At 34.6% G+C, this 72,089-nt stretch overlaps 1 long non-coding RNA gene across 2 annotated transcripts; it reads right to left on the bottom strand.

The window, feature by feature from the left end:
• Positions 1–13,568: 13,568 nt before the first annotated feature.
• On the bottom strand, positions 13,569–69,644 carry LOC131696869 (uncharacterized). 2 transcript variants are annotated; one of them, XR_009306755.1, is made up of 6 exons: positions 69,042–69,644; positions 67,431–67,501; positions 65,822–65,855; positions 18,084–18,145; positions 16,647–16,706; positions 13,569–14,695 (listed from the first exon to the last, which is right to left on the bottom strand). It is a non-coding gene; the product is annotated as an uncharacterized LOC131696869 (long non-coding RNA). The 2 variants fall into 2 exon arrangements; XR_009306756.1 differs by lacking the exon at positions 18,084–18,145.
• Positions 69,645–72,089: the final 2,445 nt, after the last annotated feature.

The following is a 72,089-nucleotide window of genomic DNA, read 5'->3' as shown; positions in this document are numbered from 1 at the left end:
CCCGTGTGGTGGTGGAGTGTGAATCAATTTGTAAAGGATAGTTAAAGCTCTAAAACAACCCTGAATATCCTGCAAATCTAATATATATATATATATATATATATATATATATATATATATATATATATATATATATATATATATATATATATATATATATATATATATAAGGATAGCATCTTTCTAAAGCATCAAATGTCTGGCTGCATTCAAACCCTTTTCATGTAATGTTAACCTAAGGCTTCCTTTGCATGTGTAATATAAAAACAAGCTGCCTGGACACAGGCACAGTAAAAGCTGATATCCCTTAGCAAAATGTTTTATCATATCCAGTGAAGGAGGGGCCTTTATTTTATTGATTTAAAAAAAAAAAAAAAAAAATCCCAGAGGCACTAAAACGTACAGGGCAATGATTAATGTCCCCCTCAGAAAAAGAAATTATATGGAATAAATTAAACTACTGCGGCAGCAAATTGAAAAATAAGGATGTAAATGAGGTTTGAATACTTAATATCTTATAAAGAAAAATAGTCAATGAGGCCCAAAAATGATGAGGGATTGCCAAAGAAACATAATATTAACTCTAATGACCTAGGCTAGATTTTCTGTACTGTCAAAATTTAGCTGTCACAACTGATTTGCTACCTAGGGAATGAATAATGGGGACAATATATACCAATTGAAAGAGCTAACCTTGTTCAGTAGGTAAAAGACTCAAGAACAGTAAAACATTAGAAATGCAGTGCTGAATTAAGATTAAAAAAACACATTTACACCAATGCCATGCATGAACTACTAAATGTTTGGAGCTGAATGAGAGTTTGGCTACCAATTTTAAATGGCAGTTCAACAGCAAAGATAACAATTGTAATGTATTAATAAATGTAATGTACCTAAGGAATTGCCCTGCGATTAAATTGTAATTTATGAAGTCATATAAGGTGTATTTCCTCTGTAATTACAATCAAAGATGTGTGGTGAATACACAATATTTCTTGGATAAGAAAGGGGTTAATAGGAGTGCTTATGGAATTGATCATGTTCCATCATAAATGAATAATTTAATATTCATCACATAAACACATATATGACTTGCATATATACAAAATTAAAAACAAGTATGTTATATTTGTTTATTGAAAAGGTCAATTGTTTTCAATGAAGACACTTGGAATTTCATAATGGTCTTCTATTATAAAATAAATGGGGGATTTTTAATGTTCTTTTTCTATTACTATATGGAATACTCAATCTTTTTGTATATGGGTACAATGGTACTGTATATTAATTTAATCATTTGGAAATCAATTTACACATGTACTAGGTACACATAATTTAATTTTGCATCACCTTGTTGCAGTGTTGCAGGAAATTGTACTATGCTGTTTACAACAACACATCAATTTACTTCACCACTATCAATACATCACGTCAAGGTAATCCTTTAAATGCAGTACTCTACCCCCTGAGGATATAAAGGTGCGCTTCCACTTCCCCCAGTTTCTCTACAATGATTGTTATCCCAGCCCCTGTGACAGCATGCTGGACAGTTTGATTGAGAAGCCTCATTGATATAGTTTGGAAAGACTGCCAACCTTCAACCATTGCTTGTGATGAAGCTTGCTCCCTCAGATGTGCCCAGTAGGAGTATTATTATTATTTATTTCTTAGCAGACGTATGTGTAGGCACTGGAGTATTAAGTGTCTATAAAAGGGGATTTGGGGGTATTACCAGGATAACAGACCAAAAAATTAAATTAGAAAACAAAAACTTAATGAAGACTCCCATCTTCCGAAAATAAATTGTGAGGCGTGCCTCTACAGTATTTTGGAGGCCTACTCTCAATAATATATACATCGGATTAATGGAGTAGCCTTTCACCTCTGACCTATTCAGTCCAACTTATTTCTTAAGTCAAATGTTTGGTGGTTCAATGTTATTACTCAGTAGTGTAGTTCAAAAACCACTCCAAATATTTGAGCAAAACTGACAAGTGGGGTGATCCATGTATTCTAGATACTGCTTTCAGGCAACATTCGGTTGTGTTGTTTACTTGTATTTAACTTTAACATTTCCACACGTTGGTTTCTAAGGTCTAGGAGAACTCAGATATGGACTAAAATTAATTGGCTGCTGAGAATAGCAAAGAACATGTCTGAATTATGTCCAACCATAACCAGTGCTATCAAGCTCTCACCTTTAATGAGAGCTAATGGTTATATAACACAAAGGCTTGCTTCCTCAGAATTAAACACATTCTAAGTTAATGCCAATTCTGTCTAGGCATTTCAGCCAACATGTTTGTTGGCCATTGTTCTATAAAAATTAGGTTATAAGAAAAGTAGGATTATGTCTTGGTCAAAACCACAAAAATAACAGTGTAACTCATGTATGGGAGTCCAATGACAAGACAATCATTTTAGTTTCCAATGTGTTTACATGAGGGTCTAAAGATGTTTCCATAGGACATTTGCAAGTGATTTTGAGTTCTGTTGCACCGATAAAGAGATTACATTTCTTTTTACTAAAAGTTGTCTCTAACAAGCTTTTGAGCTGAATTTCACGATGGCTGTAGACTGCACAGGAACTGCCCAGTTACCCAAAATACCCAGGTAATTTTTATTCTGAAATAAAAAAAAAGATAGTATGACACAAGTTACAATGTTATGGTACTACCATCGTCTTTGCTTTATTTCAGATGAGAAGGTCTTGGGAAAGTCTTGTGTACCATGTTGTCTAACTTTGGAGGATTTTAAAAGCAAGCCATAACTTAACTGAATGGAGTCATATTCCAAATATAAAACGAACTGCAACTGCTTCCAGCTAAACTAGAATTTCACGAATTTACAAACAAGTCATACTTACAGTTCAAGTCATCATGTATGTATACCTCAAAACTTTTCTTTGTGCAAAATATCATAAATAAGCATAAGCAATATCTACAAAGAATATGTTGTAATTAACAATGCTATTTATATTTTATGATCTAATAAAATGCACCTTTCGGCCTTTCCTTGGTCAATATTTCAGTCTTATGACTGATAAACTTTTAAATGATTAAATTAGCTTTCATTGTGCGAGACATGGTTGGCTATTGTTGGGATGATGGGATTTATTTTTATTTTACCCAACTTTTTAAAACCATTCTAATGCTTGAAATCCTTGTGTTAGACCAAGCAGAAACTAACAGCACATTTACAGTTCTATTTGACAATGTGTTTTGCTTGCCAATAATAATAATAATAATAATAATAAGCCAAACAAAGTGATTTTGGTTTTTTTTTTTATTTAAACAGGAGAGTGTTTTTTAAATAGCTTCCAGTGCTGAGTGAATTTGTTTTTCAGCCCAGAGGTGCGACTGAAATGAAAGAGTTGGCTGGAAAGTAGCAGGAGTGTGGTTGCACTGCACACCATTACCCCCGATGGATGGGAGAGAGGCGCTGTATATTAAACATGGCTCCGTCAATCGGAACCTTTAATTATAACTCTTCAGTATCACTTACACCAGCCTAGCACAGATGCTAAAACCTTCAGAGGCTTGGCTACCCTACCTTACTTAATCTTAAGAAGAGGAAAAGATACAAGCTGCGTATCAAGAAAAGACATCGGGAATATTGGTTGCTCCTTTAGGTCCGCTACCAATTATAGTCTGGTTTTGGGGGGGGGTGAAGCATGTGACCTAACTGTTTTCTTGCCGATAATCTTTTTCTTCTTCTTATTTGCTTTTTTTTTCCAAGGGATATAGTGCAGCATATACATGAGGGCCTAAAGACGCTATAAAAATTGCTGAGGTATAAAATCGAAAGTGCTCAAACTGTCTGTATAGAAATATCTCGCTGGCAGGAGCTGCTCAGCAGCAGAGAAATCACACTCTGGGCCCAGCAGCACTGTAAATCAGAAGAAGTTTCAGCTTGTTTGTTTACATATCCTGCTCTTTACAATGGTCTGAGGAAACTAGAAGGCCTTCATATTGCCTGTGCTATTGTATGGATCATAAAACTAAAGCAAATAATGTTTGTGCAGATCCCCCTCCCTGGCTTGTTAGCTTGTGATATCATAATGGCTGTAGAGCATAGAACTGAAAATGGCATTGCTTCTGCCTCAGTGCATTATGGAGTATGTACACCATATGAGCAATATTTTAAAGGATTAATATTCAGCTAAATATACATCCACAAAACTGCGCAACTTCATTCTGTGGAAAAATACAGCCAACGTATTTCAGTGTATAATATTAAGTTATTACCAAATTCCCACCTAAAAAAAAAAAAAGGTTAAATGTTTTTTAGTTTACAGTTTATAGTACATTAATACACTTAGATTTATTTTCAAATATGTTGCTAATAACAATGAAAAACAGCTGGCACTGCAAGAGCAGTAGCTACAAACAATGTTACATCACTTAAACATCCTCAGTCAAGCAGTTATATCCAAACTGACAAGCTACAACACTGATAGGTTAAGCATATACTGTAAGCCTCACTCAAACTATGAAAACTGACACATTCAACATTAACAGAATTTAATAACATTTTCAAGGTTCCATAAACAAATTCTTGAATTGTGTCTGAAAACCACATATGCTGGTGGACAGGACATGTGCTGAAAGGTAGTTTTGTGAGTGGGAGGTGGGAGGGTGGGATCACCAGTCTATAAGCAAGGATGTTCTTTTATTTACAACAGTAATTTGTGGAACAAAAGTTACCTAAGGCATACCAGATGAAGTGGACTTGTGCAGTAGACTTTTCCTCTGTTGCATTTGTATACAAAGGTTAAACTACGTAACTGTCTTCTCTTATGTGGCCTTAAACAGTTAAACACTGTATACAACCCATTACAAATCGCAGTCCAAGGCTCCTCGTCTCCCTGACCTCCCTGATTCAAAAAAGGTTGCATTCCTAAAAGCAGTACTGTAAACCAGTAAAAGTTTTATTGTTTTTTTTTAATTTTTGTTTATTGTACAACTTCTACCTTGCGTTCTTTAGGAATCTGCCTTGGGTAAATGCAATTATTTTAAACTGGTAAATGTTACCAGAAAGCTATTCAAAGCTACTTTTACTTTACTCTCAGAGTCAATTGGGAGCAATTTAAAGCTGGGCCGGTTTAATTTAAATCCATTTTGTAGAGGAGGAGGAGCAATGAATAGAGTGTCTTTGCTCCTACTGAGATTACAACACACCTGTAGCTTTTTTTACAAGCAATGGTAAATTTAAATGGAGCATCGGAGGATCTATAAAAACTACAGAATCACATAAAACTTTACCTTTCAGCTGTCACTTTACCAGGTCACCTTCTTATACTACGCAGCACAAGAATTCAATGACCGGAGTAAACTTGAAAGCTTTATAAGACTGTCTGCTTTAGATTTCAAGACTGGAAAATCTAATAATAATGGGCAAATCTAGTTTCTTTCACTTGCTTTGTTTTATTTAAATGTACAACCCTTAGCATGACACTTAGTAATGAGCTACAGTTTTAAACTAACTGGTCTTTAATATGGTTTAGCAAAAGCAGAAAATATGCTGTAACATCTCCAGAGAAGTGGCCAGGGATGCAGAGCTCTGTTGACTTACCGGTAATTACGCACAGAGCAAATGAAGACACTGCATTACTAAAGATTGTGTTTCTGTATTCTGTTTACTTTACTCAGTTATCAGAATATTAACATCCAAAATGGCAATAGGTCACAGAGTTCTATCAAATCCTGCTTATTAATTATATGCCTAGCCAAGTGTTTAGGAATATATTATCTGTCCAAGTAGGCACTCATTCCATTAGCCTATAGCAATGCTGTCAGCTGGCAGGAGGATCTAGATCAGTATATTGCTACACTCTTTTCTCCCCTTATAATTTAATGCCACGTGCCTTTCATTCTAGTTTAATTTTTAGTGTGATATTGGGGAACCCAATAATCCCAAAATAAAATGTTTAACCTCACAAGTACATTTGAGATATATATATATATATATATATATATATATATATATATATATAAAGTTAGTAACTTGTGCTATAATGCATTATTAATACATTTTATGTAATTTGTTTTTTTTAAGCATTCATATTCAACAGAGAGATCATTACCTTTCATTTAGTTCCATCACCCTCGGCTTGGACACCTGACTGTCGCTGTGTCAAAACAGTAAAGGAGGATATTAGTAATATATATTTTTAAAATGTGTTTTTACATTATATTATATTTTAGTATGGAATGCTTAGGCTCCTTAAAATGTATACCAGTTTAAATAGAGTTTCAAGTTAGAGTACACATTTCAGAGGGAATCTACCTGTGGGATAATAACTGCTCGACTCAGAAAACGTCTTGACTGAGATGATTCGTGAGGTTTATAATTATTAATACGTGATAATAAGATGAATAACACATTACCTTACAGATGTGGAGTGTGTGACCCTGTGACAGAAATACAAGAGTTCTGGTGATAAATCTTCCTCCCGATCTGTGAGGGCGCTAAAGAACGGGAGGAGAAGTATCTGGAAGGGCTGGCCTGACAGTTCGTTTCCGGGACCGGGAAGTGGGTCAGCCTGGAAAGAAGCGAGACTCTGTTGTAAGACCGTATTGATTTGACAGGTAAACGAGGGGCAGCTGCAAGTAATAAGGCAGCTGCAACCGTTTACCTAGATATCATGCGGGATTACATATAGGGGCCAGGGTAACGCTGTTCTTTTCCTTCGTTTAGGTTAAGCCAAGGACCGAGAAGGACGTAATAGAGAGCTGCTGTATTACTCTGTAAAGAGTTGCGTGTGTGTGTGTTTGTGTTTGTTTGTCGCTGTAAAATAACTGTCTGTGTTTTTGAATTCACCAGACAGCTAAAGCACATCCGGAGCTGTCGCCGTGGGCCAGCACAAGCCGGATCACCACATCACGAACTGTCACAGAATAAAGTGTATTCATGCAGCACCAGCACGACTGCACGCACCCGAGACGGGTGAACGTGTTTTTGTTACTTTGTTCAGGACTGTACCCTGTGTTTTTCATCCCCGCGCTCTACACATCGTTGTGTATTGCCGGGGCTTATTATTTACGGTCACTAGACCAGGATATAAAATAAAAGCATTTTTCACTGAAATACCGTTGTCTGCCTGTCACTCCTGCACTGCATCACCGCTACACCTGTTCCCCTTACCAGCCACTTTGCCACAGACCCACAGAATGAAAATCGTAGCAATACCATTGGCACTACATGACAGTAGTACAGATAGTTGAGTTATTCAAGATCAGGCATAGTTGAGTTTATTGACAGCTCAATTCACTAATTTAATTGTTCATCTCAAACCCAGTCGCAGCTTTTGGAATTAGGAAACCATTGAGTTACGGTCACCTAGCCCTCCGTCAAATCAGGGCTTCCTTGCTGTACACCAGAATTCACAGTATCCTGGCAAGTGTTCATAAGGTTTGGAATGGGAGTGAGCTGATGGATGTACCACACCTTCCAGCACTAAGCAAATAGAAATGTTTTTTTAGACATGCACTGTTGGGCTGCAGTGGGACCAGGGTCATAGAAGTGAAAAGCAAATGCATTATCAAGGGACAAACTCAGTCAATACAATCCTTTATCTGCATCTACTAAGTTGTTCATGCAGCTCCAGTATCAGTTGCGATGAAATTCATACCAGGATCTGGGAGGTACCTTATAATCAAAGGCATATGCGATTTCTCTCAGGCAGGCATTCAGGCCTAACATTAAAGCAAATCCTTAGACATACAGCATACAGTACTATGAATATGCATATTTAGGATAATATTATAGGATAAGAAGTGCCTGCTCCTATTGTAACCGGGTCGAAATGACCCGTTATTATTTCACATTTTTATTTTGCACTTTTATTTATTATTTGTATATTTTGATTTGCGCACGGTTTCTTTGATAGGGCACTTTAGGATTGATTTGTAGCACTTTATTGTTGCTTCCCCACTCAGCACCCGAAGCGAATTAATTAATTACCCGGCAATTGAAAATAGTTTTCTACGATCGTGTGGCAAAGTGGTTGATTGTGTTCAGGTGCAGGAGTGATGCAGTGCGCAATTAACAGACAGTTACACAAGTATCCATCCCACAATGTATAAACACGGTCACCAGTCCTGGGTGCGTGCTGTAGTGCCCGTGGTGGGTGATAAAGTTTAATGTGTGACAATAGTGCAGTGTTATTCTGGGTTTTGTGCTGGCCCTTGGCGACAGCTCCAGAACGTGTTAGCTGTCTATTAATATACAAAAAGCAACAATTATAGACAAGACAAAACAAACACTCACAATACTGCACTGGTCCTTCCAGGTTATTTCCCATAACCAAAGCGAAGGAACAGATTGCGATTCTCCCTCCCCTTTTATGCTGTCACACATGACCCCTTGGTAAACGAGTGCAACCGCTTCTCCAATCTGCGGTTGCTACATCGTTTCCCTTCCGGGTCAATGCGTTATTGCACCAGAGTCCCGTCCCCTTTCTAGTTGGCCGACTTCCCTTGAACCCTGGGAAAGAACTGTCAGGCCAGCCCGTTCACGGAGCTCTGTTCTCGCTGCTTAGCGCCCTCACAGGTCGGGAGGGAGATTTACAACCAAGAATCATTGTATTTCTGTCACAGATGGCCATTCACCATTTGTCTTGTCTGTGTGTCTGTGTGTGTAGGAGAGAGGGGACCCGAGACAGAAAGGAAACGAAAATAAATGGTAAATCTGGTACTTGTTGCTGCTGTGATGATGATGATGATGATAACAATGTAGTTGGGATTAATGTTTATCGATGTCCCCTCCTCTGCACACACTGGCATTTTGTGTTCTGTGGTTTGTGTTTGTTTTTAAACCGGTTGTTTTTATTTTTGGGTCCTTTTATTGTGATTTTAAACATGCCCCTTGTTTGTTTGTTTTTTTGCACAAAGCACCTACATGCTTTTGTAATGATCTGCTGCTAATTCTTTTAATTCTGTGCAATAAAACATTATTTTAATTGACAACGACAGTGCCCTGGTTGCTCTGTTCCCTGATTTTTTCTCCAAAAAAAATAATAATAACTTAAATTCTGAGGGTGTAATTCCCTCGGTGGCATAGTCAGGGCTACCTTTCAGGTGTTCCACTATCATTAATATTGACTTCATTCTGGATCTTTTATTATTATGTACCACTCTTTATCTGACTTTCTATATTGGAGAATGACACATTTTCAAAAGACATTTTCACATATCCATATCAGTATTGATCTTGGATTAGCTAATGTTATTTTAGATAAGGTAGTTCATTTGGGTCTGTGCAACTTGTATATTGTTTTATACTTTTACTTACCAAGTTTTATATACTCATTTTTAATACAGTATTTTTTTTTTATTAATAATGTATTTTAACTCTGTTTGCAATTGGGAGACTAACAAAACCATAAACAGGAATAAATGTAGCATGGTCAAAGATACACAGTTCATTTTTAATTATATATATTTTTTTCATATATCAAAATGGTTAACCTATTAGGTTCAGAATCTGTTTAGAATTACCACATATTCACATTTTCCCCAACTGACCCTGTATAATATATATGTACAGCATGTAGGTATGCACTGTATATACGTACACCACAGACACACACACTGTAGGGATAGGTAATGAAATTTTATGTTAGTATATTCTGATGTTGTCTATTGTATCAGTTGGCATTTTAATGTAACTGAATCTGATAAACCATACTGAGGTGAAGCACTGGGATAGTACAAGAAGTGAAAACTTAACTCAGCAGACCTATGCATTAAACATACTGTTGAATACAGTATAACATTCATCACTGTCATGGGCTGAGTTTGTAGAAATTTAAATGCGCTGAAGCATGTTGAATTCTGTGAGTGTGTGTGTGTGTGTGTATAATACCAATATAAAAGTACATTTTCTATTGTTTTCTAGTCTTGTGTAGTTAAACAATAACTATCGTAGTAAAAAAAAGTAAAAGAACATTATTTAGTCATAAATTTATAACTTATACATTAAATACAATTATTGATTTATTATTATTATTATTATTATTATTATTATTATTATTATTATTATTAATAAATGAAAAAGTAAATTCATGGATAATGACATGATAAACATGTTAATTTGAGTCATGTGAGTATTCTTTGTTATACAGCAGCTATTTGGTTCATATTGGCTGTCTTTAGGGTTTCTATAATGTAATGAACAAAAGAGCAGAACGTCTGTTGTATAATGTATAATTAAAAAATGTAAAATTTCAATTAACTTTTTATTGAAGTTCACGTGACAGTTAAAGCCTCACATTAACCTTATTGTTTAGTCTGTGCTCTGTTTGCCACAAATATATTTATAAATACACCTGCAATCTGCTAAAAATTAAAAACACAATTTATTACATTAATAATTAGTCTAATAAGTACAAGCCTTGACTTGCACTAACATTAACATTAACTTAAGTAGCACAAGATCAGCGATAAGCTGGGTCCCTGAAACTAGTTATAAAAGTTACTGTATTTATTATCTAATACCTTGCATTCTTTTACAATGTTTAGAAATGCTCTAGGACTTTGAAACTGTACTGTAGCTCTTAAAATAAATCTATTTGTTATAGTACTGTAAAAGTACTTGGAAATCCCAAATTAACATAAAAATTCTAAACAGTTTCAATTAACTATTTTATTCAGAAAGGTCTTTTGAAAGTTATTGAAACGTATGTTTGCTCTTAAATACATTGTGTAATTATTTATTTATTTATTTTTTGCATAAATATTTGTATACTAACACTGACTGTCAAATACGTTATAAATATTTGTTTTCTTTGTGTAATATGAAGGTCTACAATGACAGACACAATAAACATGCATCATTTTACATTTTTTATTTTGCAGCTGTCTAAATGAATTGTGACCTTATGTTTATTCAGTGCTTGGAATATAATTTTGTTAATAAATTCTTAAAAATGGTAATTGCAAAAGAAATTATTGAATGATATAGGCCTGTCTGTTGTTTTCCTATCTGAGATGATTTTGATTACTCAAACAACAACAATAATAATAATAATAATAATAATAATAATAATAATAATAATAATAATAATAAAACACTACTTTGTTAAAGATGACTAGAATGGAAAGATGTAGTGCTGATTTTGATATTTCGTTTTTACAATGACTGTTAAGCAAATAAGAATAATATTGTAAATAATTCCGAGATAAACATAATAAATGGTTAATTTGCCTTTAGTGCGCTTTCCATCCATTTATCGAGTTTATAAGTTACTCAGTATAATTGCTACAAAAATAGTAGTGAAAACGTTACTTACCGTAACCCTGGTTCCCTGAAAGAGAAGACGACCACCAAAACATTACTTATGGGATATGCCTGCCTATTGGTAGGTATTTACTGAGCTCTTTATATCAGAGCTGCCGATAGGTCCCTTCCTTGCGAGTTTAATACATTGTGTATTGATAATTTATTAATCGAACTGTAATTGGACAAAAATAAGTTCCGCCATGCATTAAGCTATATTTATGCACGGTTTAAAAGCCCTCAGCAGCCAATCAACGTGCAGCATCATAACATTCCATTTTATAAATATATATTAAAACGTTTCTTCCTCTGATATTCCTAGCTTGTTTTTTGCCAGTATTTTCTTAAACAAAATAGCATTTTTGGGGGGGTATTTTTTTTTTTTATTGAAATGAATGGGTAGAAACTTTGAACATAAAATGTAAAAAATCAAGTGGAGAGACAACATCATATTCATCGTTCAGTAATTGTAAAACTCTGCCAACTTGTTTTTTTTTATCATCAGAGCATGCACATTAAACAATTTGACATCACTGGAATGGCAAAGAAGGGCAAAAGAGTCAAATAAAATACCGCTGCGAGTAAAAAATAAAAACACCTCTAGCGAGCTTGTCATGCGAGTGAAAACTTCTAAAAGTCGACTTAAATCGTTTTCCATAGCGTTTGTCAGACATATTTTCTTATTTGCACAAGTTTTACAGAGGCCTTCTGACGTACGTAATGTAGAAGCCTTTTGGCGACTTTCACGCGATTTGATTGGTTCTCGCAATTCTGATATTTGCATAATTCCTGACTACCCACAGTTCTATAGTTACTGCTTTCTTTCACCTAACTCGAAAGCTACTTGTTTATATATATATATATATATATATATATATATATATATATATATATGGAGACATATACAAGAAAAAATAGCTTATCTTTCCTCTATTTAAAAAAAAAAAAAAAAAAAAACTGTTCAAAGCAAGTAATCTTGAATGTGTAGCAAGATATTGACCAGGAATAGAACATCTGCAACAAAGTGAAGACCCCGAAAATACAATATGAATTTAAATATAATATATGGGAAACGCTTGTCCTGAAATGTAGGCTGATTTAAAAAACAATCATGCCTTTAAGTGCGGAATATATCGGGGGCTAGAGCATGGCAATGTTCGCCTCTGACAGTTTATACATTAAAATAAATTACCTAACCTTTCCAACTTCCAGTGACAAAAGCAGGAAAAATGAAAGATAATGGGTTATTATTCACTGAAGGATCCTATACATAATAATGATATCATCAATAATGGCGGTGATACACCAGAGCTCCTGCGGCTTTTAAAAAACATTTAATGGAATTACTTTTTTTCTTTCTTTTTTTTTTTTTTGGAATCATCAGTCCTAGTCCGGTCCCTAGCTATTTAGCTGGGAAAAAAAGCAGGAAGAGAAAAACAGAGAGAAAGAAAAATGTATCATATTATATTTCTAGAAGTCTGTTACAAACCGGCAGTCATGAGTCAATTTGGCAAATAATACAAGCAGAACAAGGCAATAGAACCACATCAGTACCTGCTTAAAGTGCAACACAGTAAGTGGGCAATAGATTTACAAGGTGCTGCAACATGCATTTGACAAAAGCAATGAACAGAATTAAATCACGGAAGAGCATCAGATGAATTTAATTTACAGCCTCTCCTATCTCCCTGCGTACCAACACACCCATCCACCCACTCAGTTTTGCAAGCACAGACGCCAGGTCAGATATTACCTATACTTATATCTGGGAGACTGGAGGAGGTAAGAGGCTTTGGCAGGGATTCAGAACAAATATAGGCAGTAATGTAGACAGGTTGGTTTAGGGGACAAGGATCGATAATATAAATAAAGCTTCTATTGCCTGTCACATTTCTAGAAATTGAGTTTTTGAAAAGCTCACAAGAACAGCAGAAAAAAGGAAGTGTAAACAGCTGGTTAACTCTGCAGCTTTGCAGCACAGTGACCTGCACAATGATAAATCTATTTAAATGCAGCTATAAGGAGGCAAAGTGATCAAGCAAGTGAAATATCTAAGCTCCGAAGTCATATAATTCAGATGTGCAGTCTGTGCTTTATTATCTTTGCTCTGATTTGTGAAAAACATGCCTTGCATGTCCTGGTCGATTTGCTGTCGCTTATTGCTCTGATCAGCCTTTGTCCAACGTATGGGTGATCATATGGTGGAATTAGTACTCTCTCATCCCATTTCACTGAACAGAAAGTGTATCAGCCTACTCAAAGCTTGACGTGTGTACAATTGTAAAACATTAATCAGTTTATTTAACATAATTCCAAATGCATAACACAAACAGTGATGTAAATTAGTGCTGTTGAGGAAAATAAAATCATAACACATTTCCATTCATCCTTTTTGTAAAGGCATGGCGTGGCTTAAATGGGCCTTCCAACACTGCTAAGACACATTATGGCCCTAGATTATATTTATCTAGTGGTCTACTATGCTAAAATCATAGCAATGTGTGGTAAAACATGGTAAAAGCAAGGTAAATCACACAAAAGCAAGGTAAAACAAAACAAAAACAAACTGTAAAGCACTGTGCATGCCTAGTAGAAGCATGGATAAAGGTGTCTACCAAATAAATTAATAATAATAATAATAATAATAATAATAATAATAATAATAATAATAATAATAATAATAATAATAATGGAAATTTGCCAGTGACCACGGTAAACTTATGGAAGAGATGATTTGATCAATAAATGTAAAACCAATATTTGTAAAACCAGAATCTTGTAATAACAACATTACCAGCATTTCCATATACATTTTACATGGTACTCTGTATGGTTGCTGCTGCTTTAGCGATTTTCACCTACAATAGTGGCGATAAAATAAAAAAGAAGACTGGCGACACAGTCCACTTCTACAGTAAAAAAAAAGGGTACAGAAAAAAATAACTCAGTCCCAAAAAGAGCTGTCAACCTTAAAAAATCAGCTAGAAAAAAGTGTCCCTAAGAAAACAATATGTAGCACCTACTACAGGTTACTTAGTAATGAGAGATGAATAGACTTGTGTAAAGGTCACACACTAAACCTCTTAATGTGCTGGTGTTTAGCCCTGAATGTGTTTTTTTTTTTGTTGTTGTTTTGTTTTTTGATAACCAAGAAATTCACTGTTTCTATTAAAGAGAAAGTTACATTTATGTATTGGCCTCTAAAAATAACTGGGGTCTAGAGCTGTTGGTAAAAGTGTGTCATACCAGAAACACCCTATTAGTACCAGATGTAGCATTCTGAACAGCCACAACAGTTGATGGGCAGCAGTGAGCATAACGATAGAATATTGTTAATCGCCAGCCACCTGGAACAAGATGCAGTGTTGTTGCTTTGTATTCATACCTCTGTCTGTCTGTCCTTCATGCTCAGAATCTTAAAAAAAAAAAAAAAAAGCAAATCATTGTCACACAGGCAAACTTATTCATTAGGGGGCATTCTATTTGCTAATGACATAATACCGTTGTGTATTTTAACCATAGGGTCCCTTCACTTTAGTCATTCATGAATTAAAAGGTTAGTAAAAGCATTGTCTAATTTAGTAGGCTGATGCAATGATTGCCCTAAATCAACACCACGAGCTGGTAGCACTGGCATCATTTGCTGCAGGGAATGCAATGGTTCCATTTTGGATCATTGCCTTGATTAGTTGGGGAAACAATGTAGTTTGCAATTCATTATGCTTTTTTCTGTCCTTTTTTATTTCTTTTGCCAAGTATATGTTTTCTTAAATTGAATACAAGCTAACAATGTAACAGTGCAGAATGAAATGTGTCGTCTATTAAGTATGAGATTAGTTAATACAAAGGCTTGTCGGTAATAACAATGTCCTTTCTGCAGTGACAAAGACAAAGTGCCTGCATTTGGAGTGTACGACTGGAGGAGACAAGTGACGGCTGAAGGTAGACTTTGGAGAGCATTTGAATTTAATGTCCAAGAAGAGGCAGCCTATCATTAAAAAACCCTAATTTCAGTGTCAGGTAGAGTTACAGGTAATCTATCATCTTGTCAGACTGATTTTATTTATTTTTTTCTCTGTTCAAAGTGATTCTTACTTTTTTCCAATTAAACTTGTTGCTGAAAAGGAAAAAAATGTCTTCAGCTATTAAAGGTACATTTTGCCATTTTGCCATTTTGCCATTTTGCATAGATTTTTTTTTTTGTTTCAAGTCGTTTCCAATACATTTTGTATAAACCCACAGAAGTAAGCAGCTCATCTTGTCATTATATACTGTAGGTAAGAGGTTTGATTGTGAACAAAAAAGATCTTAAGTGGCTTAGAAGCTCTTGAGGATATACAATATAAGCTTCCTACTGCATTTTGTATACATTTATACAATTATTGCCCCTTATTCACTGGACATGATCGAGGGCTGTGTAGAGGAAGAGACCTCAGTAATTGATAATAGAAGGTAAGTGCTTATAACTTAGAGAAGAGTAAGGAGATTCCCCTTGGCTCATGGAGAGGCGAGACCGAACCGTTCGGTCTCCAAGGCTGGGAAGCAACCGATACTTTCCCCAAGGGGGATCTACAGGAGAGAATGGGAAGATGACAGTGATAGTTAAATTTGGCCGGGGGTCCCCCTTGTCTCGCAGAGAACCTTCCTCACGGAGGACACATCGAGCTGCGGCTGGGCTTCTAAGGTTGGGAAATGGGCTTCACTTACCCCCAAGAGAGAGACCATTGCAGAGGAGGGCACAGTTGCAGCGGTGGAGTAGCCGAATAGAAGAGGAAGCATAGTGGGGGAAGAGGGGAGGATAGTGGAAAACAAAAAACGCAAGACAGAGAGCAAACTCAAGGCTTGGGGTTTAAATAGAGGATTAGCAGATGTTAAATGCCCATGTGTGGTGGTCTTGCTTGAATAATGAATTAGGTGTCTGAGGCCACTTCACAAGTTTTTCCCTTTTACATGGCAGAGATTTGTATTTGATCCCTGAGTTCTGCAAAGTGTACCACAAAGGCATAGAATATCTCAGCATAAAAGCCATTTATTGGTACATTTCTAAATGTTAACGGTTGTCAGCTTCCATTTTTTTTTAAAAGATCTTCTTGCACTTGGGGGATAAAATGCTTCTACAATTCTCCCTTCCCAAGATGTGCTTAGCCCTGACAGGCGGTGACAAAGATGCCTTCACCCTAGCAGCCGCAGGACCCATGTGGGAGCGGATGCTCTTTTGTCCCTGGGTATAATTTATTTCTGTGGCTAATATTCAGGGTGTAGAGAGGACATGCTCAAAGGTGTTTTATTTTACAGTGTAACCATCGAAAGGATCAGTGACCTTGTGAAGACTTTGCAGTAAAAATATAATTCATTTCAATTATTACCTGAGATCTATCTTATTTTTTCAATTACAGCGAGAGACAAGCCAATGGGGAAGCAGATTCCTAAATAAAACAACGGAGAAAAAAATGTAATTTAAAAAGGTAATGGTTGAAAGTCAAAATGTACACATGCGGGTGCCAATATACTTGTTTCACTGTATATATGTAGCTCATTTATACGTTGAGGAACACAGAATAAAAGCATGCTAACAATAGAAAATGTATTTAGTTAAGTCAATATTCAGCATCTGATAGTGATCAAAGTGTTGATGCTAGCATAGATGATCACTTCCTTCTCTGCAGTAATTGGGTGTAGAGGGGTCTCCAGAAATCATTTCCATGTTTACACGTACACTGTAATGAAGAAGGATGCAGCACATCCAGCAGCGTTTGTGTTGTGTGCAGTTTTACAGTTTTCATTTATAGATACAGGTTTTCTGTTTTGTGGTATCACAGACAAGAAGAAAATTAACCTTCAGAAGATATGGGTTTTACAAATCATGAACAATCTACTGTCCAGTACATGCAAAACTAATATGAAAATAAAATGCATATTTACACAGCATGTAATTTATAAATACCCTGTTAACACTTTTTAAAAGCTTACTGACTGTGGTATGTAATATTCTTCAAAAAACAACTTAAAAGATCATATTCTTTTGAGTAAAATACCATTGTCCAGTTTTGTAAAATAATACTGAAATTCTGCACAAAGTATTAACATGGGAGGTTTTACATTAAATACTGTATAATGTAACGTGAACTAGCTGTGGCCCAAAAGTAACATTATGATATGATATGTGTTTTTGCAGAATATCATCTAACGCCTGTTTTGGAGCGAAACCCAGTTTGAAGAACCTTCAGTTTCAATGTATAAACTATAAAATCCAGATTTTTCAGGAATAAAAACATGTAGTTTTTATTCCTTTTCTACAACTGTAACTATACCTAGTTGAATGCAATACAGACATTGCATCCCATCAGTGAGGGCTTGATCAAGTACTTAGACAGCAACATGTTGCATTAAATAGACGTTATGGAGTGAAAAAAAAACTTCAGGTCATAGAAAATAGAGTGTGAAAGAAGAAATACATTTTTAGATTGTTTCCTTTAGTATTTCTAAATGTGTGATGTGTTGGCAAAATTGTAGCATTAAGTGCATGGACACAAACAAATATAACTTAGAGTAGCAATTATACTTCACGATTTGGTCAGGCCATAGGCCCTTTCTCTCAAATGATAGGACAGTAAACCACTCTCATAATACTTTGTGCAAGGACAGCAAAAAGGTGGAAAAAACAGAGAGCTGATTAACAAGATCTTTCCCAGCATGCTGTGCTATGACAAATGACTGACTTGGAACAATATCTAAGGCGATCAGGATAAAGTACCAACCATTTCAAGGCTCAGCAAAATTCAAATTCTAATTAGACTTCTCACCACATTCCAAATAAAAATTGTTCCCCTGGTATTTCGCCCTATCAGGTGTCTCTCTCTGATCGCTGAAACAAAACGAATAAAGAAAATGATTAAAGTGATAACAAAGGCATAAAATTTAAATTATTGCAGCATCACATCTGGGATCTGTATGTCACTACGCTGCCATTTTTGCCCTCCCGCTCGGCACTCCATTCTTTCTGCATGAGGGCAACTGCAGAACAGAGGAGAAGGAAGGAGAGAGAAAGTGAAAAAAAGAGTATGAAATTAAAAGGTAGAAAGCGAGAACGCAAATAGGCTTTCAGCTTTAACGTTATTAATGACTCTTCAAAAATCTCCGACTTTTCCAATCTCTCTGAGAAGCGCTTGAAGGAGCTTGCAGATGAAGCTGACCTTCAAAATGTTCTTTGGTCTTTAGTTAAGAAATTCACTCGCCATTATGGCATCATTAGGGAAACAAGGATAAAATTACTCCATGGTTAATGACCTATAGGATCTCCCACCAAAATTTGTTTCAGATCTAATAAAACTACGCTTAACACACTCGAATGAATTATGAAGACTGTTACGCGGGGTATTAAAATGGGAAAAATAGATTTTCTGAAGCTAGGAGGACTGGACTTTTCAAATCAGATAGTAGAATGGAATTTTCTGGGCAATAAATTCTACCATGTCTCAATTTCATTTTTTTCACCCTGAAATTCTGAAGCTGTGATTGAATCTCTTAAGTGTATGGCCTCGAATGTTCATTGCCACCAGCATGCCCCCTCCCTCCCCTAAAAAAAAATAAATAAAAAATAAACTAATAAATAATAAAAATAAAATAATGTGGTTGTTTTTAGAGAGGTACCTGGGGAATTTTTAGCATATAAAAACACATTAGAAAATTCTGGAAAGAGAGCACAGTGTAATTAACAAGATCTGTGTTAGTTAGGATGATAATTTACCATTAAGACCTTTATGAAATTGGATTTTGCATTTACATTTACTCAGCATGCTGCCCAGATTAACGGGTGCCAGGGTAGTAATTAGCGTAACGCGTCACAGGACAGAGAAAGCAGGCAAGAAGCTGTTAGGGAGGAAAAATGAAGCTGCAGGCTACTGGGCCTCCTAACAGATATACTCACACACACACACACACACACACACACACACACACACTCATACAGAGAAAACTGCATAGCCTTCAGTCATACACAGGGTGAGCCCAGCTACTGTATTCTAATATTGGTAGCAGCCCTATTATGAAATATTGCTTAAAAGAACAGAAAAGTAGAGAGTTTAGGTTAGCAAAGGATAGTAAGTGGCACAGAGAGGTGGTTTGTGAGGTAATGGCATTTTGCTCTCTTTAAACTTTAATCTTTCCTATTAATTCCCTGCAACTGGAGAATGTATGAGAGTTAATGTTCCATGAACGTGTTTCTCACTCTGCAATCTCTTCAAGCTAATTACCTTCAGGTGCTAAATGGAGGGAAATTGCAATCCATTTGGATGAGAAAAATTTCACCTCCCGGTCCCTAGTGAAACATTATTTTTTTTCCCTGTGCATTGAAAAAAATAAAATCTCACCACTCAGGTCTCTCACAAGTGAGTTTGTTCAAAGGTAAACAGTTGCCATAAAGCTTCCGTTTCTCTTCTCGCCAATGCACCATGAAATAGGAAACTGGCAGGCTCCTGCATTCAGCACTCTTCTTACCTTTTGAGGTCAGTCAGAGGTCAACAGGTGCTGCTCCTGACAAGGGGAATGCTTAACAGATGTTTGATTGACATGAATCATTTAAAGTGCACATTAAAAACTTATGATGTGAAAGAAAATACATTCTGTTATCCTAGAAGAGGCAAAACATCCCCTTGTAGGGTGAAAAAAATGGTCAAATCCAAAACATAACTTTTATAGCAAATAAATAAATAAATTAATCAATTATAATAATAATGGTTATGCTTACTTGCTTGGTTAAAAGTAATTAATACAACAGGATAACATTTGAAACCTTATTAATAATTCTTAATTGTTGATTAACTAACTGGATCAAAAGAACGATATGAATGTTATGGTCAAACTTTCAGTCATTAACCTAATGGCTTTTTACAGTAAAAAGTGTGTTAAAAGTATGTCATCTGCAGCAAGACACATGACTTGTCTTTTATAATATGGCACCTTTAATTATTGTGAGCAACAGCATAGGAAATGAGAACTAGCATATGTCGATGTGAGCGCGCTAACAAGAAACTGTCAGTATCAGATATCTGCATACCTTTCAAGCAATAAAAGCCCCTTTTGTAGGTACATATATGTAACTATTTCACATAGCATTGTATGGGATATAGTACAGTGCTGGTGCAAAGTGAAGCACAGTGGTAAAAGAGCATGTTGGCCTGAATTCCATAAACACAAGATAGTCACCTATACCTGAGGTCCCACATGAGGAATAAAAGCACAATAACAGCACTGAAGAGATTTTTGATGAATCCTAATCCTACTTTCCACCTATTTTTGTTTCACTTGATATCTTTCCCATAGAGTTCATTAGGTCTTCGGCAAGAGTCAAGAAGATACACATATAAGGGAAGTTAAAAAGGCCAGCTGGGGTGGGTGGGCCACATTGTGATCACTCACCTTCATCCTTAATTTGTAGTCATTATCCTTATGAACATCTGAAGATCAAAAACAAGGAGAAATGCAGTGTGGCTGTGGTTTTTATGTGTGTACGTGTTTGGAGGGGGGGAGGGTGTAGTTTGCTAAAACTATGCATATTACATTTAATCACAAGGTTATATTTTAACATGGTTAGGTCTGTGCAAATCAGAATTATAATGTTAGATTTGTCATAGCCGTTGTTGCAGGGTTGAATAGGAATAACAATGCATAGTACATCGATCCTTGTTTCTGTAATGGTATTAGTGTAGTATGTGTCTGATATGATACAAGCCACTCTTCTCTGAGCGCACATAAACCATAACTGAAAAATAACCCCCACATAGGCAATAAGGAAATGTATCATAGCTCTGGATCCCATAGAGCCGTCCATGTTAAACAATGCAAATGTTTCCCTTTGCTTATTTTCACATTCAGAACCAAACAGTAGTCTTCTTTCTTGTTTTTTTTTTTTTTTTACATTTGTAGCAGAAAATGATGTTGGGTAACACAGTGGCCGCCATTCCTCAGTGTCTCAACTGAATTTTGTGGTGGCGCTCTCAATTATCCAATCATTTAAAGTGGAGCTTAGACGCTGGAAGTGTAGACCCAGTGTAGGCGTATTGGTGTTAACGCAATACATAATCCTCACCATGCTAGCTGGGTTTTAAAAAAATTGTAACACAATATACATTTGCCATTGCCAACAAAGTGAATGGATCCCCCAAATCTCTGGCCAGTGTCCTGAACTCTAATGTCAACCTCGAAAGATTTCTGAATTCATGTGAGATACGTGTAGGACTATTATACCTATATATTTTTTCTAATACTCAGTTAGTTGCATATTTTTTAATGTTGTTGTTATAACATCTTCATATAACACAATTATATATGTATTATTACTTATTTATTGTGGCTATTAAAACTAAAGTTTATTATAACTAGGGCTTGATTTTTTTTTTTTTTTTAGTTCAGTTTTTATTATTATTTGGCAAAATCGGTTATTAAAAATAAACACCACTCAAACGCATCAATTTTCAGTTTCTATAATAAATTGCATGTACGTTTCACTAATACATATACAAAGGTTAATTTACTGTGTTGAAGTGAGGATGTCCACATTTAGGATTCAGGCAATGTAGAACCTTGGATGCACTTTGAATCCAATAATTGTGAGAAGTAACAGATTTCGTTTCATGCCGCATTACCGCCCGTGTATCTAACACTATAGAGTTTTTTTCAGCCAACCCCAGTAACTAGTCACTCTAACAAGTATATTCTTTTACGTAAGTCTACAAAAATGGCTGATTGGTCAGTAGCAATATCTTTGCACACTGCGCACCTGTGAAAGCCATTTTCTTTATGTAGAAAGAGAGTAGTGCATGATTGACATTATTTAAAATATATTGCCAAAACCTAGGTTTATCTGTTAAAAAATAAAAAATAAAAACATTTTCTAAATAAGTCTTGTTTCTAAGTAGGGTGTTTTTTCAGTTATTATCGGTAAAAACCGAAAACTTCAAGCCCTAATTATAACTGTTGACCTTTCCTAAATTTTTGATGTTGGGAGAATACAGTAAAATATAGCTGACAATTGTTTTACGCATATCCTGGCATTTGCAATACATCTTTCGCAATGCATGCAAGACCTAATAATGTGTGACATTCATACGAAACAAGAGCATTTCAAGACAAGACTGCCATAAAAAAGACAACTGCTGAAAGTAATAGATTTTTTGAACATACAAAAACAAGACATGGCTAAGTGTTTTCTAAATTGTGCTTATTTTATTTTATAGATCTTTCTTAGCATTTAGAGGTGTTCTCTTGGAAGTGTATAGCTATGGACAAAAGTTTTGCATCACCCTATAGAATTAACTAATTTAAAGCCAAATGAAACCTGCTGTGAATAATGTTAATTTAACATATTGAATTGCATACAGCTTTGGAATTTTCCATATACTTAACTAAAAACTGACAAAAATAAAAACAAATGTGACATTTCAAAATCTAACATGAAATAATGTACTACTATTATGGCTTCCAGTAGTTTTGCGATATCATTTTCTAGTTTTTTTGATTACATGATGTATATACAGTGCTCCCTCGCTATAAGGCTCTCGGTTATAACTCGCCTCAGATATAACGCTCCTACAGCATGTCCCCAAATTCCCTATACTAGTGATTCATGCAATATTTCTACAGTAAATACAGTACTGGTGTTGTTCAAACTATAAACAACTTCTCAGTCTAACTTCCGTTTCTGTCTCTCCCTTTTGATACAAGATTTTTTTTTTTAACTATGTCTCAATCCCAAAATTCTATGGTGTTTGTTTATTTCTTAATAAAATTAGATAATCAACACATAACACAGGGCATGTTGACCTACTTTGCTCACACCAGCTTCTTAAGAAGAAGTTGCATCAGTATTCCTCAGATTTTCTAGCTATCCCTCTGGTGGACTTAATAAGAGTTTGCTAGGGAGTGTATGTATTACTTACTACCTGTGAAATTACATAACTGCTCTTATTTTTGGATATTTTCTTTTAAAATGAAACATTAAGAATAACTCCTGAAATTATTTTAGCATCTGTTCTTTTCAGTATTTATGTATTAAGCAGTGTTCTATTCTTTATTATACCAATTACGAATGAGACATTGATTGGTAATATACAGTACAACAAACTAAAACTAAAGTATGTACAGTTTTAATCACCTAGGCAAATCTAATGTGTTTATTTATTTTGTTGATGGCTCCAAGAAAAGTGCAGCTGTTTTTCTTCACAGTGTTTGCCAGTGTAATACCTGAAACTTGAGGCTTTTGCAATGCTAAAAATAACAGGTGGTTTGCCAGCTGGGCTTCCTGAAGCAGTAAAGTCTGATACATATCTTACACAGTACTAAAAACCCGAGTGACGTCTCAGCTCAAACATACTACTGCTGGTAAAAGAAGTGTCAATGCTCAGTAAAATTAAGCAAGAACTGGAGCTAAAAAGCAAATTTGGGTTTGGACAAACTAAAACATGCCTACTACTTCATTTACAAAATTACTTGAGCTCCGAGAATAGAAAAAACAATACCAAAGTGGGCTGACCTGAAGATATAAGAACTTGCATTCAACTTTTTAAATAAGAGCCAAAAAAATATATTTTCCAACAAATTAGAAAACAATTAATTTTGAAACAGTCTGAAACAATTAACAACAGAGGCCTAATTTGTATTTAGTACAGATTGATCTTCCCTGTCTTTGTTTCAGTAATTTCAGATGCAAGGCCCAGATATGCACTCATTCAAAGCGCACAGGCACAGCCAATAAGAATGTCCGATTCCCATAGTGCAATGGTGTAAATTAGTCCACCCTCACTGTGCTCTAAATAAACCCCCAACTGTTTGCTTGTGAAAGCTGCTCCAAATGTTTTTGAGATTTAATTATCTTTTTTCAACCTTCTTTCTACCTTCAGGGATTGTCCTCGGGAGTGGGCTAAAAGAATAAGTTAAAAGAGCAGTGGGGATGAGAGCCAGCTCGCTGGGTGCATGGAGGGCTAGTTTGTCCTCTGTTTGATGTAGATGACACAGCAGGAAATTAAAGATGAAAGAGAATAGAAGCTACTAAGAAAAGGAAAACAGATTAATTTCTTCCTGACACATATCCGGTTAGTATATGAAGAAGCCGTTTTTGTTTGTTTTTTAACTAAAGACCGTCACAGATTTCTCACATAGTAACTTATTATAAATCACAAAAATGAAGATTGTGCTCAGGAACTGCTATTAACATAAAAACTTTTTTATTTTTATTTATTAACTGTAACTATATAATTGTACACAGAATAATAAGTACTGGAAATTTGAGAAATGAATAGCTGTGGATGATTGATTTCCTATACATGGTTTATAAATTATAATTAAAAGCAAAAATGTGAATGGTTTAAAGCAAGCACAATTTTATCCCACAGGTCCCCCAAACTTTCACCTTCATTTGTCACTTTGAAATCCAATAGATTCACCCGTTTTAGGAAATTCATCCAAATGCAACTGACCTCAATATGATATAATCTGTAAACATCTTCAAGGAAAGCTAACAATCACTTTTTCCAAGGAAAACTATTGTGAGAGTGTAAATTACATTCAGAAAAATATGGAAGCACTGACAAACTACATAGATGGCCACTTATAATAGTATATGCATTGAATTTAGTTTGTTTCCTATTGTCTTTGTCTGACAGATATCTGCATAAGCCCCATTATAGTAATATACTGTTGTACTAGTAAAAAGAAAAACTGGTACCCTGTCACAGTCTCATAGCTCACATACAACCCAACTGATTTTTTTTCTAAATGTAGCTAAGCAATTGGTTCTTTTGTGTCAGTTAACATGTTTAGATTAACTTTAACTGGGTTGTAAATCACAGAACAATTTGAACCCTTTAAGTTTTTTTCTCCTTGGTTATGTTGATTCAATCTGTGAAATTATTTAATAGTATTGTCAAAAACTCAAATATAAGATCATGTTTTAATCAAATGTCATAAAAAAAAAGCAGCAGCAATGGACAACTGAAAATGTCTAGCTGTATAAGGTACAGTTATCATTTACTTCCTTGCTGTACTTCCCCTTCTTTTAATCTGTCTGTCTGTATGCAGCTTTATAATGTTTTATGCTGCTTGAAAAGTTTAGTTTACACGCACAAACAGATATAATGATAAGGTTGTAGTTTGGAATGTGTCTTGGTCACCAGCCACCACTATTCCTTCATGAAATAATAATATAGCACACATATAAGGAATTGGGTCAATTTAGTTCTTGTTGCAAGCTGACTGTGTTCTTTGATGCTTCTTTAAAATCCTTTCCAAGCTAAAATCTGTATGAGTCTTTTTAGCAGAATAATCCATCACAAAACATTAAACTACAGTACTGTTTTTTATTTTGTGATTTGGCATTAAATCATGTCAGGATTTGATAAACAAAAGTAGATTGCTTGGTATGATGAAGAATAATTTTATTTTTTTTCCCCACACATATTTCATCTAGGTAATAATAAATGAATTAGTAGCTAGGAGTACTGAAAACATCCCATATCTTGTATAAACACTGTGAATGACACAACGAGTCTCCCACTTTGTACAGGAATCCCCCACTATTAACACCCCCACAGAATACTTTAGGAAGACTTTGACAAACACAAGCAATCTAGAGAAAACTTCAAAAGAAAAAGTCCAATAAAAAACAGTAAGCATTTTATTATTCTTAGATCATCTTTCCAGTATTTCAGGAACTAGCAGCTATGTAAGTGCCAGCAAAAGTGATTACATAAATACAGAATTACTACTCTATTCGGAAAGCTAATATTGTGAATAGAAAGTGACATTACTGTGTAATAAAAATAATAATAATAATGATAATAATAATAATGATAATAATAATAATAATAATAATAATAATACTGTAGGCATTAAACATGAACTTGTAATGCGACAGTAAACAAAAATGTTATATTTGCTTTCAAGTTTTTTAGGTTTTTCACCGAATAAATGATGGACAATTAGGTCATTTTCTACTTTCTACTGTACGAAATATTCACATAATGTATCGCAGGTTGATTCCTTTGAACACATGGAAAACATTAAAAAGGTTCAAGAGCTATTAAGTAATTTTCATAAAACTTTTGTTGCTGCTGGGTTTCTTTTATCTCTTTCACACAGCTCTATTTCTGGGGCAGAAGTTTGGGGATGCAGTCTTGTTGGATATGCACTGCTGCATTATACTTATTACTGAAGCAAATCGTTTTAAAAGAAAATGGACCAATGGAAGCATTCAGATTCATAATTACACTGTAATGAGCCAACCGGCTTTTTTATTTATTTTTAAATAAGAGAATAATTATTTCCAGAAACAATTTGTATACTGTTTTCTGATGTCAAAGCTTAACTTGAATTTCAAAGCGTTCAAACTTATGTTAGAGAACACTTTTTATTATTATTATTATTATTATTATTATTATTATTATTATTATTATTATTTTTTTTTTTTTTCGTTATACTTTTTTCTTGTCCCATTATCTTTATTAACCGTTTCCAAAACTGTTTAAAACAAAAACCAATGCAAAAAAATTAAATATGTGAAATGTGATGCGTAACCAAACCAGTGCGCGATTCGTTTTTTATCCAATAACCTAGGAAATTAGTTTATAGTTAAACAAAGTAAAAGAACATTTATAGTTTTGTGCAATATAAAAAGTAGGTGGCTTTGGCAGGTGGATCTGCCAAACTGCAGCTTTTCTCGTCCCTGATAACACAGGTAATTGCATTTCCAGAAGAGCGGGACCAGATCATATATGCCGTGGACAGATACTGCTGGCACACTAGCCCCTTCTGTTGGAAAATTTCATTTTTTCCACAAGGAAGCCATGAATGCTAAGGCCGAATCCAAATCCGTTTTTCCGCACTTTATCAAAGTGCGGCCCACCAAGTGGGGAGATGGCGGTAATTCATTCAGCTGAGACTCACCACTCTAATCCAATTTACAGCCTCCCCCAGCAAGAGATAATTACAAGTCTTAAACCAGTAAGTAGAGAGAGAGAAAAAAAAACTTCTATCATACTGAAACTGTGCTCCAGGCCCCGGGAATATCGACTAAGGGATTTCTGCTGGGAGAACTCAAGCTAAGGCATTGTTAAAAACTAAGAAAGTGTGTTAACTAATGAGGCAAAGTGAATCTTAAGGCAAATGGAGACCCATAGCAGAGGATTATGACATAGGCATGGCAATGTTTGTAGACTGATATACTGATGCATCCCTACCTAAACTTGTGTTTAAAATGTAAAAATGTACCCTTACTCATATTTCTCAAAATGCTGCTGGACTTACACATCCCATCGAGAAATTTAAAATGACAGTGTCAGCTGTGTTTGCATTAAATTATCCTTGGTCATAAATTATAAAATATATAAGGAACTGTTAAACATTTTTCCTCTCACTGATGAGATATCAGAACCATTGTGTTAAATCAGTTTCTGTGTTTTGATCAATAAAATGCTGCATTCTGAATTTCTGAATAATTTCCCAGTACTAGTATGCATTGTGTATTTTAGTTTCACATGTAAATATGGCTTTACACTGTTAAAAAGCTTTAAATCATAGCAGTGTAAACACAAAACTGTTAAACTTGCTGTAAGTTTGTAAATCTGTAAAAAATGCACCAAAACAAATCAGATCAATTAGCAAGTTTACACAGAATTACATTATTTTTTACGGGTAAATGCTGGATTTTCATATATTTTTCATACAAAGCCAACAAAAAACTGTAAAATATGTTACTTGCAACTCAATAATGGAGCATTTGTTAAACATATTATATCATTACCGCATTTAATAGTGTTTAGTAAAACCTGTGTAACCTGACATCGCATGGGACCAGAAAAGTGTGCCGAATACACTGTGCTGGTTTATAGATAGCTACTGTAAAATCTAATACTGTATCTAGAAAAGAGATACAGGACAAACAATCTGAAAACGCACAGAATGTAGATTTAATCTGCCCCCCAAGTACATTCAAATAAAAAATAATCAGTACCATGTTTTCTTTTTATTCTATAGCTGAAAACGTGTTATACTCTGAACCAAGTGATCTGCTGTCCAAAATTGCAATTATATCTCATGTTCTCGACTATGTAGTAAAAATGTATTAAAAATTAACCTTTTGAAAGCAATCATTGCTTATAGCTTCAGCTTTCAGAGCTTGTATTCTATGTATATTGTTATACTATTTATTGATTTTGCTTTCAGATGATGGTGGTGGTACAAATTAAGAAAAAGTAGGTATGTTTTGTCATTCAGTTAGCGATAGACTATAGGGTATCGCAAACATGTTTTTTTTTTACCGGTTTAATTTGTACATCTAAAACCAGTTATCTCTGTAAACAGGGCTTGTACCCTTGGCAGCAGCCATTGGCCGTTGCTTTTGTTTATGATTGATATATATGCATGGATAAGAGCACAAACAAAAGTATGCAATGTTATTATAAAAAAAAAAAACTGAAATGGCAGTGGGCCAGACATCTAGCAAGAAGAACAGACCATCGCTGGACCAATTTGATACTAGACTGGATCCCAAGAAATACAAAGCGACCAAGAAGAAGACCTCCAGGAAGATGGCAAGATGAAATTAGGAAACACGCCAGAGCAACGTGAATGAGGGACGCAGCAGACAAACTTTTGTGGAAGAATCTTGGGGAGGCCCAATCCAGCAGTGGATTGAAAAAGGCTGAAGATGATGATGATATATATATGGTGAGCAAACAAGTGATAATACAATTTTGGGGAAACCCTACCAATATGCACTATATGCACCTTATAGTGACCTGCTAAAATATCTGTAAAAACAACTAAAAAGCCACACAGCAGTTTTTATAGACTATATAAATTGATTTTGAAAAATGCCAAAACGCTACTAAAATGATGTAAAATTTGAGAATTTGCAGGAGCACAAAGCACAAAGAATTGGATTACTTTTCTTACAGCCAGTCTTTGAACAGGATTTGGCATCTGCAGTTTTTTTTTTTTGTTGGACACTAAGAAATACTTGGTCATTGATTTTTTTCATAGCCTTTTAAACACGTAATTAATCCATTGTGAAAACTGCAGACAACAATCATCATAGTTAATACAGCAAATACATCCAAATTTCAATAAATCCCACTGCCACCTCAGAAAAGATACCCTTGTAGCCTGCCATTGATTTTTAAAAAGATGATCTGACAAAACAGAAACAGATATTGATTTTGGTGCAGTAGCTCTAATATAATGTTTAGCCTTTTGTAAACAGTGTTAACCTGGTATCACTAGGTCATTGTGGGGAAGTAACATTTTGCACCATCACATTAATAATAATTCAGTTCAAAATGACAAAGTACGATCGTAAGGTCATACATTGTCATTGCTCTGGAATCAGCATAAAAGCATCAGACAACGCTTCGTGCGTATGGTAGTAAAATTAATTAAAATGAAGGCTTTAATATTTTCTGGTTATTATGGGAATTTATTTTTGTCTGTTGCAAGGTCAAAATAGCTCCTTAAAAGAACAGATGCCTACATATTTATCACATTTTGATTAATATGTTATTTCAAAAAGTGAATCTGGGTGAATATCTGACCAGGTAGAAATATCTTCCAGTCAAAATGTTTCCATGAGGAAGGTGACTGTCAGGGTACACTTGGTTTTTCCTGCGTACTCGGTTATTTCTGATGGATATTGTATTTTGTACATACCAACCTGCTTTTACAGATTACAAATGTGTATGAATTGTGAACAATATTTACAATCCAGCATATGATTTTGTATAGAGAAATGTCAGGTTTTGAGCTTAAATTTGTTAACTGTAGTAATTTTTTGGTCTCAAGTACCCCCCCCCCCCCCCCCCCCCCTCACACACACACACACACACACACAACTACACATGCTCACTATATTAGTTGTAAGTTTATTTAATCTTCTGAAAAAATGTATTCAGTCAATTTAGTGTGGATGTCAGCAAAGTGCTAAACTTCAACCATCTGCTAAGAAATAAATAATAATAATAATAATAATTGTAGATTAGTCAGCAAAAAACGTTTTAAATCATTTGCACTATTAAGTATTTTCACATTGCAAAACACAAGTTAACTTGACGAATGCAGACCATACTTTATTACAGCATAAACAACAGACTACTGTATTTTATTAAGAAACAGTATTTTCTGCTACTACATGGCTGCTTATTTTCACTTAAGCTGTGACTGGCTTAAATAAGATTTATTTTGAATGCAGAGCATTCACATACAGTTCAGAATAAAAGTTACTTACAGGCGGTGGAGGCATTATTTTACACCGGGTCTGCTTTTTTCTTTTTTTTTTTTTAAACTGAAATCAGAGTGCATCTTTTTATTTCGTTTATGTCACTGCCCAGGAATGGGATTAAATTCTGCAAAGAATAAAAAAAAATGATAAAGGCTTTGCGGGGAGCGGAAGCCGCAGCTAGTCCTAATTAATAGACGAACAGACACTTCTAAAGTCTCCCATTCAAACGTTTACAATAGAAATTTCTCTGAAGCAGAACCTGGAATAGAATATCGAAGGAATGAATGAAAACAGGCTCAAATCAGAGACCCTGTGCCACCCTTGTGCTTTTTTTTCGGTCCCCCTCCTTATTGTGTTTCTGTTTTAGAGTGTCTGCTTCAATCTGCCATGTGAGTCCCATTCTACATAAATTGCTCAGAAGATTCAGCCAGTCAGTTTTATAAATATAGCTTTGACAATGCATACAAAAGGAAGGCTCATTGCCAACAAGTATCCAATTTAGCCTTTTTTTATTATTCAACTACAGAAGCCCCTTCCCCACGACAATGCCTCAAGATTAGTCCAGGTCAAGATAGACGATGCAGAGTATGGGGGGCCATATTATGCTGATAAAAGTGAAGTCATAGTGATTCAAAGGGGCAACACTAGAAGTGTGGACACACCTGCTTCTGATTAACCTCCCTATTAGACGGTAAAGTCATCGCCTTTCCACTTCAGAGGTGCCTCTTTTGAGTAATCTGTTAATTAGCAATGAAAAGAGTGGTGGAAGGGGGGGGGGGGGGGGGGGGGGGGGTGATGATGTCAGCCTACAAAGTTTGCACTGTTATTTTATTTTCCATACTACTGTAACTAAGTAGGACCTTCTCTTTTTTGTTTCTTCGTTATTTATCAGCCTTTGCCTATGGCTGATGGCTCTTGCTGGGGAAGGGGGTCCTTGTTTCATAGGGTTGTTGCTGCACCTTTGACCTTTACTATATTGAGGTCTGCCTGCTTTTCTGGGTATGAATAACTCATACAAAACAAAAGGCAACAGTGTTGTTTCAAGATGACTAACTACATCTGAATTCATTTTGGGCTTCCTTCAAAACAAAGTTATTTTATGCTTCCAGCATGTTTACATAATAATCTATAGAAAGGGCATCAAAGTGTGACTTTGCTGTTGAGTGCTCTCTCTCTTTCGCTCTTCCTTTGCCTGTCCAGAATGCTTTGCTAGCTGATCCAAGCACTAAATTTAATAACAAGGAATCAAGTGTGCTCTGAAGTGCAATTCTCCAATGCCTTAATTAGGTGCTAATGCGCTTCTGTCTCCCCTAATTGATTGCTCAATGTATTTTACAATGGTGGTAGACAAAAATATGCTACAGATAAATGTATTACTTAAAAAAAAGGATATTAGCCTTACAAAACAGTTCTGATTTTTTCCAGTTTTTACTTTTTTCTAGGTGAAAAGCAATGAGTAACTCTGAACTCCCCAGAAATATACAACAGTTTACATTGTATAATCTATTACATCTATTTAAAATAAACAAATAAATAAATCCATAAATCCATATATAAATAATAATAATAATATATACCTAAAAGTAAGATTGTGTAATTGTATTGCACTCTCCAGACTGTGACTCCTGTCCAAGAATCACAGGTTCATTTGGGATTCTACCTTGTGTTAGTAATGAAGCAAGTTTCCAGCTTTCAGTAATGCATAGCGAGGGAGTCTTTGTATTGAAGGGGTAAGCAGTTCCCATAGGGGAAGAAACATTTTTAACATTGGCTTGCCTATCCATGCACATCTTGCCTGCTTTTAATCAAAAGCTGGCAAAAGTGGGCACTGGCTATAGAGATACCTGCAGTCACTGTTCTTGTCCTTCTTTCAATAGTGTCTAATAGTGAGGGGCTTTAGAACATGTGTGTACAGGGAAAATGAAACATAGTAATCACTTTAAGAATCTAAGATCCCTGCTATTAAAAGACATAATTAAAAATATGCTTCTTTGCCAAAATCTAATACAGTAAAACTAATATGGCATACCTACATTTTCAGTTGATTCGAAACATTAACAAACCACTTGGAGCAGTAATGTCATAGATTATATGAGAGAAAGACAATTAAAGTCTTAAGATTTTTAATAATCTTAATAATAAATCTATCCATGGTGAAGTATGTGTTGTATGATGAAATTCAAGCAAATATCTTGAAATTCATTCATTGACCACCAAGGTGAAAGGTCAATAAGTGTCTCCTTGGTCTAGTTTTATCTGCTGTACCATTACATGTGTGGACGTTTACTGAACTAATAAAAATACCAAGTTTTGTAACAAAGGAACTTGGGAGGTGCATTAGTAAGGATGTTTACTCCAGAGGCTCTGATACTGAGTTTTGCTCAGGTCACCTTTTATAGCTTTGTAAGGGGTTTCTTTCATAATGATTTTGAACATTACTGAATAACACCATTATAGATTGGTAGACTCCATTCTGGAATGGATTGACCAAACCAGTAGAACTGTCTGTGAAAGCTGGCACAACACTTTTATATAATATTTATATTGTAACAACATATGGATGGCTGCCATTGTCAAATATGAAAAAAAATAAATTATCACTTTTTTGCAACTATGCTTATATTCCATGTTAAATGTGTACTGATACAATAAAGTTATTGGTACCAAGAACAGTGCATGTTAATAATTCAAAAGTTACCACATAAAGGCTTTTATGTGCTCTAATACAAGACTTAGGGGTAGGTGTACTAAGATGGTCCAGTCTCAGGGCAAACATACCGCAATTTGCATTTTTGTTGTGACACTTAGCAAAGTAAACATTTTGTCGTATATATTAAGATAAAATATGTTAATGAAGAGAGCTGCAATATACAAATGTAAATATTTGTTGCACCTTCTTAGCGAGATTTCTAGCTTTATACATTGCGAGAGTCGTGCAACATTGTTCAATTAAATAACGGGAGCTGAGTTGTGGTTTGCTGTAGCAGAGAGTGCCCAAAGGACAACGTCTATACATGCAAGGGTGAAAGAATCAAAATAACATTGTCTTTGTTAAATTTAAACGTCATCTGTACAATGCATTCTCTTCCGTATTCATTTGACCTATTTTAATACTGTTATATATATATATATATATATATATATATATATATATATATATATATATATATATATATATATACACACACATATCTCATTATAATATTTGAGAACCCTCTGCCACCTTTTTGTGAATTTATGCAGGAACGCCCATAAACACATATACATCTAAGCTTGAACTGCAAAGTAAAACTGCTGACACAAAGCATTCCCTAAAAAGTCGCAAATAGCATTGTGCCTGTTTAGTACATTTCACCCAAGACTTCCGACACTACACCTACCCCTTAGTAACATCTTAATAAGGAAACAGAGTAGTAAATCATTTCCAAAACCAATTCATATATAAACAGACACATTTTTGGCATTATGTAATTTTAAATATGTCTCCAAATCAAAAGTATATACCAGACAAAAAAAGCTGAGAGCTATTTAAGCATTTACTTAATTAGACGCTGCAAGCCTGTAAGCCGTCCTGAATCAATTAGTTGTGTGTTTATTTGTTCTTGACAGGTGCTGGGACATGGATATGAATTCATGACCCTTAAAAGGACTGGACAACTATCACCATAAAATATGTCCATCAGACCAGAAAAGTAAAGGTAGCACTGTGATGACAACAAACCGTGGTTAATTAATTATGAGTATTAATGAAGTTCTGCTTGATTAAATGTTGATGGCATTAAACGCCTATTTTTCTTGACATAATGGACAATCACATGTAAATGATTGAATCCTCAGTGATTAAAGAGACTAGCATTTTTAGTCCTAATAAACACACCTCTTGGAAGCCGATAAATCAATTAATTAAGGCTATAGGTCATGATTAAACAATTAAGAGTTTTCATTAAGGGTTGACCCTCTGTTAACCCGTGTAAAGCTTTACAGATTCTATTGGAGTTTTTTTTTTTTTTAAATAAAAAAGAACAACATTGTAATTTATTTTATCTGATTATCTGTAAATATAAAATAACATTATAATTAAGAACTTGCATGCTTCTGTCTGTTTGCTAACAACCTCTGCCCTAAACAAACGAAGTGCAATAAGCTTCGGCTAGTTACACTGTTAAATTTACTTCATTTTGGACTCTCAAAATCAACACAACTGTCTGTTTTCTCAATGGCTAACCAATGGTCCAGTTACTTCTGTGGTTTAGACATCCATTCCGTTTCATCAAGTAATTGCAAAATGGAAGGTAATGATCTTCTACTAATGTACGCTATTACTTTCTGACTTCGGTAATCTTTGTGAAAGCACTATCTATCTATAGGTCTGTCTATCCACCATTGTCTTAATGTCTTGTACTGTATAAACAAGTTTTATTGCAAAACTCAGCCAATTTAGTTCTGAATGTAGCATCCATTACCCTGAGGAAGATGATCTCTAAAGCTTTAGAATCTTGAAACTTAATAGCAGACTAATATGATGTGCTACAAAAAAACAAACAATAAAATAAGCTAAAATAACATTCTTTAGGTGCATCAGGCTGTAACTTCCCAACCGTGGATAGGTTCATTTTTATTATGTGAAAGCACTCTATTTAATCCAATAAAGACGCAAAGTAAATACATATTTTTTTTAGGTTGTTTAACTGTTGTTTACATATTCATTAACTTCTGTTTTTTTATTTTTTTATAAACCAGCTGGGTAAACAGCAATAAAGCAGTAAATATATGTTTCAGTTCATATGCTGATGTATTCTCTTACAAGGTTCTTATCTCTTAGCATTAGAGAAATTATCACTTGTCCTGCTTTTTTTGATATTTCGGTAATGCTAAAAGAAACTTCTAAAATCTATGACAAACACTTGACAGTTTGACACTTGACAAACAGTCAAAGTGCTTGTCACAGAATTGTGTATGTGTCTAAGTTTTACTACAGATACCACTATTGTGTTTTATAGTCTGCTTGTTTTTTAACATCGTATTCCACAGTACTGAAGCAGTGAATGGTCCTTACATCCTTACACATTAAAGTCAACATTGCCTAATCGTGAATTATCCAAATTTGTGAATTGTGAAAGAGCACTGTATTTGTATTTGGGATATGTGAATAGGAACATTTCTCTCCTGTGGTCCAGCTGCAATCATGTTGTAGGTTACATGGAAATGAATACGTACCAGGAAGCAGCAGTTCATTTTTTCTAGTGTTGTACTTGAAAAATATATTTATACAGATTTAATGTTTTATTATTATTATTATTATTATTATTATTATTATTATTATTATTATTATTATTATTATTATTATGATGATTTTCATCACAAAACGAGATACAGCTGCACACATTATTAATAAAACAGAAATTGTGGTTATCGCTCCTTTTGTCAAAATGGCTTTAAAAATGTCAGATCTCAGATTTTCAGTTTGTACTTACAAAACTGTCTGCATTTGGATAGTGCCAATCATAACATGTGCAGCTATATACAAAGATCAATAGTATTGCAATCTAGTATTGGTATATAGGCGTCCAATATTCTGTTCAATAAATGCAGTCAAAATGAGTGATGATCGATCTCAGTAAATTTCATAAATGGAGATACACAGATTACACTGAAAAAGATAAAGCCATATTTGATAGGTTGGTTTCACCAGGTCAGAACCAACTAAGATGCACCACCCTGTTTCCAGTGGTGACCCAGCAGTGACTGCATTAGCAGCTGGATTCATAGAGGATACAAAAAGGTCACAGGTCAGTATGCAAATCATAAGGACGTTCCATTAAAATCAATTTTCATATGTGGTTCACACACAGGACTTGCAATGTGTGAGCTAGACCCCTGCATCTTTATGTCTAGCTCCATGTATGGAAAGGAAGCCAGGCCCTGGTCGTGCAATATTACAATATGTGATATTTAATGAACATTACAAAATCAAAGTTTTTTCACAATATGTATTGCTGCAATATACATCAAACAATCTAAAGTACTACTTTATTGATGTTTGTACATTTGTGTATTTGTGTGTAACTTGAAAAACCTATTAACCACAAATTAAATTTAGTTTGTTAATTTTACATTTTTCTAAATAACCACTTGGAAGTCCTCATAACCTGCTGTGCAACACCCAGGTATATGATGTGCTAGTGCAATTATTCTGATGGGCTGTGTAACTGAGAATCTTAATTTTTTTAGGCTCAAGAATCAATCAAAGTCAATACACTTTGTAAGCTATGACCTCAGATTCAGACATTTTACTAGCAAAGCTGTTTAATACATTGAAGTTGTAGTTTTATAGATCAACCAAAAATTGATCTTAACAAGGTGTCAGTTTTCTTATTGGATTGTTTCCATTTTTGACAAATTGATAAACTACATCTTTACTTGGTTAGTGACTTTATTGTGCTCTTGTAATCTATTTTCAATATGTTATTAACAGTTGGCCAAACCTAGGCTATTCATGTATGAATTTGGAGATACAGCAACAACAATATATATATATATATATATATATATATATATATATATATATATATATATATATATATATATATATATATATATATATATATTCTGTATACGTGGTTGTTATTTACACCAGTGATGCCTTGCTCTCTTTGTGGGGTTTAAAGTGAAAAGCAACTGAAATTTGCGAGAGCCATCAAGTATTTGCAGGGCACACTTTAGCTGTTTGACAGGGTAGTTGTTTGAGAAGTTTTGTGGGATCAAAATAGAGTTTTCACATCTGAATACATACCCAAAGAAGTCATTGCTAACATGCATATAGAACACCGCAGCTTCTCATTTTTGTCAAATGCTATCTAGAATTTTATAGACTTATAGCACCTGTTTCAAGGCACTTCAAAAATAATATATATATTATATGTTGTTGAAGAAAAAGAAAAAAGAAAAACTCCTGGTTTCAGTAAAAGATGTCATAGATACAACGTCTGCTCTCTGGTGATATGTGTATACACCTCTCCCCTTAAATGTGAACAGAAAATGTACAATAATTGCTTTCCCAAGGCCTGTGGGCCCACCTTGAGGTGGATATGTCACACTGAGCACAAATACCACACATACCACAACTATACCACACTGAGCACAAATAGGACAGAAAAGCCCAATTGCTTGTGGAAAGGGCTTAACAAACTGTATAAGCTGTCAAGGCTTTGACTGAGCACTACAAACTGTTTTCCCAACAAAGGGATTGACTAGAACAAATGTCATAAGCCTCTAATGAGATAGCTGATCCCACTAAAACCTGCTTCCATTCACTGCCCTGTGGCTACTAGTCACTGAAACTAGGGGCGGCTATCTTCCTTAGAAACCAACAGAAGCTGGGCAACATGACAATACAGTTCAATTAATAGAAAGAAAGTGAAAAATCCAATTAATGTGTATCAAGCTGGCATTTTTGCATGATGATATCTCATTAGGCCTTCAGTTTTTTCAGGATAATCCCTCCCTCATTAAAACCCTGTCTGTCCCAGTGGGGTTTTAGGGGTTGGGGAGGGGTTATTTATACAACAGGTCCTAAACAAAAACTCTAAATGTTACTCCAATTTAGAGGATTTAATTGTGTTGAATTCTTAAACAGCCCAGACACATGCCTTTCATTGCTAAGGACCATTATCCATTTTATTTAAACTTATGTTAAACTAATTTGCTGCTGAAGCTGGCTCTTTTAAATATAATCCTTTCTGTGTCTTGATTTTTATTTAATTGCTTATAGCTGACATACTGTTTTTCTTTTAATAAATAATACTGTACATTGTTTTTCGATTGACAAAAATAATAAAAATAATAGGTTTGAACAATAATTAATCTGTAGTCTAACTTTACTTGTTGTTATTGTTATCAGAAACACTAAGTTTTAAAACTTGACTTTAGACTGTGAAAAACAAATAGATATAATTATTTAGACCAGGGGTTCTCAAACTTTTTTTGCTGGGACCCCCTTTTGAAATATTTCAGGCTGTGATGACCCCCCCCACCCCACCCCGCGGTGCAATATCATATGAAATTACTGTACATCGGTAGTCCCCAGCCTTTGCTGGCCCATGGGCAACAAACAACACTGAACAAGTAAAGCACCGTGGACAACATCATACTTTGCTATACCAATCAGCCTGAAGAAACATGTATTTGTGGCAAACACAATATATGAGAGTATTGCTCTCCCTCAGCCTAAGGAAACATTTATGTGTGTAAAATAAAATATAGGACCTACATCTCAGACAGTGGCAATTCTAGAGTATAGCACATAGGGGGGCACCAGTTTAATTATGGAGGGGCACTTCAGGGGCTCTGCAGTGCTTTCACATCTAATAAAATGCCCAACAAAAACAACTGTGTTAATTAAAAATACGAAATCTGCAATGGCATAATCTGAAGCAAAACTGCATTAAATGGATTGGGGGAAAAACCACACACACACACAATGATGTACCTTCCTGCAATTTAGCAAATTCTGAAGTGCCTTGAAACATCCTAACTTTAGTATTAACCTGGACACATTAAAAAAAAATAGCAATAAAGTATAGAGTAAATAAATATATAAAATAACATTAAAATATACTATAATGCTCACATTAAATGCTGGGTGAGACTAATTTAAGAAGCTGACTCTGACTACAGAAGTACAAGAAATAAGAACACTATCAGCAATAATTAATTATTTAAAAAGACCCCAAATGCATTTTATATGAATCATATCATATGCTACTTGACTTAAACTGGAGCTAAATTAAAAATATATATATATATATATATATATATATATATATATATATATATATATATATATATATATATATATATATATATATATATAGATAGATAGATATCAGCTGGCTCTTTGAGCTAAAATATATATATATATATATATATATATATATATATATATATATATATATATATATACACATTTATTTATATATTTTACACAAACCCAATTCTAGACTCCAAGTCCCTTGCCTAAAGTAACATTCATTTCAGAAGACGCTGTTTTGAGTTACGGACTCATCTCTGACCCGTTTACTCAGTGAAAAAAAAATGCAAATAATGCGTGCGGCTTAGTAAGAAAACTTGCAACAAGAAAAAAAAAAAAAAGAAAATATTTTGTGTTAAATAGAATATTATTTATTTACTACCTTCATTTATAGCTGCATATAGGAGCTGTGTTGTTACACACTATAAATGGATAGTTTAAGTTAAAAATTAACTATATCAAACAACTGAAAACATATTTTGTCTAGCCCATGAAAATCAGTCAGAATCAATCAGAAGTAAAATAAAAATTAAAAAATCCTGAGTAAGGTTGACTGGCATCAATGGCTAGAAACCCAACTAATTTTAGACATATTGCTGTTCCACTCTATATACAGAGTGAAAAAAGCATATGCCAGACTTTAGTAATAAACCATTTTAAGGGCGGATTGGAGAGAGAGAGAGAGAGAGAGAGAGAGGGAGGGAGAAAGTGCTTTTGAATGAAGTGTCTCTTATAGGAATTAGTGTTCATTTAAACCCAGGACCATTCTGAAGAGTTACTGTACCGCCACGAAGGTGAGTGACGGGGTGCAAACAGGGGCAACAGTAACACGAATAATCACCTAAATCTAAAGCAGCAGTAAGGGTGTTATACATGCACTTCTACCCTTCTCTGCTCCCGCTTATGAGCATCGGAGGTCTCTGGTACAAACGTTTTGTGCTGCAGTTGACTGTCGGCAACACTTACAGTGATTTCTTTTGCTACACATAAACTGATATTTTGGTGTTGCTGATTTTGCAGTATTCTATTTATTTTTTTCTATAAATCTTTTATTCTGTTAAGTGTTTAGGTGTTGGATACTGCTTACTTCTCATACACTATTAAGAGTAAATGTTGATAGGTATTGAAATAACCTACTTCAGAGAACTAGAAACAGCAGGGTTCCAAACAAGCTGAATGCCACAGTAAATTTGGTCATATGTGACCCCACTAGAATATTACCTTAAGTACTGCCTCTATACAGTGGTTTGTTAATTGTTCCATAATTCCTTATTAACACACATAACATTCGATCAATTAACCATCTATAGTACGTTATTAAGATATTCATAAATCAGACTTTATTACACAAGATGCAATTTATACACTCGGAATGATTATTTACAATATACTAATTAAGGAGTTTCTCACTAAAAACACACCTGTAAATATCCTGTTACGGTATGTAGTATCATGTGGTTATCAGGATTTCTGGAATACAGAGAAATGTATTCTTCAGAAATCTAAATTATGTTAATGATTATGATCAAAGAATGACCTGAATGAGAGTAACCAAAATAAATACATAAATACAGTACCAATAATAATAATAAAAAAATGTTTTAACATATTATTCTGCCTAGCCTAGCTCTCTCCGCCATGTGTTAAATTGATAGCCTTGCTATGCCAGCCTTTGCAGAAATAACTTCTCTTTAATCTTGTTTCAGGCTAAATTTGAAGTGGAGTGTGTCTACTTGTTCCAAGATTACTTCATCCTTCTTTATGTAGCCTTGTAACACATCCTCCTAGTGTCCTCTGGCATTCAGTGTGCCATTAACCTTCACATCAAACAACTTTCTGCTGTTCGCACAACACTTTCTAAAGGAGCTTAGGGGACACTTATAGTGCTATATTATGATTATTATTTTAATTTTATCTCCTTGTTTTCCTTTATTTTTATAACAGCTTAGTGGTGTTATTCCAAGTATCCAATCATAAAACAGTATATTTTTTATATTGGCTTCAGCTAGATCCCCAGGAATGGTTTTAAATTAGGTATATGAATGATATAGAGTTATTTGTGTGCCTACAACAAGTTTAATATACTTAAGTCCTTTTTATTTATTGTGTGTTCTCTCGATATTTATTATCTTATCAGCATCAAAATGTAAACACATTTTCACAACCCTTGAGTTTTACATATAGAGTATAACCTTATGTAACTTACACCACACATTTAAAGCCAGTTGGTGCTTTAGGAAATAACAAATTAGCTGGCATGTATCTTCCAATGGTAGCGTATAATGACCGCTCTGTTCAGAACATGATTGGAGATACATAAGACTTTGGAAAGCTCTTGATAAATGGTTTCTACCGCCCAATCCACAATGTATCCTTCACATCAATGTGGCAGTGTGGAATCTGTATTTTAGATGGCAGTGTGGAATCTGTATAGAACAGCACAGAGTCAGAGCATTTAAAAGACATTTATATTTCATTTTCGTATTCAGAAAGTCAATTACATAATTGAAAATGGATACAAAAAAATCTCTCACATTCCTCTGCTTACAGAAATGTGAACCTGGATTCTGCTATGACTAAGTGTCTAAAACGTGTTTCAAACTGTATAGATGTAATGGATAATGTGTATATGGGGTTGTTCAAATAAGGTCTAATCAAGGAAACCAAACCTACAATAAACACGATTTCACAGCAACAACAAGCCCTCTTCACTCCACAAAAGTGCAGTATCAAATATAACATACGTACCCCACCCCATACAGTATTTTGTACATTACCAAATGCATTCTGGGGTAAGGAGGATAACACAGTATTTTATAAATTGAAAATGGCCCTTTTAACTTTTTGTTACAGCTGGAAAAAAAATGTTGCCCCCCCTTAAGAAGCTGGAGCACTTTGTTGCTTCTGCATATCTTGTTCACTTTTTTTTCATTACTGAACTGCACCTGCTCTCCATAAATTAGAGAGAAAGGCTACTGAGTTAATCATTACACAAGAGAAAGAGGAAGAGGGCAGAGTAACTTAATTAAAAGTGTTTGTTTTAGAACTGCCTGAGCAATGAAAACACATTGAATCACAGAATCTAGGAAAGCAGTAATATATTAAGTGGAACTCCTTGTTTAGAATAAGGAACACATATAAACGGTCTGCTTTTAAAATTATTCATAGAAAGGTTTGACCTGCATTATAATCAGTAAAAGTACAAGAACATCTAGTAGGACTTAAAGTTGTTTATATCAATGGGAAATAAACACTCATGGCAAGGTGCTTTCCTTCGGAAATAATAACAATAAAAACAGTCAGAAAAAAATGTGGCATGCACTATTCATATGTCACATAAAGAAGTTTATTTTAGCGTCCTGAAGTATAACATTGTACTGTCTTGTTACAAATGTTTTGTAATTCATCATTAGGCTCTATCCATTAAAAGTCATTGTAAAATGCTCGACCATAATATGTGTATCTTTTTATAGTATAATACGAGATATTGATATTAAAAATATATTTAAAAGTAATAATAATAATAATAATAATAATAATAATAATAATAATAATAATAATAATAATAATAATAATAATAATAATAATAATACTACATTTAAAAATAATTACAAGTAGAAAATAAAAACTTCTAAATGACTATTATGGGTTAGTACTAGCAGTTCTGTTTGTCAAGCACACAGTGAAAGGTTTGGATCACCCTGTGCACTGAGGACACCCTTCTAACACTACAGAGATAGGAGGTCATTTGTTTAATGTGTTTACACTTAGTCTCTTCCCACTGTCTTACTCACCTACCCATCCCTTCTCTCGTGCCCCTAGTTTACTACCACAGAGAGTAGCTCCTTTTTATTACTGTCTCAACTCAGGGAGAGTGCGGGAAATCAGGAGCAGCCTATGTTTGTCTCCCTTGATGTATATATTGGCACACTTAGTTTTAGGCTGTTTGCTAATGGGATAATACACCATCTAACAGTTGGAAGCTAATGGTTTATCAGCAGCATGAAAACTGGCTCCTCATAAGTAGAAAAAGGGACACTACAAATAAAATCCACAATTAATTTGTATCACTGGGTCAACAGGAGAATAGGGAGTTTTTGAAGGCAACGATTTATAAATATTTCTATTCATTGGTATATTTTAGCACTGTGTTAATAACACTTGACCATGTCACACCAAACATTTAAAAAATATGTATTGCAAGCTAGTCTGATAGCTTTTATTTAGACACACACATCCACTGTACGTCATGCATTATTACATATCTCAAGTACAATGTTCAGTGTAAAACAGTATGCCAGCACAAACTAATATCCGGCTCTTCAGCTTGTGAAAAGTACACACCATGTAGTTGGTGCTGTTTGAAAATGCAGTGTGTTTTATTCCCAACTCCCAATAATCTATGCTGTTCAGTCAGGCACATACATTGACAAATGTTTTCAGCATTAGGTATTTACCTAGTGGAAGGTAATGGATGTAAAGAGTTTAAAAATGCCTGTTGCACTAACAGTGGCAAAACTATCTAGGATGACATATTTCATATAGAGAAAGACAAAACAGCATATTCAAACAGAACGAACGTATGTTACCGACGATATAAATTTTCAAGAGATTTCAAGGAATTTCCATGTATGGAAAGCAGGCAAATTTAACTGACAACCAAAAGTCTCCTGAACCCTAGGATTAAATTAGAATTATGTCACTGCTGTCCTAATAGCTGCTTTTAAAAGTACCAATTTACAAAAAAATATGATAACTGTGTGGAATTATTTACTGCAAACAGTATATTAACACCAAAAAGAAAAAAAATCACAAGCCCCAAAACTATGTGGGGACACCTTCAACACAAGCGGGCTGGTTAAATATCTCAATTTGAGGAAAATGGTCACCAATCAAGGACATTATTTGTTGGCATATCACTGAGCAGAACTGACAGGCAAAACCATGGAAACCCCACTTGCTTATGTAGTTTTGCTTAACCATCTTAAAGGGAAATAAAATTCAGAGACTTTTACATTACAGTGACTTTTAGAACATACTTATGCAATCTTCCCACCTTCCCAGCAAAATGATAATTGTACCCTAGTGGATTATTAGATTATTTTAATTGACTTTACTGACTAAACCTGCAGTTTAACCCTCCCAAAGCAATCCCATCCAAAAGCAATCACATCTCAGAAATAAGTGCCTTTTCCTAACCATGTGAATGGGGCTTATTTCCTGAGAGCCTGCCCTTAGTCACCTGTTGTCATAGGTTAGTGATCAGAGGAGGCACTTGCTATTCTTCAATTAAGGGCTATAAGCAGCTGGGAAATTGTGTTCTTGTAGAATTGGTAGAACTAACAAAGAATAACTATTTGAAATTAATGACTGACAAAAAGGGAAAATCTGTAGGTGATGCTGCACCATTCTGTTTTTTTTTTATTGTCATAAGCTTTTTTTGTTTTCTGATTCTCTCAAAAATGTTATATATAAAGAAAAAAGTTACATACAGACCTTGTCTAATATGGCAAAATAATTTTCTGGGTAGTCCAATCAAGGTGCAGAAACACTTCTTCATTAATATCAAGTTGTGGGTTGTATAAATAAAAGTGCTAAAAATAAATTCAAATCTGTCTTACTGATGAAACAAGAGTTTACTAAGTTCCTAGTAAGTTCACATAAGCCTCGATCCAAAAGTACTTTTTATGAAAAGCATTTGAAGAAAAAATAAAAGAAATAACAATCTTACAAAGAAAATATGAAGTTTATAACAGTACAATTACTCTGCTGTGTCAAACCTAAAATAGTTGTATATTCATAACTCATTTGTAATTTTTCTGTATCTTAAACAATTCTGAGAATTAACAATGTGCAGTTTAATATACTCTCAGCATGTCATAAATATATATGGTAGTTTCAGAAATCTGATTAGAATGAAAGCTTCCTTATCTCCACATTCTAATGTACAGTTTGGTAGCCTTGCCCCTGGTTTCAACCGGTAGAAACCCCCTGCATTTTTTTCCTGATTTATAGCGACGCCAGTTCGGTCAGACTGGCTAATGAAATCTGTGACAGTGCATTAATGAGGCTGTTTGTTTCAGCTCAAGTTCAGTTGCTAACTCCTCCCTGCTCTGAATCCTTTTCCACATACTTGGTCATTTTCTCTCAGGAGATTTCCAAAGGCTTAGTAAAGCTAATTTGCCAAAATGTTACTCAATATTTTTACTTCATCCTCTAAATATGGGTGTATGTTAACTCATTTCAGGAGGATATTGTTTCAAATCCTTCTTCTCATTACAAGAACCGCTGACATGGTTTCCCCTTCTTGGTTTGTTAGTTTAATGTATAATCGGTTTTGCTATGAAAGATTCTTTATCAAGGCTTTAAAGAGAATTTGTACTGTATTGACATTTTAAATGTTTGAATGACACCTATATTCAGGTTCAATCAATGTAAGAAGACCAAGAGAACAAGAGCATTGTTTTGTACTGGCCTTTAACCCCTCCTGCTTGTTTTTTAAATAACTGTCTAATTCCCACTTTAGAGAATTGTAAGCAGCCATTACCAACTGAACCTCACCGCCAAACCAGGTGTGATAAAAACAAATGTCATTATATAAAGAAACCGTTCAGTTAACCACTAGCATAAAACAAAAAAATATATATAAAACTGGCTGCAGAGAATACAAAAAGAAGCACATCTGAGTGTGGTTTATTCAGGTGAAATAGCAGTTTGGTGCTGGTATTAATATCAAGAGTAAAGGGTTACATAGTCTGCACTTATGTTTTATGAATAATTTTCTTCCAGATTGTTTGGATTTTGGATATTTTTAATGAGTTTGAAATCTATTCTTGTGGGTTTGAATTTTTAGTGTGAAGAAAAACAACAACAAATCAGTCATTGTAACATCTAGGTCATTGCAATTATATATATATATATATATATATATATATATATATATATATATATATATATATATATATATTTAAATTTAGTCGTTGCCAATTATTTTTTATTATTTTCTCCCAATTTGGAATGGCCAATTATTTTATTACGGTCGGCTCACCGCTACCACCCTTGCGCTGACTCGGGAGGGCGAAGATGAACACACGCTGTCCTCCGAAGCGTGTGCCGTCAAGCCGACCGCTTTTTTTCACACTGCAGACTCACCATGCAGCCACCCAAGAGCTACAACGTCGGAGGACAACGCAGCTCTCGGGCAGCTTACAAGCAAGCCCGCAGGCGCCCGGCCAGACTACATGGGTCGCTGGTGCGCGGTGAGCCGAGAACACCCTGACCGACCTAACCCTCCCTCCCCCGGGCGACGCTCAGCCAATTGTGCGCCGCCCCTTGGAAGCTCCCGTCCTCGATCGGCAAAGGAATAGTCTGGATTCGAACTCGCGACTTGCAGGCTATAGAGCGCATCCTGCACTCACGTGGAGTGCCTTTACTGGATGCGCCACTCGGGAGCCCCCCATTGCAATTATATACAGATAACAGATAACATGAAACCTTTTTGACTGGTCTGATTAGTTCACTTAACTAGCGGCGTAAGCATTTTCACTTTTTTGGAAGGTGATAAAAGTCTTAAAGTGGTTGTAGTTAACAAAATGATTCTATAAATTGTACCTATCATGCACTTTCATTCACTATATAGGTCACAAATGTGCAGCTTTGAAGGAAACACATGTTATAGCAAACATGTATTTTCATGTTATAACATGACAGACACTAGGTTAAAGACAGTTCTCAGTGTGGTTGCTTTGCCTTCCAGGAAGTCTATTTCTGCTTTACTTTATTGGTCATTTCATCCCATTAGTGTTTTTGGAGTCAAAGCATCTCAGTGGCTGCAACACATGCCAGTCATTAGGGGAAAGTAGCTGGTTGGTTATTGATAGGGGTGAAAGGGTGGGGGCAATTTTACTCTCCAGGTGAAATCACCAGGGAAGTGCATGACAATTTAAAAGCATGGCTGGCAAACAGAAATTGCTTGTATAGTACATTTCAGACCCATAGAATCATTTATGGAACTGGTTTGTTAGCTCACAATTAAGACAGTTATTATACAGCTCCAAGAGGTTATCCAAAGTATAAAAGTTGTTACATTTACTTTTTAGTCAAAGAAGCAACTGGATTAAAGTTAGCTTTACTCCTTTTAATATTATGATACATGATAAAAAAAAAGGGATTAACTAAGCGCTTCTTTCAAAGACTCATCTTGTAAAAGCAATTATCAACTTGAAGATGGTAAACACAGGCTGCGAGTATAAGCCATACTGTATCCACACACATGTCAACCCTGCACTCCATCAGCACAATGGTGCCCTCGTAATTTAACAGCCCACCCTGATTGGGCTGTGCTCTTGAAAAAAAGACTACAGGTTAATAATGAAACTATGAATCTATCAGACGTTCAGTCTGGGAAAGTTTTGGGAAAAACCTGGCTGGGTCCGACAATCAATCGCAAAGTTCACATTAAAAAGTGCTGACAGCAGTGGGAGAACGAGTCCCACTTTCATCTTGTGACAGACCTCCAGCTAACCTTCATGTCACAGTTTTTCCTTTCCTACCCTTCTCTTTATTAAATTGTGTTTCATCCCACGGTGGAATTCTAGGTACTGTATGTTTTGTCACATCAAAAAAACTTTTCAATTTTACTTGAAAAACAAATCAAGTAACAAATAGCCTTGAACTTCAGTTTAAAAAAAGCAAGACACATAATATCTTTTTCAGTTATTATCTAATTTGGTGAAGGAAAATGTAAGGAGGAGTCTGGTTACAAACATCCTTTTAGATTTTCGATGACTATCCTTTTGGATGAATGTTTGACTTACTCTATTTTTAAAATTAAAAAAACAGCACCGTTTTTGTTTCTTTAGCTTTCACACAGCATTTTCATCTAACTTGTCAGAAGAAACACTATACTAGAAATAAGCATTTGTTTTTAAAAGTTCTAAAATTGGCATTCCTTAATAAAGCCCATTATGCTCCTCTACATGAGGGATTTCCATTGCTAATATTTTTTATGTTACTAAATAATAATAATAATAATAATAATAATAATAATAATAATTTTATTTTATATGAATACTAGTAAATTGTACCAAACATACATAGATTAGCACCAATCTTCCTGTTTTACTTTATTATTAAAAGCAGATATGGCAAGGTCAACACCACAATGCAAGCACAGTGAATTTCCTGAGCCACTTCCCTATTGGGAGTAAAGCAATGTCATTGTTTTGGAGTTTTAGTACAAAGTGCAATGAAATGAATTTGCATTATTGTATCAAAGGACTGTAATTGATAACCTACTACTAGAGATAACAAGCAAACTATTTAACTTAATTTATTTAAAACGTTGATGTAGGGGGTTTCCAATAACAAATACATGCAATTAAATATGAACTGATTACCCAATATACAATAAGATTAGCATCTTCCCCTTTCTGTTTTCATAAAAATGTATCTTTAGGAAAAACCTGTTGCGCCAAATAGACACAGAAAGAAAATACGTACACATTTGAAACACGTACGAAAGCTGCAAGAGTATAGAGGGTTCTTCAACAAGCATTGCACTCACAATGTAATTTTCTGTAATACAGTATTCTAGAAAGATGAACAATGGATACATTGATTTAAGCACTTTTCTCTAACCTTAAATGTTGCACATGTGAAGAGAATACATTTATCAATCACACACATTTTAAATCAATTTGCCAATTATTAATATTATTATTATCAGCATCAGCCTTATATAATATATAATATAGAACATATACTTTCATACAATATGTTTTATTAAAGTTTCAATATATTTTTAATAATTCAGTGTTTTAATCAATTCTATATTTTTATATAGAATTGGCTTTTTCCTGGGATAGTAAAGTGACTGCAAACAGACAATTAGAACACCATGGCAATTTCATTTCTTACACTTTTGCCAAAGTTGCCATCCACTATATGGAAACCAACAACCCACATAAAATCATAAAAATAATAGATTTCAAACAGCATATGTTTAATCCGCTTTTTATGTCCGCACTGAAAGTTGTGTTTATGTGCAGAATGTGTGTGAAGACAGCTTTAGAAACCCTATTGGCCATGTGTTTCAAAGTATTCTGCTGCCTCCCAGAGGCTCAGAGAGGAACTGTCTTGAATGCAGATTTAATCAACAGGCAAAGCTATGAAAAACATGCTGTTCTGCAGTTACCAACAAGGTTGCTGATTCTGACAGTAGCAGCAAATACATTACTTTAATCAATGTGTTATAATGTAGTTGAGGATGAGGAGCAACCAATGTTAACACTGGACCACCAAGGGCAATATCCCATTTAAAAATGATGGAGAAAAATATTATTGAGTTTTTATTTCCAAAGAGAGTGTATTAAAAGCAGTTAATATAATTTAATTTTAGAAATACTCTGCAATTTATTTAGATTCTAGAGTTAAATTAAAACAATGTGTACATAATTAAGGTCTCCTCTAATACAGTGCATTTTTTTTTTTATATAGTTTGTCTTTTTATGCATATCAAGTACAAGGTGGGGGACACTTTGCAGGGATGAAATAACAGGCCTATCATGACACAACATTAAGCTCACAAAATGAATAACATTTTTATCCGAGTTTAAAAGTGGTTTGATAGTGTATGCCCATCATCCTGGACTGCAACTGGTTACAGGAAATCAAGGACACACGTCTTTCAGAATGCAAAATGTCCCAAAAGACAACAACTGATTAGTTTACAGACAGACGGAAATTACTGGTGACTGATAGTGACATAATGGAAAGAAAATGCCATAATATTATGAGCATTAAATGGCTTGTTTAAATACAGTATCAAGCAAACATACCAGTATGCCCTGATACAATATTATACCGTAAAGCAGAAAACCATTAATTGTGTTTTATAGAAATGACTGTACACTAAACATTGCACTACATACATGTATTATTATTATTAGGAGTATGACCATTATTACATTATAGTTAGTGTTTATAAGCTAATACAATAATGTTACTTGTCGCCTCGTCCCCCCAGCATTCCCAGAAGGAATTAATAAGTACTTTATTAACATTCTATACATGCTTAATAGATTATGTATTGCTTTATGAACACTGTAGTAGCAACAGCAATTACAAATTCTTTAGAAATAGCACATTGAATCTTATGTACTGTGAGGTTCAAAGTGTTTACTGTGGGCTCTTTAAGCCCCACACTGAAACACCCCTGCATGCACAGATGCAACGTGCCTATACACTTTTTACAAATATAAAATGCATTTAAGGAGGAAAGCTGCAGTTTTGGGTTTTAAACAATACATTTGCTTATTGATTTTAGGAAAGAGGCAGAATCTTTCCACTGTTGCAAAAGTATATTAAAAGGGCCAGTAAAGAGTTATAAAATATGTACAGTAAAACAAAAAAAAACGTAAAATGACAAAACTATTTTAACGCTTTAAAAAAAAACAACTTTGTTGTACAAACACAGTTATAATGAACACAATAATACCTCAACAAATTGTTTACCTGTTATTATCACACCTGTTTAAACCATTCCCATTGAAACTTGTGTGTACTGCTTTCTGCTACAATTAGGTTTTCTCTGCGTTGCTTTTAAATAGGCATCTTTTGTTTGTCTTGCGATTTTAAATTTTTTTACTTTGCTGTTTTTGTGTTGGTTTTGGTAAACGTTCACCCATTTTGTTTCAAGAGATAGCTCGTTGTGTTGACATTAGACAATTTGCTGTTCAACAACTGCACAATTCAGAATAGCGATGACAGCACTTGAGTATATAGGCCTACACAATGTCTTGCTTTTTGTTTTGCTTTTTAAACTAGTTTTGAAAGAAAAATCACACGACCCGGTGCCGGATTGCATAGTCAGATCAACACTGATTTTAGACAGAAGAGACTAAAAAATCATGAAGATTCCTGAATAGACAGGTTCCAGATTGTACAAGACATCATACCATTAATATCAATACAGATTTGGTCGAGACCCAAAAATCAGAATGCTGGTTTATAGAGGGGCTGGATTAGACTGGTTTTACTGTATAATATATACTTAAAAAAAAAAAAAAAACACTGCATCACTTTTAATCACTTAAATTTTCGAAGTAACTTTACAAAAAAACATTTTGTCAGAAGGAAGATATTGAGGTTTAAAAGTTTTGACCATTATTCTCTCCTTTGTTTCACAGGATAGCTACCAAATCATCACCAAACACACAGCAATATGTCCCTATGAATTACACAATTTTGGACAATTATTGTCAGAAAACACTTAATGATAATCACTGATAACAAGGAGTTTAAAACTCATACTGCTTATTCTAAAATCATCGGAGCTCTCAATGGCTGGGTTTATATGCACTTGAAAATCGACTCTACAGTCATGATTGTGACGTTGTCACGCAAACACATTGTGAAACAGCAAATGAACGTCCTTTTGTCAGCACGACTCTAAGGGCAGGGTCAATTGCTTTTTCACGATAAAAATAGCTGTAAAAACCCATGTAAACCGGAGCAGGAATCGTGCTTGTTTCACGAGATTTCAGCAGTCAAGATCCCGTTTAACTGACGGAATCTCACGTTATTCCTCAGCAAAGCCGTACCAAACCACACACACACACACACACAAGAAAGAATGCAAAAGATGCTGTAAATGTAAACCTCTCATATAGCCTATTATTAATGTTTGTATAAATGCATGTTGTTAAGCACAACTAACCGAACTTTAATTCTCATATTATTATTATTATTAGTAGTAGTAGTAGTCGTAGTAGTAGTATTTTCTTTCTGTAATTCTTTTAAGATGTCCCAGGAACAACAGAGCTCCACCTCTTCTTTCACTGCACAGAACTGGAATGAATTGTTAGCATCAATTGGCATATTGTGCAGTAAGTAATGGATATAGTTACCAAGCAAAATAAATGTACCGTATAGCTTTAAATAAAGACTTTTGTTTGAATGTTTATAATATTACAAGACATCCACGTTTCAATGTGTGTGTGTGTGTGTGTGTGTGTGTGTTAAGCGGATTCTGCACCTGGTACTTCTACCACAGCTGCAGACCAGCAGTCACTGGCTTCTCGGAGCAGAGGCAGGGTATAGGGACAGGCAGATGTGTACAGGAACATTAGGATGCTCAGCCTGGTACTCCGCCTATAGAATTGCCAGTGCATGAAGCTGCTCAAGAACCTCATATGTATTTTAACATATCCCCCTGTTCTCAATCTTGTATTCATATAGGCCTAAGGATCATACCGTTTTTTACTGTATTGTAGTGTAACCCCCAGTGTTCCCACATTTTCCACATACATTTATAGACTGCTTTAATTAAATAAAACTTTTAGATGTTACACATATCTATTTTTTAAGTAGTAAAACTTGTACTTAGTAGAAGTTTTATTTTATATACTTTTATATGTGTGTGTGTGTGTGTGTGTGTTGGAAAGGTAACGAGACACAAACAAGTAATGCGTGATAATTCAGAATGTGCGTGACAACAAGTTAATTATTTTCTCTTGTTATGGCAAGCACATGAAGCTCTCCTCATGATATTCAGAGTCGTTCTTTTCCTAATTACTAGGTAGACACATTTAAATATCCCCTCCTCTAAATTACTATGAATTGAGTAATCTGCATTGGTACAGATGACTTTTTTTCCTAAATCAGAACAGCATAGCAACGCATTTCCTAAAAAGTACGGCAAAAACATTGTGAAGAAAACTGTCATGACTTTTCCATGTAAACGCCGTCAATGAGTGTACTTGATAGCTTTTTTTTTTTTTTTTTATTGTACACAACTTCATTTTTTAAAGTAAAATCCACTATAAACCTGCAAACTAAGAAAGGTAAGATTCATGTTTTAACCTTTATGTACTTGTCAAAACACAAACCAGAATTTTTTTGTACTTCTGAATAATTGGTTGTTTTTTTTCTAAAATTCAGCAACTTCTTCCCAAGCTGTCATTGAGATAAAAAGGAGGAAGTGGAGTATTACCTTACAAGCGTTTGGGTAGGTTTCTTTCTGTTTATTTGCTATGTCAGGGTTTGAGAGATTATAGTGTTTATAAGCTATAAGGCAGGAATCTGGACTAGCATTTCCTCAGGGTATAACTGGCACCTTAAGTACCAGGGTAGGGCTATTGACACTTAAGAATAAAAGTTCAGACTGTGATTTATTTGGTATGTTTGAGTGCCTACAATCAATCATCTCTTTTAAAAACAACAATTTTCCCTTGAAAGGTAGAGGATTTTTGTGTAAAGCAGTATATAAACACACTTCTGGTCAGAAGATTTGTTTTCTGCTAAGAGGCTATCTCCTGTTTGGTTGTGATGTGATATACTGTATGTGTTTTCATAACATCTTTCCATTGAAAAGATCCCCCAACTCTGCCAAAAATATATGAACTTCATGTGACTTCTAGATAGCTGTGAGATTAACAATATAGATAAAATAACCAAAACATTATGAAGTGAGAAAGGAGGAGTTAAATGACCTTATACACATCCCAATGTAGTGAGGTTTAAAACTCATAATGAAACAATAGGCCTTCTTCACAAAGCTAGTTACTAAAAGTATTTTTCTATTAATAAAATGCAGTTTGACATTTATAATGGATTGTTGTCTGCTTTTTTTGACAAGAATATAGTTAATAATAAAGCCACCTATATGTAACATTTGAATGGGAAATATCATGGCTGAAACCAATTGATCCAATCGCTGAACTGAATTCTGGTATTCACAAACGTAAAATTGCATTTCCCAAAGGAAAAATGTGATTTTTTCAAACTAGAAATGTAGCTAATAAACATAGCTACATATTCAGTGTGAAAATGACAGTCTCCATTCAAATATATTACGTTATGACATTACCAGTTCGAACAGTCTTTCAGCGACTTGAGATGCAGTTTTGTTTGTATTGAACATCGTTTGGTAAGCCTGACACAGCTAACAGGCTTAAAACCAATTCCTTATTAATATACCATTTATTAGAATGCTGTTATTATCATATACACTTGGTAACAGGCATAGCTGTTATTTTAGTTTGTCACTATAAATCCAGTGTAAAAATAATGATGTCACCTGTGCTGTTGAGCTTTTTATGTCAGCTATTATTTCAGTTAGTCTTACATGAAAATGTTGCTTTATTTTTTGCACTTTCATTATGTCTTGGCAGCTATTCTCCAGGGTCATTATACAAAGACATTCAATCGTATTTCATTTAGGAGGCACATATAAGCAATTAACAATGAAGAAAACAATTTTTAAGTTCTGACCTTTGACTTACGTTTTGCACATATGCTGATTTCCGTGACACTTTTACAAATGTATCACAAATGCAGCCATGATGGAATGCCATATACAGTATTTTGTGGCCCAATAAGTTAGTGTATATATCTATTGTGAATACCTGCCATTGTTTTATGACTTACAATTTCAAGATATTGCAAAGCCTTCCCAGGTACCCTATGATATAATACATTACCTGTTTGTGATATTATAGTCATTTCACAAATATAACATGCAACCTGTGTATACAGCAGTCTTGGATTACATGCACACATCTTGTAAAATACACACCTCTTGAATAATGGGTACATTTTGCATACTACCCTCAAAGTATACCGTGCACATTGTATATAACCCTAAATCTAAAATAGCATTCATACATTCCCTGAATACTAGCAAACGGAAAGGGTATTTAGTATTAACATTTTCGTTGTATGTGTTCTTTAAACACTTTTTGAAATAATTAAAGAAACAATACATTGTGGTGGTAAAAGCACTGGCTCTGAATGTATAATATTGCTGCTGCAGATTTTATAGTTGCCTCGAGAAAATAATTGCCATATCTGCAACTGTCAAAATGATTAATGCCAGGGAATGGTAAAGAGAATTGGATGATGAAAAAAGAGAAAATACTTAATCCCTGATCCTAAAGCATTTCATATTAGCTGTAATGCAGGTTCCTTTCATACACAATAGACCTATTACAGAGATAAGTTTAATTTAGAGATTAATATAGAAATCAGACTCAAAACACCAAACAAAGATAAAGATGATTAGTCTCTGCCTTGATGGAAAATGACAGAGAAACTCCTGCACTTACTTTACTGAATGTGTTGCAGTTAACCTGGTATGTTGAAAACACCAAATATTGGAAAGATCTGAGTAAGTGCTCCACGCATACTCTTTGCATTACTTCAAGGTAAGTCACACTGAACAACATAAGGCTTCTGGAAATAGCATGAAAGAGCAGGGCTTTATATTGATATTTTATTTATCAACTCTTGTAATTCAATGAGTTTCAAAATCAGATTCACAGTCTAGCAGTTTGTTGTAAATTAGAATGTTATGATGAAAGAGATGCTCAATCTTGGCAAAATAACTGTTTAGCCTTGTTTTTTTCTCAACAATCAGTTTATCATCCTAACAATTAAAAACATATCTTACGGCTGCAAAAATGAATCACACTGTGTAACAACTTTCTTTGAGCAAAGGGTAGGTGCACACAAATGAAACAGAGGAATGATAGAATACAGGATCCCAGTCAATTATGTTTATTGATTTGTTGTGTGAGAGAGTGACATAAATAAATACCAGTCAAAGTGTTAGGCGAGGCAAAACTCCACATAAAATAAATAGTACATTCATTTTATGAATTGGATTTGTGAAAACTCTCCAATTCAGCTTTTAAATCACACCCATGATTTTGGGTCATGAGAAATAGGTTTATTCCAAGCCCTGACATCAAGAAATGCAGAATTACAATATCTCTGGGGTCACATTATATTAATTAAACTATATATATTTTTTTACTTTTATTTTTATTCCACTTTCTTGTCTTGGGAACACGAGTGAGTAATCCTTCTGCAACATGTACATGAATTAGAAATTACTTTTCCACAGTATAAACAAGTATACTTCTAGATACTTCAATATTACAGCAGCATATTTATAACACAGTTGTCTTATACTCTTTAATCAGAGTGAGCAAAGAAAAGTACAGTGCCTTTCCATACAGTAATCCAATACTTTCTTCTACTGCATCTTAATGGTGTATTTTTGGAAAAAAATCTTCAAAATAATGTTTTGTTGTCAGTGAATATTGCAGATTTCATTATACAATGCTACACACCAGACTTGATTCTTAAATTATTTAATTTACGAGGAATTCTCAAACCTGTTTTATATATAAAACGTATTAATTTATGTCCCTAAGGGTTTTGAAAACCTAACATATATGAATGAAGCGCAGTAGAAATAGTCTTAGAATCAAGCCCGGTAGTAAAAACTTTTGAGTTTAAGATTCAAGAAATTGTTCTGTCCTTGGACAAATATGTTCATTTGATCAGAACAGAGCAGTAAACATTAAATATTTAAAATACTTTAATGTTAAAACTGCGATCTGTAAATCCCATTCTAAAACATGGCACAAATCAGCAGTTTAAAATATAGAATACATACAAATATCCTTCTCTGCCCCTTAGTTAGCATAGCATAATAAACACTATAAAGGATAAGTAAGTCTAGTAAAGACCAGAGAGGTATGCATTTTAAAAAACATGGCCAACTATGGTAAATGCATAGTATAACCATGGGAAAAGCATAGAAAAACTGCAAAATCACTGTATAAATATACAGTGGTAATTTACCTCCTGGCTGTTGCAGTCAATTTGTGTTAAAATATTTGAAAAATAATAAAAAGTTCCTTCAGTGAAACTCCTTGCATACAATTTGAAATCCAAGCCCTGCTGAAATCAAGTGTATATTCAGAAAATATTAATATCCACCAAAATGTACACATCTTGTAATTGTAACATCTAACAAAGTTCAAGTCTTGGTCATGTGAGAGTGTATTCTATTCTGTCCTTCTGATAACCTGAGGCATGGTAAATAGATGAAGAGGTGAGATATGCTCTGGCAGTCCATGAGTACAGGAAGAAAGGGGCTCAGTGTTTAGTAATAGGGATAAATAGACGCTTTTGGGAGATGCTATCAGCAGTGATGAAAATAGTGAAAAGGAGAATGACCAGGTGTCAATTTTATATATATATATATATAAAATAGTAAAATGTTAATCTACAGAGTTGTACACAGAGTAAGATAAAACTTTTCCTAACATTAACTATAGAAGATCTTGTATGCACCTGTGCCAAATTAACCTCACAATAATGCAAGCCTTCAATCAAAACTTTGCTTGACACAGTAACCTTAGAATCAAATGCTGCTTATATAACATCATTCAGTTATCTAATTAGTTTGGATTTAATTACAGGGGAATCTGTATAGCTTTACATTAACTATTAACTGTGGAAAGATGTTGGTAATAAATTCAAACAAAATCCTCATAAATGAGATTATATACACATCAAAAAAAAAAAAAGTCTAAGCATTCCTTAAAGGACAGTCACATCACCCAAATCAGATGGAGGTTTTGCAGTTCCAAATTTTAAATTCTATCATTTAGCTTTTCAAATACGCTTCCTTAAAACCTGGCTTTAGTATCCCCTACTAGATTACAAAATGCTTTAGTATCCCCTACAAGATTAGAAAATGCTTTAGTATCCCCTACTAGATTAGAAAATGCTTTAGTATCCCCTACTAGATTAGAAAATGCTTTAGTATCCCCTACTAGATTAGAAAATGCTTTAGTATCCCCTACTAGATTTCAAAATGCTTTAGTATCCCCTACTAGATTACAAAATGCTTTAGTATCCCCTACTAGATTTCAAAATGCTTTAGTATCCCCTACTAGATTACAAAATGCTTTAGTATCCCCTACTAGATTAGAAAATGCTTTAGTATCCCCTACTAGATTAGAAAATGCTTTAGTATCCCCTACTAGATTACAAAATGCTTTAGTATCCCCTACTAGATTACAAAATGCTTTAGTATCCCCTACTAGATTTCAAAATGCTTTAGTATCCCCTACTAGATTAGAAAATGCTTTAGTATCCCCTACTAGATTAGAAAATGCTTTAGTATCCCCTACTAGATTAGAAAATGCTTTAGTATCCCCTACTAGATTACAAAATGCTTTAGTATCCCCTACTAGATTACAAAATGCTTTAGTATCCCCTACTAGATTACAAAATGCTTTAGTATCCCCTACTAGATTACAAAATGCTTTAGTATCCCCTACTAGATTTCAAAATGCTTTATTCACAGGGTTTACAGCGCTTTACTTTATGGGCCTATTACAGTTTACTCGACTGCAAGCTGGAAAAGCAGATGGGAATCAAAATTAAATGGCATCTACACTCTCCTATTTTGTCTGGTAGACAGCCTTTCTTCTCAATGTCATGGTCTAAAAAAGGTATCAATATCTTAAATGATATATTTAATAGGGATGGTCTTCTCAGTTTCCAGGATTTATGTTCAATTTTTTATTTACCTGGTTCATCTTTTTTTTTCTAAGACTTCACTCTGCCCTGCGAGCTTATGGGGTGCCCTGGGGGTCCGAACTACAACTACACCCTATGAAGTATCCTTGCTGTTGGACTCTGCAACGGTTTGAATGAGCTCTATGTGCTTTTTTTCCCTTTTTTTTTTTTTTGCTATATCTATGTGTCCAGGGAAGTTGACAGGTTGCCGGGGGAAGTGGGAGGGGATATATAATATACTGTATGTTAGTCGGTTCTATATGTCAATCTTGAAGAACAAATAAAAAATTGATGTTAAAAAAAGACAGTCATATCACAAGCGGTCGGCTCAATTGGTACTGGGTAATTAGGGCAGTCAGTATCTCAAAGAGAGGACAGGAACTGTGTGGGCATGCTGACTTAAGTACCGTATCTGTAAACCCCACTATTAGGTGATGCAATAATCAACAGAAAAAATTGCCTGTTTTCTCAGGTCTCCAATTATTATAGCAAATGGTAAGAAAGGCCTCCTAACACACCAAAATACAAGTTCATTCAATCATTTTTTGTTATTTTTTTATAAGCTTTGGAATCCCAGAAAAAAATACACTTGTCATAAAATAACATTTTTGATCATGATTTCCTAGAAATAACAGTGTATTACAAAAACATTTTAATTACTAGTGTAAATCTTCATGTCATGTCAAAGTCTTGTTCACATATAATCAACACGTCGTATCTAGAACCAAAACAACACAGCACAAAATGCTTTAGGTTGGTTTGAATCAGATCCAATGAATATGACAAGTAACAGCAGAATGTGCAGGTTCAATTTTTGTTGTAGTTTTGTGGCCTGACGTTTCCATTAGTATTTGACAAAATCTTTACAAAATGATTATAAGGTTATTGCTGTGCCTACGTCACATGTTCTTTTAACTCAAGACTGCTATAACTACTGGGCTAGTGTACATGTAGACTATATCTTATCTCCTTGTGCCCTTAGTTAGTGCTTAATAATAACTGTTCTATATTGTTTATAACATTCTTTATAACATAGTTAACTATTTAAATGCATTGTGGACTGTTTATATTATCCATAAAAAGATGTTACATAAAAAAGAATACAAATAAGAATAATTGACTGTAGAAAAGGACATTATTTCCTTTACAATGATTGGGCCACTGGCATCCACAGTAAGGTGTTTTGATATGGGAAATCTGTCAAATTTGAGATCGATTTCTGTTTAAGGGTCATGCAGGAGGAGAACTTAAAATACCTACCTTGCAATCCGTGCCTTGAGAACCACAGACGTATAAGTCAAACCCCTTTAGTAAGAAACTGACACTGTACACGTATCTTCAACCACAATCAGGGACTGAGAGATCCATACTGTTGAGTTAGGTATGCTAGAGATATGCATTATCCTAAACATAAAAAAGAACATATCTTTGCCAGGTTAATGACCATACACTGTCCATACTATTTAATTTACCAGGTCATGCCCATAAAAACTGCACCTATTAATCCCAATTCTCCTGAATTATAGATCACCCAATGGGGGAATGATTAAAAATTGAACATTTTTCTTTTACTCAGCCAATAGATGCTCAGTTTGGCTTGGACGGGATTCCCTCTCACATTAGCTGAAAAAAAACTGTTAAGGTATCAATTGCGGAGCCTATGAATATTGTAAGAGGAAGACAAATAATCTAGAAATTACTAATCATAGCTCCGGAAACTCTAGCTGGCTCTCCCAAAGAAATGATTGACACTTCAGAGTAAACAAGGCGGTTAGCGATAGTTCTTCTCTACTGAAGGAAATTCTATTATTGACGTGTGCAATATGTTGTCTTCATCCAGACACAATAAACAAACAATACAATTCACCAGCTGTATTAGTATTGGCTTTCTGAGACCTAAATTAACATTAACCTGAGGTTCCGAAAAATATAGCATTATACGTCCCCACGTGTTGCTACAACTGTTTAAATAACGTACCTGTAATTTCTCTTTTCATTGTTAACACCCTGACAACTTTTTACACTAATAACTTTAAAGTCTGTTTCAAAGCTCTTTTCAAAATGTCCACTCTAGAGCACTGGGGTTTGAGATCTTTCCTCTAAATCACAGCAGGAAGAGCGGTTAAAAAAGAAAAAAAAAACATATGAACAAGTGCTCTGGCTTTTCTGTTCCGTACCACATCATGGATCAGTACTGCTGTGTTACCCGTTTGACAATGTGGGCAATAATCGTTACACTATCAGTGCACTAGAGCGGACCCTTTTCAAGACTAACACTTCATTTTAAAAGTTCTCGTTCATTTATTGTTCAAGAGTCATCTAGTTTAGCCACTGTAAATGAAATAAATAAACTATCTGCTTTCCCTTTCAAATTATATATGTGTGTATATATATATATATATATATATATATATATATATATATATATATATATATATATATATATATATTCTTTCATTAAATATTTACCAGTGATAGACACAAGTGAAAACATGCAGTTTGCATATTAATATAATCTTTTGGTTTCATATAATACTAAAAAACAGGTTTGTTATTTTTTGACAGTTCCTTTTTTTTTTGGTACAAGGCTGCTAAATAAATAAATAAATAAATAAATAAATAAATAAATAAATAAATAAATATCCCTTTATGCCAAACATACAATGATGCTTATAAGATAAATAGTTCATTTGGTTGTGATGCGTCTGTTCCATTTTTAACAACTTGAGCATTGTGATGTGGTGTGATGTGGATCTGCTTCAGATCTGCTTCAGAGACGAGTCCAACCATTTAGCATGTCAGTGTCTAACTAATCCTCTAAACTGGCACTCTGTAACAAATACCTATATTCAACCAACTCTTTCCTGTACAACTTGATGGTTACAGAAGACTCATAAAGTACATAGGTGATCCTTAGTTTAGTTCATTCATTCTGTCATGGGTAATGGATAATTGTATAGCCCCAATACATTCAAGCAGTATGTAGCAGTGGTCTTGATACCAGCTAAGGAGTGTAAGATATTACAATTAGTGGTAAAGTTTGCCCTATCAAAAAAACAACTACATGATGGTTACTTAATTAATTGTACAAATGTATCCACAACAAATAGCTTACTAGTGTAATAGTTGGATATTGGCTATATTTGTTGAATTCCCATTGCATAAACTATAACAAATCTCAATCTAATCTAAAATACAGGGAAATCTGAAACTCCATGGAGTTGCAGGTTGCATCTACAGCACTTACCCTTACTGACCTGTGGTTCTGGTTTTTAAACATCCTGCATTAAATTATGTATTATATGAATCGTATTAAACAGAATATTCATTGATTTATAAAGGAAGGTAGAACATGACTTTTTTCTCTCTAGCAGCTGCAGGTATTTAACACAATGCCACCACAGTCTCATGTAAATGATCTTATTTGGGAGCCATGTAAAACGGTTACTCATTCATAGCTCTGCAGATGTCCTCCCTATCCGATTACTGTGGAATTCAATGAGGAGGGTCCAGATCAGGGTAAAAAGGTAAGAGAGTTTGGCATCTTCTCATCTCCTGCATTACTTTATATAGGGCTGACATGGTATTTTCCTGACAGCCTGCCAAGTTGGGCTCTTTTTTTCTCTCATGTTTACTTAATTAAAATAATGCTGCTGTGACCATTGGTGTGTGTCTATGCCTGCATGCAAATGTGATCTGTTTGATGAAACCACTGATATGGTGATTCTAAAACCTATTTTTTTTTTGTACAGAACTTGACAAAATAAACCAATATAATTTGAACATCTTGTATCAGGGTTAAAAAAAAATATGATCCATTTTTTTTCACGGATCAGAATTTTAAAATAAGTATTTGTATTTAATGATACATTGTTCCAAATGTGTAGGTTTACTCTGTCCAATTTGTAATTTAATGCCATATGTTTCTGTTTGTTACTGTGCTGTTAAGGATAACTTCACTAGGGATGTTGCTGCTGCAATGCTAGTTGAGGAGTGGGTTTTTGTTAGCCCATTTAAATACCACAGGAAGTCATTATACAGAGTATGTTGAGAAGAGTTTGCATAAAGCTGAGCGCAGCTCTGGACTGCTGTCTACTGCCTGCGCCAGGGAAAGTGTAAGGACTTAGGCCCATGGCTCAACATTTTACAGTAGGCCCGAGATACTATGAAAGTGTAATTGAGGAATTTTTGCGACTGAATTTCCATTGAATGCTTTAATGTTGTATCCAATGTGACTAAAAGGAAATATCAAACGTAATTATATGTTTTAAATAATTAATGTTGTATAAGCATATTTAATGACACTTTATGTATGATGTCAATGCGTACGAGTATGAGCTTCAGGATAGTCCTCTAGTTGATCCCTATAGCTGTGCTCGGTCTGCCTGTTTCAAATCATTTTTAAAAAGCAATAGTTTAAATATAAAATTGGGAGAGGCTTGATCATCTGGCTCAGGAGGAATCCTCAGCACTACAATATAAAACAGTAAAAGCTGACCTCCTGCTTTGCTTAATAGGTTAAGAGGACCTGTGTACCCAACCCTTATCTTTTGTTAAAATATTTATACATAACTTCTCCTCAGTTTGTAGGAGGAGGGCTGTGAGGTGGTGCGTGTCGAGCTGCCAAAGACTCCACTATTTGATGTGTGCCGGTGGTCGGCTCCTCCTCAGAGCTCACACATGTCCAAGCTGCTTAAACTCACCCAATAATTGGCAGGAACGTGAACTTTCCCCAATTTAATCTCTTCCTTGGTGTTTCAAACAGCCAACAAATCAATCTTTATTAGAATCAGCCTAATGAAACTCAAAAAATGATATCTTAATGTAGGTCATAAAACATCTAACATCTGTATTTATTTAAAAAAATATATAAATATATTTTTTATACACACACACTTGGAATGATTCAACACATTCTAAATATGGTTCAGCTAGAGGGATATAATTCCTGATATGCCCTTAGAATGTTTGTAACCACATCACAAAAACAAAATCAAACAAGATCACTCCATCAGCTATTAACAAAATGTCATTTAAAGTAAATTTCAACCTTTAGATGTCAGTTGAGGAATGGCTAAATTAAAACATCCCAGAAAATACAAGCACCTCTGACATGTCTACAGTCGCTGTAAGTAGTACAGAGAGAAGTACTGTGGGACAAACTGAACCGGTTTCTTTATCAAGCTCTTCCGAAGGTCATACTGTTTCTGCTAGGCAACATTCCCGGAAGCATTTTTAATGACTGCTCGACGTCTGGAAATATTCAACTCAATTACCAAGGAAAATACTTTATTATTATTATTATTATAACAATTGTACTTTTCCCCCCCCCCCAATCATTGTCCTCAGTTTATTTTCACGGAACCATTTAATAACCGCACTAATAATAATAATAATAATAATAATAATAATAATAATAATAATAATAATAATAAATATAATAATAATAATAATAAAATATATATTTTTTACAATCTTTTGTTCTCTTAAAATAAAAAATATACAGTTTTAAAAACACTGTTTTGTACACATTTTATAGAGAAGATCATTGTTATGGAGGACTATTTACAGAACGTTCATTTTAGAGCACTTATGTTGCAGGATACGTGGGAAAAAAAAGGAAAACCTAAAAATTTGGTTAAAATCAATAAAAATTATAGTTAATTGTGCTGTAACATTCAATTATATAAGCAATAAGACCCTCCCCATCGGGCATTACAAGACTGTTTGGTTGTAACAGCGCCTCGACTTCATCTCGGGCCCCATTACCCAAACGGTCGTATAATGCCTGGTAATGCCCTCTGTGTCAGGTCTTATTGCTTACATATATACACACACTATCTCCAGCAACCAGTCTTACATTTTAAAATGTATTCCAAAAGGGTCAAGGCAGAATCTGTTCTTTCACATTTTGTAATAGTTTTTATGAAGGTTACTAATACAAAATATATATTTTCAGGTTTTGCAATATTTTCATACATTGTTTTCTTTTATTTGTATTATATCATGTTTAATGAACTGTGCGCTGGAAACATGGATAATATTAAATACCGTTGCCAAGGGATCTGATATTTAACTGTTAACCTATAATACATTTATTTATTTTTTAATAAAAAAAATGGAGCTGCAGTTAGCCGAGTCTGAATCTAAACTTGTTATTCAGATTTGTAACAAACATTCCCTCATTTGAATATTCAAATGTGTTTAAGGATGCAGAATGCCATCAATAGTTTAGAACTAGTTGATACAACAAAACAAAAGACAATTAAAATATGTATGAATGTGAAATTATGTGATGGAGTATTCAGTTAAATGAACTGAATACAGTTACAAATGTACAACAAAAGCACACACACCAAAAACATATTGTTTCTGCACACATGCTATTATTACAGCACCACCTTGTCAAAACTTTTCAACTTTAGCCTGTATGTAATTGGCAGTGACAGGATTTATTACTCAAATTGTAACATCTGAATAGTTCACAACTGGAAAATTTGTAAAAACCTGTAATTCAGAGCAGTGACTTGAAAGTGAAATATGTGCTTCCCCAAGGCTTGGTGGCATCTGTTCTACATGTACCACAACATCACCATGGATTCAGTATATTAATTCCAATTAATTTTGTTTGTATAAATCACAAATATTTGAGTTTCCGCACTGAAGCTGTAATTATAACCCAGTTTACATAAACTCTGAAATATGTTGTCTGTGTGCAGTATAAGGTGTTCTCCTAATAACCAAAACTAAAACGAAGTTTTTCAAAGATGATTCAATAATAATAATAATAATAATAATAATAATAATCTGGGTTTTAATAAAAAAAATAAAGTACATGTATGTAGTTTCCACCTTTCCCATTCTCTAAACTTAGTCTCTTTCTTCAATGCTGATGTTAATCTGTAACATCTTTACCAAACAACTGAAAATGTAAATAAAAACGATACTGAACATTTGGAGTGTTCTATTTATATCACATGTATACTACATGAAAAACTAAATACCACACATGGTATAATACAAATTAACATATTGTCACTGCAAGTAAATTCTGACACTGCAAGACAGGGTGAAACTTTACTTACCTGTATTAGGTAACATGTTCTACACGGCTACAAGCTGAAAATGAAAAACACCCTTAGCTGAAGTAAGTCAACATTTTCAACAACAACAGGGAGCTAAGCTATGCTTCCAGGAAACTACTTCAAATTAAATGCAGAATTTAAGGTTTGATATAGTTGATTAATACATAACTAAAGTGTACAACTTAGGTTTGCGAGGATGGACACACCCACACACATTTATCATTTCATCTAATTGAATCACATCATCCCTATGCAACAAACTTTGGTTACCTTTGATTGAGTGAAACGTTCTAAAACACTTTTAAGCACATGTCCAATAGTATTCTTATTTTTACTGAAATGAGGATTTGTATTTTATAAACAATTTATTTTTTTGTTTGTTTTTTACACACACACACACTCAGAGTATGTTCAGACAAGGGTTCCATGGAACTGCTGCTGCTAGTTAGTGTTCTAGTATTGTAATATATGAGGCTGAAGAGTGAATCTGTGGATCTTTTGGAGGATTATGTTGATAAGTATCAGGAAGTGGGAAGCTTTGAGGGTGAATTCTTAGCGATTATCATTAACAAGGGATTAGAGTGTTGCTGGTGTATAGTCTGCTTTGAAGAGATTGTTTTAAACACTTCCGAACTACTGAAAGCCAGGAAGTTATTTGGAGAATAATCACTGCACATACTGAAAAAGTGCATTCCTGTTTCATTTTTAAGGGTACCCTCAATGATCTTTCCCAATAAATTAGGGATTTGATGTAAAAAAAAATAATAATTAAAAAAATGAAGTCTAGTATAGACAGAATGTAAACAAAAGCTTGACACTTACCATGTCTTGTGACATTTATGTGTGTTGACCCAGATATTCTAAGCCTCCGCATTCTGTGTTTTGAAATACCAATGCCTAGTTTCCAATGAATAGCATATTGGGATACACTTAAATACAGGAATATTGATCACACACAGTATTGTAGCTACAATGTAGTTATACTTTTACATTTTTAATGTGCAATAAAATTATTAAATGGTAACTAGAATGTAACTAGATTAATGAACGTGTATTCCGAAGCATTTCCCATTGTAAATAAAACTAAAAGGTAATCTGTTTATGTTTTTGCTGTGTTTCCATTCTTTCACAACATACACTATTAATTTATATTTTATTTTTCTCTTTGTTAAAATTTTTACGAAAGGGTTGAATTGATGAATCCTAGCTGGATTTTTATAGCACCAGGAAATCAGAGGATTATATCTACATCCATTCTGTCATTATACCTCAAAAATAAGTGGGAAGATGCAATGGTCTTTCATAGCAGGGTACAGAAAAGGGATAACACATGAACCATTTCCACAAGGCATTTTCAATGCTTTTTTTAGTCTTTCATTTAATGGAGTGCTTTTAAAGAGAGTTACAAATCAAATGCAATGGAAAATACACTTTACATACAAGTTATAGAAATCCAGTAACTTTGAATCAAAATCTGGGTTACCTCCCTACAACATTAAATGCTGTCACCAGGTTTAGTTTGAATATTTGGAAGACAAATAATTTTTTACACACCACACTTCTCAAATAGTAGAAGAGGATATGTAAGACTGTTAACATGGTCATTTACCTGGAGGCGTTTGTCCTAATGGCCCCTTTCACTGCATCTTAGGAAGGCTCCACGGAACAGGAATATGGCTCCTTTAAAGAGAAATCACAGGTTAAAAAAGAAACAAAATCTTTTCATGACGCAATACCTTAAATACATATTTGCGAATCATTAAGAGGATTATATGAAAAACCCTACATATTGCTGTTGCCTTTTCTATGCGATACAAAACAAATGGGTCCACAGAAGCAGCAGCCACCAGAGGGTGCTAGTATGCTCAAGGTACTTTACTAGTTACTATGTATAAACTGCAGCTTTGAATGTGACCCAGTACTTTAATTTTGTCATGGGTTTACAGCAAACTTCTAAGTGGACGCACCAGGGGGTGTCGTTTTATGGTAACTAGGGAGGAGATATATCACCAACAGTCTAGAGGTGTGTATATCTCGACTATAGGACATATTTGTCATTTATACATATAAATACATGTATAAACAGATTACATTGCTTAGAGATTACTTGGGGTAGTATGTTGTGAAATTACTTTTGACAATTGTGGGGAATCACTGATAGAGCTCTGTGACTCATCCCTGGTTGTGCGATAAGCACTCCGACACGAGATTTGTAACAGGATTACAGTAGATAAGGAAGTGTATGTCTGTCTCAGCAAGACGATAGTTCTTCAATACGTCCAAGGAATTGAACACATTCTGACCACTGGTACGATGCTAATCAAGCCAGACTGGCACTGGCCTACCCATCCCAGGTGTTCCTCGTTTGGAAAGCTAAGAGCTGTGAAGGGGACATACAAGTTTGTTTCCATAGATAGCATGCAATCTCACCTGGATAGTTGATGTGCAGAGATATAGGCTTTACTGCTAATTTGTATTTGGGAAGCTACTGCAAATTACAATTGCAAACATACTGCATTTTCATATGCTACTATAATGTTGTTTCAAAACTCAGTTTTGTTTGTATGTGCTGCCCTCTAGAGGATGTATAGAGTAACATAAGGTGTTAACATTAGGCAATAAAACAAGCTTCAGTGAAGCAAAACAAAAACAAACAAACATATCCAACTACAAATGTCCAAAATTGGCCAAGGAAAAAGACTAAAAACAATGGCAGTATAGGTAACGTGTACAGACTCAAAAGCCTTTTATTTCAGGAAACAATTTGTAAAGAACAGAAATAGGTGCTGTTGAAAGGTCAATAAAGAGCAGTTTAGGTGATGACAGCTGTGCTGAGCTACGAAAAGTTATGTATCACGCCACTGCGAGAGATAATTATCCAACACAGCGCTATTCATTATCAACAGCATGGAATCTAATTACAAATCAGGACTTTGTGTGTGTATGATTATATATATATATATATATATATATATATATATATATATATATATATATATATATGAAATTCTGCGCATTATTTATTTGTCAAAATAACAATATAATCACGCCAGTTTCAATTTTGGTAATTTACTTCAAAACATCTGTCTGCAAGTATGTCTGTAACAATACAGATACCAAAAAACATTCAGGAAATGTTCTGACAAACAGATTATTTACTGGGCACATTAATACATAACTTTATATATGTATTATAACATGTTCTTATATTTCCACTCACCTCTACACGTTCTTTCTCAGCCTGTGTTTTGTTTTTCAGTGTGCTCGTAATGGTCTTCTGACGTTTTTTAAGCCATACTGTTGAGCCGCGTCTTCTGTTTGTTTTTTGTTTGTTTGTTTTTAATCAAAATGATACATAATTACAGACCGTCGGTCATGAGAACAACATTATAGAATGTGCAAAACTATTTGTCACCATCCGCATGCAGTTTTGAAGGGAATTCTCAAGCACAAGAAGCTGGAGTAACACTTTTTGATGCATGTGAAGGCGGCGGCCCTTCACGCTGTGCAAAAAGAACTGCTCTTTGCCCTTTGTCCTTTGCTGGTAACTTCATCCAGACCCAACTGGCTACTTTGGGAAGTACTGGTACTTTGTCGTTATATTTTTATTGACTGCTTCATAAACATGTCGTAGTACACCATACGGTTTTTACGTTGTGTCTCGCTGATCACACAGCCCAGAAAGTGCTCATGTGTGCGCAAAGACGTTAACTGGAGAAGTAATTAATATATTTGAAACACGCAAAATCGGAAAAAGGAAGCGTTATGTTCGAAATCACAAATTCTGCGTGAAAAACTAAAATTCTGCGGCGCAAATTCTGCATTGCACAGTAGCGCAGAATTCCAGTAGCAGTATATGTAAGCAATAAGACCCGACACAGAGGGCGCAGGCATTATACGACCGTTTGGGTAATGGAGCCCGAGACGAAGGTAATTACAGCACAATTAACTATAATTTTTATTGATTTTAAGTGAATTTTTAGGTTTTTCTTTTTTTTTCCACGCATCCTGCAATATAAGCACCCTAAAATGAACATTCTGTAAATACAGTACTCCATAACAACGATCTTCTCTATAAAATGTGTACAAAACTGTGTTTTTAAAACTGTAATTTTTTATTTGAAAACAGAGAACAAAAGATTGTGAAAATAATAATAATAATAATAATAATAATAATAATAATAATAATAATAATAATAATAATAATAATAACGTATTTTCCTTGGTAATTGAGTTGAATATTTCCAGATGTCCAGCAGTTATTAAAAATGCTTCTGGGAAAGTTGCATAGTAGTACATGGATAGCAGAAGCAGTGTGACCTTCGGAAGAGCTTGATGAACAAACCCGTTCAGTTTGTACTACTTACAGCGACTGTAGACATCTCAGAGGTGCTCCTATTTTCCGCGATGTTTTGATTTAGCCATTCCTCAATTGACATCTTATTAAAAAGGTTGACATTTACTTTAAAACGACATTTTGTTAATAGCCGATGGAGTGATCTTGTTTGATTTGTTTTTGTGCTGCGTAATACATGGGCTCGTAATTTATGACGTCACAGAAACCCCAGATGGAATTTATTTTTTGTAACTCACTGAAGTCCATCTAGTATTTTATAGCTTTCGAGTTAAGGTAAAATAAAGCAATATCTATAGAATTATGGTTTGGGATTGCTGGAAATATCAGAATTACAGAGCCAATCAAGTTGCAGGAAAGTCGCCATAAGGCTTCTACATTCACAGTATTTTAAAAGTCAGTGCACACTTATCTGCAGACATGTTTCACCATTTTATACTTTTCCAAGTTTGTATATATATATATATATATATATATATATATATATATATATATACACACACACACACACACACACACACACACACACACACACACACACACACACACACACACACACATACAGACCTGGAAGAGTATAACATGTAAAGATACAATCCATCCCTCTTTCTATAAATGGAATTTTAAAAAAAAAGTTCACCATGAAGGAGCATGTAAGTGCATGGTATAACCACAAGAGAGCATGTTTTAACATGTTTCCTTTGTAATGTAAAGTCAACACATACAAATCACTGTACAATATTATAACATCCAACAGTAGAGAGCTCAGAGCTGACACCTGCAGTGCTGGCTTTTGTCCTCCAGAGGTCGGTAGCTCACTGACATCTGCTCTCAAGTTTCTGGGTGGAAAAGGAAGCTGGCTTGGTCATGGGATCAGAGGATGCCCATTGAACTTTTGGGTCTCCTGAGCCATGTGGGGAATTGCTGCGGTGAGTGGAAAAGCGATTCCAAATTAGGAGAAAATCGGGGGGAAAATTATAATTGGATACACTAAATAAAAAATAAAAAAAATAATAATTGAAATGAAACTTACTCTTTAACATCTGGGAGGCACAAAGCGTGTTCCTTATTCTCTCATATATTAGGTCCTAATACATCCTTCTAAGGTGGGTAAATGTACAGGCAGTTTTTCATGTAACTTACCTGCAATGAATATTTTAAAAAGTTAGGTGTGGGGGTAAGACACATGACAATAACTAGAGTTTTACACATTGTATAAACACAAAAGTGGTATCAGGGCATTGAAATTACAGGAGTATACTGTAACACATGTTGAATAGGGTAAAGTTTCCTTCAATATGTTGCCTGTTTCTGCAATGTGCAAAGAGAGAGAGATTGGTTGAATTTTATATTTCTAAGGGTGTGTGGCAGAGTGCCACCGCCTCTGTGTATATTTTGTGTTATGTGTTGTATGTGGCGTGTTATTGTTGGTGGTAGTTATTGGGTTATGTAGCACAGGTGATGTAAAGTGTATACTTGTATTTAGGGAATTGCACAATCACTCCACATGCAGATTAAAATGGGAATTAAGATGGAAGCACGGGAGTACAATTAGTCCACGTGCAGATTCCAACTGAATGATTGATTAGCAATCAAGTCTTGGTACAGCTGCTTAAAGAGTCAGTTTTCACATATGCGGTGCTGTGTGTTCGAGAGTGGAGAACGGGAGAGAGAGAGAGAGAGAGAGAAGGAGAGTAATTATAAAAATAAAATATGCACAGGGGCGGGGGCACCGCGCCACAGGGTTGTACCAACTATCAAGAGAGTGAAAAAATGCAGGTCATATTCCTGAACATACATCTGATGGACAACTTTGACTAACCCTTTCGAAAAGACACTCACAAACTTTGGATGCCTATAAAGGTCATCTCTCTCTCTCTCTCGGGAGCCCCTACATTTCATAGCAGTAAAAGG

This window comes from Acipenser ruthenus, chromosome 13, assembly GCF_902713425.1.
Source record: "Acipenser ruthenus chromosome 13, fAciRut3.2 maternal haplotype, whole genome shotgun sequence".
Classification (NCBI taxonomy): domain Eukaryota; kingdom Metazoa; phylum Chordata; class Actinopteri; order Acipenseriformes; family Acipenseridae; genus Acipenser; species Acipenser ruthenus.
This window is presented reverse-complemented; position numbering and strand designations above follow the sequence as displayed.